This window comes from Nomascus leucogenys, chromosome 11, assembly GCF_006542625.1.
Source record: "Nomascus leucogenys isolate Asia chromosome 11, Asia_NLE_v1, whole genome shotgun sequence".
Lineage (NCBI taxonomy): Eukaryota > Metazoa > Chordata > Mammalia > Primates > Hylobatidae > Nomascus > Nomascus leucogenys.
The window spans coordinates 6,202,589-6,274,677 of NC_044391.1; the positions used below are offsets into that span (position 1 = coordinate 6,202,589).

Below are 72,089 nucleotides of genomic sequence, written 5' to 3' on the forward strand. Positions count from 1 at the left end.
TTTGTCAGATGGATAGATTGCAAAAATTTTCTCCCAATCTGTAGGTTGCCTATTCACTCTGATGATAGTTTCTTTTGCTGTGTGGAAGTTCTTTAGTTTAATATTTGTCAATTTTGGCTTTTGTTACCATTGCTTTTGGTGTTTTTAGTCATGAAGTCCTTGCCCATGCCTATGTCCTGAATGGTATTGCCTTGGGTTTTTTTCTAGGGTTTTTATGGGTTTAGGTCTTACGTTTAGGTCTTCAATCCATCTTGAGTTAATTTTTGTATAAGGTGTAAGGAAGGGGTCCAGTTTCAGTTTTCTGCATATGGTTAGCCAGTTTTCCCAACAACATTTATTAAATAGGGGATCCTTTCTCCATTGCTTGTTTTTGTCAGGTTTCTCAAAGATCAGATAGTTGTCGATGCGTGGCATTATTTCTGAGGCCTCTGTTCTGTTCCAGTGGCCTATATATCTGTTTGGGTACCAGTACCATGCTGTTTTGGTTACTATAGCCTTGTAGTATAGTTTGAAGTCAGGTAGTGTAATGCCTCCAGTTTTGTTCTCTTTGCTTAGAAGTGTCTTTTGGCTATGCGGGCTCTTTTTTGGTTCCATATAAAATTTAAAGTAGTTTTTTTCTAATTCTGTGAAGAAGGTCAGTGGTAGCTTGATAGGGATAGCATTGAATCTATAAATTACTTTGGGCAGTATGGCCATTTTCACAATATTGATTCTTCATCCATGAGCATGGAATGTTTTTCCATTTGTTTGTGTCCTCTCTTACTCCCTTGAGCAGTGGCCTGTAGTTCTCCTTGAAGAGGTCCTTCACATCCCTTGTGAGTTGTATTCCTAGGTATTTTATTCCTTTGTAGCAATTGTAAATGGGAGTGCACTCATGATTTGGCTCTCTATTATTGGTGTATAGGAATGCTTATGATTTTTGCACATTGATTTTGTATCCTGAGACTTTGCTTTTTAAAATGCTACTAGTGGAAAATGTAAAATTACTTATGTAACTCACATTTGCGGCTCACATTTTTTTTTTCCATTAAACAGCACTAATCCAGAATACCCCACTAAACTAGAATATGATGTATGGAAATACTTCCTTTAATATTCATGTGATTTTACAAAAACTCATTTAATGAAGTATGTATTTACATTCTAGAAAACTGGATTTAATGTTCTATAGGAGGTTCATTTTCAAAGAAAAACTGTACAGGCAGGCTGGGTGGCTCATGCCTATAATCCTAGCGCTTTGGGAGGGCAAGGCATGTGGACCACGAGGTCAGGAGGTCGAGACCAGCCTGTCCAATATGGTGAAACCCCGTCTCTACTAAAAATACAAAAATTTAGCCAGATGTGGTGGCAGGCTCCTGTAATCCCAGCTACTTGGGAGGCAGAGGCAGGAGAATTGCTTGAGCCCGGGAGGTGGGGGATGGAGGTTGCAGTGAGCCGAGACCACACCACTGCACTCCAGCATGGGCAACAGAGTGAGACTGTCTCAAAAAAAAAAAAAAAGAAAAGAAAAGAAAAGAAAAACTGTAAGCCAATAGTGGGTTTCTTGTCCTGCTTTTGTTGTTGCTTATGCAAAATAATTTATATGCATTTAATTGTCATGATTATACTCAATTTAGTATTTTAAATGTTGCACTTACATAAAGTTCACATACAATTCAAGTTACAGATGTCATTAAAATTTGCAAAAGTCATCTTACTGAAAAGTTGTGTGTCAACCAATCATATTTTGTTGAATAAAATCTTAAAGGAAAAAGGGAGATAGAACCTGTAAAAAATAATCAATATTGTTCCTGCTAGCCATTTTATTAAATTTGGATTTTTTCACAATCAAATATTCTTCCATGGATGCTCCTCAACTTACAATGGAGTAACAGCCCAATAAACCCATCGTAAGTTGAAAACATAATAAGTGGAAAATGCATTTAATATACCTAACCTACCAAACATAGTAGCTTAGCTTAGCCTATCTTAAACGTGTTCGGAACACTTACCATTAGCTTAGGGTTGGGCAAAGTCATCTAACACAAATACTATTTTATAATAAAGTATTTAATATATCACATAATTTGTCGAATGTAGTACACTGTAGCGTATCAGTTGTTACCCTTGTGATTAAGTAGCTGACTGGGAGCTGTGGCTGACTTCTCAGCATAGTGAGAGAATATCGAACCAAATATTGCTAGCCTGGAAACAGATCAAAATAAAAAATTCAAGTTACAGTTTCTACTGAACTCACACCATCATAAAGTCAAAAAATTGTAAATCTGATCATTAAAAGTTGGGGACCATTTGCAGTAAGAAATCCCTACATTATCATTCTCTTTATTGAGTGGACAACAGTCTACCTGTGATACTGACGTGGTTGAATTTTTTTGAATAGCATCAGTAAAAAGAAAGACCATGAAAGGGAGAATGCTGCATATGAATAATGTATAGCTAATTCTGTTTTCAGTCTAATTTTAAACCGTTTAGAGCTAGCACATTGATTATATTTGCAAGGCACCATGCCAGGTTTATATATATATTTTTAAAACTCTGGCCCAGGATATATTTTAACTTATTTCCCATCTCCTAGTATCATCCTATTATTCATCACATATGGAGACAAAAGTGGCTCCATTTTGGATGCTAATCTCCAGTGTTAATTTCTGATCAGCCACAGTCCCGTGAATACCACCTGATTGCTACTTTATTTACTGTCCCTAGTGTAAGAAACTGTGCTCCTGCTTTTAGAGTAAAGCAACCTTGATGTTATCATAAAAATTATAGGTTGTGACACACATAGCATTCTTTCTTGTTTTGGAGAGTTGCCTTTCATTGTCTTGCTGGAATACGTACACATTTTCCCTATAGTAGATAAGCCTTGGGTCTGGGGAGTAACAGGTGCAGAGATCTACTTGTCTTGTGGCCACCCAAGGCCATTCTTCTGTCTCTAAGTCTCAGAATAAATCCACCAACACCGACAAACTAAATTTGTCTGCCTCCTCTTTGGCTTCTTGGCTCCTTTAGAATTTGGGGGTTGCTTTGCTTATATGACTCTTTCATGGAACATCAGATGATAATTATCCACAGCTTGAGGCCATTTCTTTCAATTTCTAGAACATTTTATTTTGTAGTACAGGGCTTCCTTTAATTCCAGACACATTTATTTCCCAGTCATTGTGGCAAAACTTTAAAATTAATATATTCACAAATTCTCATAATAAAATACCATACTCATTATTTAAAATATACTAAAATGTGTATTTTCCCCAAATCATTTGTTTTTGTCACTCCTGGAGTTTGTTTGTACTTATGCATGGTGGAATATTTCATTCTTAGCCAAAAGAAAAAAGGAGTCACCTTGTGACAACGCTGGTCATGGGACACACATGATCGTCATCTTTGTCCACCTGGTTAATGGTTTCCAACTCAATCATTCATCACCCTTTCATAAATCTAAACCCCACCTTTTGTTATTTTCATGTTAGTTTTTATGTATTTTGCTTATAAATCTTAAGTCAGATTACCTGTTATTTTTTGTTTTTGTTTTTCACTCTAAAGTTAAATCTGCCTTAAATGAAACAGCCGAGACAAATAATGAGGAACAAAAGAAGAAACTGTTACATTTGAATGGATTGTGCTTCTCCTGCCTCACCCTCTCTTACTATATTCCATGAATGTGAACTCAGAAGCAAAAGAGTCAGGGGAATGAGAATGTTGACTTGATATTTACCAACTTTGCTCAAAACATATTTATAAGATGCTCATGTATTTCATTGGCTTTCACCATAAGAAAATATGAAAAGCTGGGAACCACTATGGAGACATGATTAGGAAAGTGAGCCCTCAGCATTAGCTACCTGAGCAAGGTACAATTGGCCCAACCATTTATGTTCCCCTTAAGGCATTTGTCACATTCTGCCTTAAATTATAGTTATAGTTAGGCATTTTTCTATTCTATTTGATAAATTCTCTGAGGGCAGGATACTGCCTAGTACATAACAAATGGTAATATTTGTAGAATAAATGGAATATTTTAACCACTTTTGCACACTCCTCATAACAATAAGCTCACCCAGAAGCCTATTCAACAAACACATTGATTGAGTGCTCTAGCATGCACCTACTCTGTGCGATTGGGAGTTATTTCAAAAATAAGCTCTTTCCAGGTTTCTCCTTCCTAGTAGCAAGCAGAGTGAATTCAACTGGAACTTCAACTTGAGTAAACTGTTCAGATATGAATTCATATCTCTGCTTTGCATGTTTAGTGTTTGAGAGTACAGCTAGAGTCTATCTTTAGTTAATGGCTCTTAAGGAATTTATTTGCAAATAATTGCAATATTTATCACATTTTTAGTGTGTCAGAGCTAGGGACACCAAAATTTTCTTTTACCTTTTAAATCTGCTTTTTACATATTTATTACCCAGTGAACTGAGAAAAGTCTTTCAAAGTGCGAATGTCTATCCTATCTCTTTGTCTGGTTTTTCCTTTCAGTGTTCATTCACAAGTAATAGTAGCTATCATTTACTCAGACTCTGCTATAAACTGGGTACTTTATGCACTTGTGTTTAATTTTTTATAGCCTCACAAATTAAAGACTATAATGCTTGTTTTTCAGATGAGAATTAATTTACATAATCTTCATAACCTTTCAAGGTGTATTAGCCAGAGTTCTCCAGAGAAACAGAGCCAACAGGATGGATATATATCTATATATCTATTTTAAATATATGTCAATTTAAAAAATTTCACCAAATTGAGTTTCAAATATCTGATTGGCTTTTATTAGCAATTCACGAGCTGGGCAGCATGCAGTCTACAAAGTAGAAAGAAACTCTGATGAGCTAAACAGAGTGGGTGAGTTTTATGGCAGAAAAAGGAAAAGAAAAGCAGAAATAAAGAACAAATAGAGGGTTGGTCATTTCAAGGTTACTTTTTTTCTACAGATGTAAGCAAAATCTTGTTGGCCTAATTGGATTTCACTGTTATCTCTCTTCTGATTTCTCACAAGGTCAAATTTTGCAAGTAAATAACGCAAGTTTTGGTTTGGTTATGTGACACTAGTATGAGTGACTCCATTTTGGACCTGCTGTCTGTTTGTTCTTTTTTGTTTGTTTTCTTGTTTTTTTTTTTTTTTTTTTTTTTTTTTTCAGTTTAAGAGAGAGAAAAAAGAGAAAGAGAGAGAAAGGTATTGGCTTATATGATTGTGGAGGCTTGGCAACTCCAAAATCTGCAGAATAGGTAGGTGGGCTGCAGGCCCAGGGAAAAGGTGCAGGTCAATGGCTGTTTGCTGCCAGAATTCCTTCTTGCTTAGGGGAAGTCAGCATTTTTCTACTAAGGTCTTCAGCTGATTGGATGAAAATCATACACTTTATTAAGAGTAATCAGCTTTACTTAAAGTCTACTGATTTCATTGTTAAAATCATCTAAAAAATACCTTCACTGAAACATCTAGACTAATGTTTGTCCAAATATCTGGATACCATGAACTAGCCAAGGTGACACATAAAACTTACCATTATACAAGGTAAACATTATGATCCCATGTTACAGATGAACACAGTAAGGCTCACGAATAGTAAGCAATTTGGACAATATAGTGTATTATGAGGTATTTGGACTTTATCAAAGGGATTTTTCTTTTCCGAAGCCCAGGTGTCTTTCACTATGTATGCTGTCTCTCAAATCAATGGTTTTTCAATTGAGCAGAAATATGTTCTCCCAGGGCCAAACTCATGCTAAAAGAAGCATCTACTGGTCCTAACAGTATTGTATAGGTCTGATTTATCCACTGATACACATTTTGCCAAGGATAATGATCTAATCTAATGAAGTAGGCACCTGTCATGATAAACATCTCTCTACCCAGGAGGCAGTGACATAAGTAAGGGAGTCATTCTGTCCTTCATAGTCTCTGGAAACTTTTTGATCCTTTCCATTTCTGATACCAACCCTTGAACTTACGACCCTACTACTTCTTACCTAGAACATATATTACATAATTTCAGATCTCTAGTCTTCACTTTATATTCCTAAATTCTGCATTTAATCAAGCCACCACCGGGCTCCCCTTCTTCCCTTCTTCCGTGCCTCTCAATTATCCATGGAATAAAGCTGAAGTCTTACTAAGCATTAAAGATTATTTCCAAATGAGCTTCAACTACCTTTCCGGCCGCCGTTTTCATCTTTCACTAAGAACAATACACTCAGATTAAACTTGTCCCCGACAGGGTGCATGGATTCATATGCTGTTTGATTTTTTTTTTTTTTTTTTTGCCACTTATGCCTTCGTGTTCACCTTTTCCTCTTTTTCGCTTTTCAACGAAGTTTTCATGATCAACCCAACCAGCAGCTACTCTCCTTCCTCAGATCACTGAAGAGTGTAGTCGTTAGGTATTACGAGATCTCTATTTATGCACCCTCCTTATCTGTTAGAGAGACGGCTGGCATCAGTGACTGAAAAGGCGCCCCAAAGCCAAATGCAATCGGCCCCCTAATACCGGAGGATGCCCTGTATCCTGCACGTCCACTCTGCCAGTGCAAGTGTTCAATAAATGCTTAATACATTCATTGATGAATGACCCAGAGAGAAAAAATGCAGTTTGTGGGACAAGGACGAAGTGGCCTCTCAGAGATGCGGGAGTGCTGGCTCTCCTCCACCCTCCCCGCCTCCTCCAAGCCAGGGTTCCCCCCACCCCTCACTCCTACTTGAGGAAAGGGCAGACATTGCGCATGCCCCGTATCCAAGGCCGCCTCCGGGAGCACCGCCCATGCCACCCCGCTCCCTCCCGGTGATCGGGCACGCGCGCTCGCTCCCGCCGAGCGTGCCCTGCGTGCGGGTGCCCGCCGAGCCCGCCGGGCGCTGGATCTCCGAGTGCCCCGGCCGGGGCCTGAGGAGCGGGCACAGGGCAAGACGGCGGACCGCTGCGTCGCCCGAGGCGAGGAGGAGCGCGGGCGGTGAGTGAGGGCGCCGCGGGCGAGCGGGTCGGCGCCTCCGCGCGTGCGCAGCGCGGGACCGCCCGGGCAGGGGCGCGCGCCCGGCGGCCGGCCGGAGGGGCCGAGCGCAGCGAGGAGAGGCCGGGCCGGGGGCCGCAGGTCGGCTTCGGACCCATGGGTCCAGGGGTTCCCATATCCGTCCCCCGGGCTCGACAGGCGCTGGCCGCGCGGGCTGGCTTTCCGAGGGGGGTCCCAGTGGGGCGCGTCGGGCCCGCGCGGGGGTCCTGGTGCCCGGGGCGGAGGGGCAGGGCCACCTCAGCCGAGGGACCGCGGGGAGGGGCGCACGAGCCCGCCTGACCGTGCGGACGCCCGCGGGGTGCGCGACCCCGGAGGTGGCGGAGGTCCAGGCAGGGGGCGCGGTCGGGAAGCCTCGGCGCCTAGCAGGTGGTGGGGGCCGCGCCCCTCTCCCGGGGAGGCGCGCGGTGGGAAGCGGAGCAAACTTCCCCTAAGTAACTTTCCTGAGGCGCTGCCGGCGGGGCGCGGTGAGCGGGATCCGGGGGGCACTCCGGGGACCGACGCTCCGGGTTTGCGCGGCCTCAGGAGCCGCGGGAACCCAGCGAGTGGCGGCGGGCGATGGCGGGGGCGGCTTCCTCCTGAGGCTGGACTCGTCCTCCGAGTTCTGAGTGGCATTCGTGGCCCGTTTGCTCTTAAAATAGACGTAGAAGTTTGGTGTTCGGGAAGAAGGATGTTTGCTCTCTTGGGAAGAAAAGGCTTCTACCTCCTGGCCTTTTCAAAGAAAGTATTGTTCGGGCCTGCTGGGGATCCCTATTTATCAAGCAACCCATTGTCCTGTGTGTGCCTGGTGAAAGCGAGCTAATTCTATTATTAGTCCTCAAAAGACCAAGGGAGATCACGGTGCTTTTTCTTTTTTAAATATTCCCCGCCACCTCGCCAAATCCTGTAATACAGTTTCCCCAAACTTGGCTGCACAGAGGAGTCGCTGGGGAGTTTTAAAACTCTTCAAGCCCAGTCGCACACCAGACCAGTTAACACAGTGTATTTTTTAAAGATCCCTAGGTGATCGCGCAGCCGAGTTTGGAAACACTGGTTTAATGTAAGGAAGTCAAGACTTTAGTTTCACATAGTAGTAGCATTCGGTTTGTAATTGGTGAGATGAAACTCAAATTCGTTTTCCTAGACAGGAACTCACAAAGGGGGGTTTGTTTCCCACCAGGGAGGGAGGGAAGCATCTCTAATGGTTCAAACTTTGTGAACTATAATGTGACTGTAGCACTCAAAACAATTGTTCTAGGTGCTGTTTTGAATTTCTGTTGGGGTTACTAAGCCCGCTTTCACTGACTCCCTGCCCAGCCAAGGGCTTTCCCCTTCTTTTAACGCTACCTCAGTCCCCCACTCAACCCTCCGTCAGATCCCCTGTTTTAACTTTAACCTCGGGGACGATCTTCATCCCCCATAGGTTACTGGCTTTAAAGGGTTACTGCGGGTTCCCATAGCAACGAGTCCTCCAGGGGAAGTGGGCGGGTCCTCTTACCCTTGGGTTTCTGAATAGGACTCTTCCTTTTCGGAAGAATTTTTGAATCACCCTTTTTCATTTCTTGGCCTCAGCGCAGGTAAGGGTGAGCTTATGCAGTTCCAAGATTTTCTTTCTAAGATACTTACAGATTATTAATGCCGTTATGTGGGATGATAACTACTAGCAGCCATGTTCTTTCTTGATTTCTCATTCTTTCCCAATCCTTGCACTGATGACTTGTTTAACAAACTTCCAAAATGAAGTGGAAACAATGTTTTCTTTTTCTTTTTTACCATGTTTTCTTGGAGATGCACATGCCTAAGAATTGTATGCACTATTTCTCTAAAGCCCTAAGTTACACCTTACATTTAAAAAGTTAAAAAGTGAAATATAACTCCACATCTGTGCGGAGAAACTTTTGATAACTTGTGGCAAAAATGCCATGATTAGCTTTTAAGTTGTTTTGTTCCTAGAAAGCACTCTGCCAACATTCTTTACAAAATGTTAAACTGCTTGTAATACTATACTTTACCAAAGGAAAGGCACTGTCTACACATTCTTCTACTTCCCTGCCCAAACACCCCTGCCCAAACACATGCATCCAAAGATCAATTTGAAAAAAATGTTCATTTTTTTTTTTAATGCTCAAAACAGGTTTGCTATAGACATCTAATTCCATTTTGCCTTGCAAGGAACTGTTAAAACTCTTCTGAATAAAATAGTACAGAAATAGGTCATTTACATATTTGTTTTTAATTGTGTTTTTTAAAAAATATTTTAAACTGTGCTCCAAAATGCCTTTAGGATTCCAATGATTTTTGAGTTTGTGTTGGGAGTTGAAATGGTTTTCTCTTACTAAAATCTATTTTATGTGCTGTTTAAATTTCTGTTAACTGAGCTATCAAGCAAATCCTGTAAGGTGAATTTTTTCCATTTACTGTGAGAAAGGAATACTGATGGAAACTCCTCTCATGTGATGGACCTTGTAGTTCCAGCAGTGATGCTGGGCTGCTAAAATAATAATCTCTCACCTAATCTTCCCTTCTTTCATCACACATTTAAAAATTACCTTTAAGGCTTTTCAATTTAGTATCTCTTTCAGCGTAGTTGTCCAGTCTCAAATTCCTTGAAGGTGTGCATTAATGTACATTTATCGACATGTCCTTTGTTTATTCAAATTAAGCAAATACAGTTGAGAATTTGTTGTTGCTTTGTTTCTTTTAAAAAATTAAAAAGTATTTCCTGTTGGGAGACATTTTGGGAATCACTGAAAAAAATTAAGAAAGTAAAAATCACCGTCATATCATCTAGAAAGAAACAACTGGTAATTAGATGATGTGCTTCCATTTTACCCTTTTTGTTTGTCTGGATAGACATACTTTTAAACAAAATTGGCTTTTAATTTTATCTGTAGTTTTAAATATTGCACTTTTATTTAATATGAAGTAAATATTAGAGACGTTTCCTTTTTCTGTAAACCCTTTGAAAATAAGATTTTTAATGATGAATACACCCAAGTTTATTGAACTAGTTTTCTGTTGTTTTACATATTATTTTTATTTTTAGTGGCTTGAGAATACAGTATTAAACCCTTTGGTTGCCAATCCTAGCATGGCCACTTCCTAAGTGACCTTAATTACCTCTTTAATCGCGTTTCCTTGGAATAAGGGTCATGGTGCCTGTACCATAGAGTTTTGGTGAGATGGAATGAACTAAGTAGAGGAAGGCCAGCAGGCAGGGTCGACCAAATGATGTAGGCTCAGTAAGTAAGAGTGGACACACAGGTGGAGCTGAGAAAAATGCCCTTGTCTGAAAGTTTAAGTATTTCGGACTTACTCAAGTTGGATTTATGGCAGTAGAAATCCTGGGGCAGAGGTCAACTCTTTTATGACTCTTGCGGCTTGTTGCCAAATTGCTTATGCCATAACATTCCCTTACAGAGTGTATGGTCTACTTGTAGTGTGTCAGCACTCCAGTGTTCATCATCTTTCCTGATTTTTCTATAAAAATATGATCTTTTAATTTATTTTTTTGGTAACTGTTGAAATTGATCATCTGTTTTTTTTCTTTTGTTTTCCTTTTTGGGAGCTCTCTCTTCTGGTACTTTGCCTACTTTTAAGTGGTGATTTAAAAAAGTGAAATACCTGTTTTATCTAAAGAAGATTGCACCTTTATCATATTTTTAGTTTTTTTTTTTTTTTCTTCTCCACAGGCCATTATTTCTTTCACTTTTTGGCGTTTTTCAACCAATAAAATATTTTTATTTCTATATAAACAGGTCTCTACCTTGTCCTTTATGATTTTTTCCTTGTATTTGTTTATGCTTGGAAAGCCCAGAAAGACCCTGCAAATGACCCCAGTGAAAAACTCAGGAGAAGCAGTAAGCAGTCAAAAGTGGATGAGGAGGAAGACTAAGGCGATGAGGAAGACCACTCATTTTACAGTAAGGCTTTTAGACTTTAAAACTGTATGCATGTATTAAATTTGATAATCTTTATCTGAAAGGTGAGATAAATGAAACAACATTTTGGGAATATGTTAGGTCTTTTTACATTTAATTCTATAATTGTACATGGATATGAAGCGCTCCTATACTGCTGCTGCCCCCTCTTCCTTTTCCCTAGTTAGGGAGTTCTACCACCATTTGTTAAATAGTTCCTCCTTTCTTCTTTGCTTTGTGGTCTTTATAGTTTTTTGAGATCTTGACTGACTTTGAGGTCTGCTTCAGTTTTAGGTCGTGCTCGTCTGTGTGTTGATCCTCTAGTCTTAATCAATGCCACATCTTTTTAATCATAGGTTTAGAATACTTAGAAATATCTGGCAGAGCAAGTCACACTATCCTTTTAACATTATAATTCTATGCACTTGTCCTTTCAGATAAAGATTATTGCACAGTTTTAAAAGTCTAGGAGGCTTATTGTAAAATAAATGGTCTTTCATCTGCCTCTTCTTCCCCATCCCTTACTCTCCCTCCCCAGTGGCAGCTACTTTGGATTGTTTGCTGTTTCTCCTGCGTTTTTCACTGGGGCCGTTTGTAGGGTCTTCTTGGGCTGGTCAGAGAGTTGTCTTTCAGTAAAGTTTTGCACTGAGGAAAGAGTGTAGGCTCCAGTGTTCATGGAGGAATCTGGCTGGGGTTTCAGCATTCTCTGTGTAGAGTCACGTTGGAGAAGGTTCACCAGGCAGACTTACCTATTTACTTACTTTTCCAAGAACAAATCTCTAGTCTTGCTGGGTTCTAGGGTTGTCCATCTGTTTCCCACTTTCATGGTTTGCAGTTTCCATTACAGTTCTTTAAGTCCTCGGGTCTCTATGTCTTCTAGAAAGATCTCTTACTGTCACTTAAGTGGGGTTTAGGGAAAGGGTGTAATTGGATATGTGTGTTAAATTTGCCATCTTAATCTGGAAGGCTCGGAAGATGAATCCTTAGAACTAAAAAAATACCGGATCATGTTGCATTTTGTTTCGTTGGCAAGGACTGCCATCTGTAATCAGTGTTTCTTTTAAGGGTCATGAAAGATTATTCGTGACCTTTTATCTCTCAGCAGAGTTGTTTTCTTCATCTGAGTCCTAATGTTTCCTGTTAGAGTTCTTCTTAGGTATTTGTTTTTGTTACTTTGTGATGGGCTCTTCAAATTGGCTGTTAGTCTAAGACGGTGGTTGATTTTGGTGTATTTATTTTGTAGCTGGCACTTAGGCTAAAAGCTTTGCAGTTTATTTTCGTATGTTCCCAAGTTATATGAGTGGCAGATAATGACACTTTTATCTACTTTTAAATAGTTATAACTTTTATTTTGGTTCTGTGGCAGTTTGCACTAGATTTAGCATTCTGTAACGTTATAACATGTTTCTGGAACATTATCGAATAGCAATGGTGATAATATACAAACTTTTGTTGTTCTTTATTTTAATAAGGAAAAGAATAGTAGAATATTGGCTTTTTGGTTTATCATAGTTCTTCATCAGGACAAAGAAAATCTATTCTTTCATTTCCAAGTTGCCTAGAGGTAATTTTACGTTTTTAAGACATGGGAATTGAATATTAGCAAGTGATCATTAGCATCTGCAGTTTATCTACTGGTATTTCTAAAGAGTCTACTGATTTGAGTCCCTAATACTAAATTGGATCAAAGTTTTCCTTATGGATGGTTCTTTAGAAAAACAAATTGAATGCATGGGAAGAATGAAGGATAACATATTCATTGCATGAGCATATTGTCTTGGTTGGGGTGGTATAGGAGATGTCACTAGGGATTTTTCACAAGCAAATATTCCAAGTTATATCTGACACTCAAGTCACATCTTTACCTGTTGGCAGTATTTGATGTAATTTGTTATTCCTCCTTTTTTAATATTCTTCCTTCATTTGATTCTTGAGGACACCACACACTGTTGCCTTCCCTTCTATACCGCTGGCCCTCTGGTTTCTTTTCAGTTGTTTTTAAATTTGTGCTGGTTTTTCTCTTCTCACCAGCCTATGAGTTTAGAATGTGCCAAGGCTCAGTTCTCGCTAGCCTGTTGTCACAAATAGTCACAGGGCTTTAATAAAATACTGTGTAGCTACTTAAGACTCCTAAATGTATATTTCCACCTCAGACATCTCCAACTACTTTTTTGACTTCTTAACGTGAATATGTGAAAGACGCTTCAGCCTAAATATGGCCAGAACAAAATTTCTGATCTTTCTCTGCAAACCTGCTCCATCTGCAGCCTGCCCCAGTTTATTAGGTTGGTGCAAAAGTAATTGTGGTTTTTTGCATTAATGGCAAATTAGTTTTGTACCACCAACCTAGTGGGTGTTAGCTCCGTTTTTTTCATGTTATTTAAGCAAAAAAAAAAAAAAAAAAAACAAGAACATGGAATCTTCCTGACTTTTCTCTTTCTCTCCAACTCTATTTCCAGGCTGTCAGCAAATCCTGCTGTTCTATCTTCAAAATGTATCCAGAATCAGTTTAACTACTTTCCCATCCGTACTACCAGCATCGTTGTCCGAGTCTCCTGCATTTCTTGCCTGGAGTATTGCCGTGGGCTCCTAACAGATCACTGGTCTCCTTTTCGTTCCCTGGCTTCTCTTTAATTTTCCGTCAGCTTAACATCAGAGTGATCTTTTAAAAACATAAGTCAAATTATGCTTAAAACCCTCCAGTGGCTTCCATGTCACTCAGAATAAGGGCCAGTTTTCTTATAATGATTCATAAAACCCTACATGATCTGGGCCGGGCATGGTGGTTCACGCCTGTAATCCCAGCACTTTGGTAGGCTGGGGCGGGCAGATCACTTGAGGTCAGCAGTTGAAGACCGGCCCGGCCAACATGGTGAAACCTCATGTCTGCTAAAAATACAACAATTAGCCAGATGTGATGGCATGCACCTGTAATTCCAGCTACTTGGGAGGCTGAGGCAGGAAAATCTCTTGCACCTGGAAGGCAGAGGTTGCAGTGAGCTGAGATCGTGCCATTGCACTCCAGCCTGGGGGACAGAGTGAGATTCTGTCTAAAAATAAATAAATAAATAAAAATTAAAAAGCCCTGCATGATCTGATTCTTACTAACTGACCTCTTCTCCCACTTGTCTCCCACTCGGCACTTTCCAGTCCAGCCTTCCTTACCTCCTTGCTAATCCTTGAACGTGGCAGGCACATTTCCATTTTAGGTCTTTGCACTGGACTTTTTCCTCTGCCTATGGTATTTTATCCTACCCTCCCAGCTCCCAGATATATTCATGGTCAACTCCCTCACCTCTTTCAGGTCTTCACTAAAATAGCATTTTGCTTGTGCGATTACTCTAGTTATAATTGCAATCTGCATCCTGTATGTCTCTTGCAGTGCTCTGCATTTTATTTTTCCATGGCATCTGTTACCTTCTAAGTTACTGTTTATTTGCCTATTTGTGAATTGCCTCTCTTTCCTACCTCTGCTGGACTATAAATTCCTTGAGGGCGAGTATGTTTATTAATGTGTCCCAAGTGCCTAGCACGTAGAAGATGCTCAGTAAATATTTTTTGAATGAATGAATGTAGTCTGCCTTCTCCAATTTTTTTTCAGTGAATTTCCCATAAAGCAACATATGCATAGTGTTTTAGCATTTGTGGATCTAACGTTGACTTATCCCACCAGCAAGGGAGAAGTTCAAGAACATTTATAATTTATAATGGAGATGATAATACAGAGAGTGGTTATGAGAATTAAATAGGGTGCTCTCTGTAAAGTACTAAACTGTACTAATGGATAGGACCAGGTCACTTAACTGACAAAAAAGCCTGGCCAAGTGCCCTGATTCACATCTGAATGATGTGAATTGTATTCTAGAATCTTCTCTCTTTATATTTCAGTTTTTAATCAACAGTAGGCGTGGCATCACCTGGGAGCTTTTCAGAACATACCTGGGTTCCCTGGTAAATATTGGTGATATACTGTTACTATATTTTGTTCTTTAACCAGTCTGCAAATATTTGCCCCTTAATGTGGGCGATAACCATTTGCTCTCCCTTTTTTAATGCCTTCTTGCTGTTTGGGACATCTTTCATGGCCCCTTCTAGTCTTTTTTCCTATGAGGTTCTTGCTGAAATAACTTCTAAGGTGATTTTGAAATCCTCAGAGCCACTTGGATGCACGTTATTGAATCTTTTACTAAATCCACAAAATCAGAGGATCTCAGTCCTTTACCTTCAGTTTTCCAGACAAGAGAATGTTGTAGTCATCCCTACAGCAATCCTTATAGCAGTCATTTTATTTTATTGATTTAAAATACCTGATTTTTATTTTTTCATATGAATTATATTAAATAATTATGCCCCCTCTAGTCCTCACACAGATCTGAGAAGTGGATGAGCACTGTATTTGATCTCTTGGACACTTCCTGTTATTTTCCATGGCTCCTCGTGTCTCAGACCCTTGAAGTATTTGCATTCTTTCCTCTTCTTTTTTTTCTAATTGTATTTTATTTTAACTTCCGGGATACATGTGCAGGACATGAAGATTTGTTACATAGGTAAATCTGTGCCATGGTGGTTTGCTGCACTTATCAAGCAGTCATTTTAAAGTTTCGCTTATTGTGTTTCTAGGCTCCTTTTGTGTCCTTCAAATCCAAGAGTATCTCAAAAACGTCAGACTCCCTTTCCTTCTCTTTCTTAATAGAGCAAGAAACATTTGTAGATTTTTACTGTTGCAATTTACTGTGCAAGCAAGTGCTGTGATTTGCAAGAAAAAATGATGATTATTTTAGAGATAGTTTATGCAACTGAAGAATACACAATAAATAAAAACCATGATATATGTGTCTTTAGAAATGGATAAGCCCAATAGCTGTTACCTATACACAAAAATGTGAAAATTTTCTTCAACTTTACTGTCAGAATAATTCAAGATATACCTAGCTCCTTGTGTATATTTGATCTCTCCTTAATTTTTCTATGATGCTATATAAGTAAGAGCATTCCCCATATTAGCTGTAAACATTTTAGCGATGATTACCATACACATTAGAAATAAAATTTTGCAAGTTCCATTGCTTTGAATGCATCTATTCTACCTGATAAATTTCCCTTGCCTTTGCAACTCTGATTAGATCTACTTTTTGTTGTCCTGAAGACTCATTCTTTTGAAAATAGTACTGTTACAAATTCATTTTGTATTGAACCTTAAATATTCAGTACTGTTGGCCAAGGCTGAATGGAAAAAATTGACCTACGTATCTATCTGATGATAAATCACATTGCCCTCAGTTTAGGCCATTAATGGATGGACAGCCCAGTTGGAAAACATATCTTGTTTAAAGTTCTACACCTGCTTTGGAGACTCTTATAAGTATTTGTTGCCTTTGTGAGAGTTTTTGTCTTTTAATGCCACCTAATTTCTTCTACTAATCTGTTTTTTTTGAAAGTGGCGGTCTTGCCTACCCATCACCGGCAAACATACTCTGTAGTGAGGGACTAATTTTGGCCCTCTGCTATTATGTTGTACTTCAGGTCTCTGTGGATAGAGAAGGACTTCTAATGTAGACTGCCACCTATTTTCATACCTTTGTTCATGGAGAATGTAGGAAAAAGTCAAATAAAGTACGTCTACTTTTTTTTTTTGTTGGTTTTGTTTTGTTTTGAATCAGAGTGTGGCTCTGTCGCACAGGCTGGAGTGCAGTGGCGCCATCTCGGCTCACTGCAAGCTCTGCCTCCTGGGTTCACGCCTTTCTTCCGCCTCAGCCTCCCGAGTAGCTGGGACTACAGGCGCCCGCCACCACACCCAGCTAATTTTGTTTTTGTACTTTTAGTAGAGACGGGGTTTTACCGTGTTAGCTAGGATGGTCTCGATCTCCTGACCTCGTGATGCGCCTGCCTCAGCCTCCCAAAGTGCTGGGATTACAGGCTTGAGCCACTGCACCTGGCCAAAATCCATCTACAAATTTAATGTGTTGTTGGAGAATGATCTGTATTCCTAGAAAACCTGGAAATTGGTAAAATTCTTAATTGAGGTTATATAAGGTGACTTTTCCCAAAATAAATCTTATTTTCAATAGAAAAAAGTGGTGAGAAGCTACAAAAGTCCCTCCTTCTGCTCTGGATGCAGGTTCAGGCTACAGGGAACTGTTGGTAGCATTCTCTTGCACAGCACCTCCCAACTCCACTACTTAGACACCAGTGTTGGTGAAGGTGCATTCCAGAGTGCTATGTCTCTTCCTGTGGTTTTTTTGTTCACCATCTTTTGTGGCCTTGGGAGACAGGATGAATAAGTGCTTGAAGCTGGAGCTCATCTGTTGGAGAATGGGCTGTTACTGAAAGTGGTCAACAGTGGAGGGAGCATGCACATGTGCAGTCACTTTTGATCCCTATGCAGTTGCAGTCAGTCTCTCATAGTGGGCTTCCTTACCCTTCCCCAAGATGATTTCAGCACCTACTTAATAAATGCTGTATAATTTATTTATTTAAATTAGTAGATTGTCTAGTTAATTTAATACCATTCAATAAGTATTTCTGTGGGATCAGCTCATGTGTACTTGAAATGTTTTGTTACTTTATTAGCTACTTTCTCTTATCAGTGATCTCCCCAAAATGTCAGAATCAGTTCTGAACTCTTAGGTAGCAAATATCTCCTAGCATATACTCAAAGTCATCACCAGGCAGTGATGGATTTGACTAGGTGGGTGTGGGTTAGGGATGTCAATATATAATGGTGTTTGGGTTGGCTTATAGGAAAATGAGATGCTCAAGATAAGGACAACCTATATTTTGATTTTGCAGTGTTTCTATAGTATTATATAGTTACTGAGTGTGAAGTACTTGTGAGGATCAGGATCCTACTAAAATGTACAACCTCTTAAAATTTTTTTAAGAGTGAAGATGGGAAAGTGTTTGGATACTAGCTCTAGTAAAAGACTAGTCGCTTGAAAAACTTGAGCATAAAGAGGCACTGATGCCCACCCCCGCCGACCTCCCACCCCGCACAGTTGAAAATCCATGTGTAACTTTTGACTCACAAAAACTTAACTAATAGCTTACTGTTGACGAGAAGCTTTATTGAGAACATGAACAGTCAATAAACACATATTTTGTATGTCATATATATTATATACTACATTCTTACAATAAACTAGGGAAAATAATATGTTACAAAAATCATAAGGAAGTGAAAATACATTTATAGAACTGTACTGTATTCATCAATATTGTAAGTTTACATCATCTGTTTACAAGATGAATCATCTGTCTGAAATGGTGAGTTACCACAGCTACAGACCTCAATCTATAGTACATATCAAGCAATTCAACTTTTTTCTTGTAGTGTCTTTTCTGTGCTTCTTGGAAGCACTTCCAGCATCACTAGTGGCACTTTGTATGGGTCTCACGGTGTTATTCGTGGTTTACTGTATTGCACTAAACATGATGAGAAATACGCAAGAACCACCAGAGATCACATTTTACTGCCATAAGCAATATATTGGGGAGAGAAAGTGCTCATGCTGAGATGATTAGCATCATGTGGCATTTTAGGCAGATACTGGTAACACTTGAGTTCACCACAGGAATAACAGGAGATGGCTATGAAATTATTACAGTAGAATAGTATGTACTACAGTTAATTTTATGCCTTTATGATTTAATACTGCATTTTTACATTTGTTTACATTTCTCTGGACTGGGAATGGCACTGTATACAGTCAGTATGTGTGTGTGCATAAATTTTGGTAACTCTGATAGATGTGTGTATATTTTATGGTAGTAAATGATAAAATAGACTCATAGCTACATGTTTTATCCATTAATGAAATATAAAACATAAAAAGTTTCAATATATCTAGGCTGTGCAGTTCATCTGTTTTTTTTTTTGAGTTGTTATACAAATCTCCAACTAATTTTCTAATACAGTTATTGAAAAAAATCTAGATATAAGTGGACCAGAGCAGTTCAAACCCGTAGCGTTCAAGGGTTACCCGTATTTTTAAATAAAATGTTATTGCTGGTAGATTAAGTATTTCTTTTGGACTTTTACAAAGTCCTAACCTAAACTTTATTTTCAACAAACTATTTTCTTCTATTTAGTATATAGGAAGATTTTGGTATTGTATGGTATCAAATGCCATACTCTGTAGATACAATATTAAAATGGCACTGTAGGAAGAGTCAGATTCTGCCTGATATGTCTCTCTTTAAATGAAAGGAAAAAGTTAACAAATTATCTTAAACATTGGCAGCCATGCTTGCTTTAGGAGAACACCAAAGATTGCTACCCGCAATTCTCCTAAGGAAATATGATGTAGGAGAAAGCAAATTTTCAGAGAGAGAGAGGTTTGTTTTCTTGCTGGTTTATGTGAAGTTTATAGGGATACTTGTCCACCTCAAATCTCATTTACAATTTTTTTCTTAGTGTCTTCAAAGAGGATGTCAATTAATATGATCTTGCACCCTATATTCTGTGAATTTTCTGAGGTTGGGGTATTGACGAGATGCCAAACAGTGCCATTGAACAGATGGAATATTAGCTCTTTGACTGTTCTTAATTTTTTTTTTTTTTGAGGTGGAGTTTCGCTCTTGTTGCCCAGGCTGTATGCAGTGGCATGATCTCGGCTCGCTGCAACCTCCACCTCCCTGGTTCAAGCGATTCTCCTGCTTCAGCGTCCCAAGTAGCTAGGATTACAGGTGCCTGCCACCACACCCAGCTAATTTTTTGTATTTTTAGTAGAGACAGCGTTTCGTCATACTGACCAGGCTGGTCTTGAACTCCTGACCTCAGGTGATCTGCCTGCCTTGGCCTCCCAAAATGCTGGGATAAACAAGCCCAGAAAACTTGTTTATAGGGGTCATATCTATTAATATTTACTGTAGTTGAAATTAAAGAAAAAAATTAAGTGTTTATTTAAAAATAATTGTTTTCATTGAAGCATATGAAGAAAATCTGGCCTCATACAGATGTATAGCTGGAAAAGAAAATTTTAATAGCATTTTCAGATGATTGTGGATATTTGATACCTCACCAAAGCTTCATAAATAGTAGTTTCTTAAAGGTTAATTGCTGTGTGGAATCTAAAACCGTATCAGTGAATGTTTTGTACTCTTGTTATACTTTAAATCCGTTGGTCGACCATTGTACTTTGGATCTTTTACCAATGCATAATTTTATATTGTAATTGCATTCTTATTAGAAAAGATTGGTTCACTGAGTTATGCAAATCTTTCAAGTGTTGACACATTTCATTATACAGTATCAAAAATCATGTTCATTTAATATCACTGCTCTTATCAGAACAGTCTTTTGAGTATCGGGAAGCTGTCAGGCTCATGGTGGTGTCATCAAGGTTTCCAAATTCTCATTTTTGCTTGAAGCCTTGAATTTTATTATCAGCAATAAATACTGTCAGTTTTCCTTGCAGTGACAGGCTCACTTCATTCATTTTCGAGAAAATGTCTGCCAAATACCTTAGTCTGAATAAGCATACTTTGCTTCTTCTCTCAAGTAACAATGGCATTTCAAGAAAAAAGCTGCTGGTTTGACTTGTAACACAAATAGTTGTACACGTGTTTTTTCTCAAGGAAACCATTCTATTTCAATTTCACCAAAAATGCTTTGTGCATACTTCCCAATTTCATGACATAGAATATTTTAAAAGTGTTTACTCAATAGCTGAAGTTTAATAAAATCAATAAGTTTTACTGGTGCATCTCTCAGAGATTCCCCATGAAACAATACATTGATTATAGCAAAGGGGAATGCACAATAGCTATTTTGCATTTACCCAGGCCGTTTTACCGCTATGCCTAAATCCCCCATCATTGAGGTGTGGGTGAGGAGGACTGGGGAAAAGTAAGGTGACCTTACTGCTCCTTTGGCACTGTTCACTTTTGCTCAGAGTCACTGGAGTGACCTTCAGATGGCTTAGAAACCAGCAGCATTAGTAGTAAGAAAAGTTACAGAGCCAGACTATGGAGCAATTTTATGTTTTGTAGTTCCTGGAGAAACTCTTGCCTTTTCTGTTAGGAGCAAATGATCCCTTCCATGGTGGCCTTTGTTCTGCATCACCACTAGCAGATGTTGCTGGGAGGTTGCAGAGGGATTTGGTCACTTGTTCTACTTAGATACTTTCTTAACCAGTGCAAGTCAGAACTGCTTAAAAGGCTTCATACTTTTAAGTCATATACACATTGAACAACAGGCACACATGGAATGAATTTACCTCACCCTGCCTTCTAAGAAATATACTTTTATAGCCAGTGAATTCGTTATTGAAAAATTCGAGTAGATTTATTTATTTATTTATTTATTTATTTATTTATTTATTTATTTTGACCAACACAAAACTCAAAACTATGACTTTACATTTTCAACACTCTTAATGGTTTTTAAAATCATTGCTGGTGGTAAAGCTTCCATAAACACACTGGCCCAGCAAGATACTTTCCAGTTCTGGCCAAAAATAAGTTATTCCACTACTGATACCATAATTTCCATTTATTATTACTCCATTTTTTTTTTTTTTTTTTTTGAGACGGAGTCTTGTTCTGTAGCCCAGGATGGAGTGCAATGGCGTGATCTGTGCTCACTGCAACATCTTCCTCCCAGGCTCAAGCTATTCTCCTGCCTCAGCCTCCCAAGTAGCTGGGATTACAGGCACGTGCCACCACACCTGGCTAATTTTTGTATTTGTAGTAGAGATGGGGTTTCACCACGTTGGCCAGGCTGGTCTTGAACTCCTGACCTCAGGCGATCCACCTGGCTAGGCCTCCCAAAGTGCTAGGATTACAGGTGTGAGCCACCGCACCCCGCCTGTTACTTCAGTGTTGTAAGGGAATATATAGATGGAAGTTGAGAATTCTTTATTTTTTGTAAAAAAGTCAAACACCTGATTACTTGTCCGATTCTTCTTAGTGAAGTGAGACAGAGACTCACACATGTAAGCAGTATACTTTTCTACTTGTGCTTTTGCTCTGCAGTAATCTGAAATGAGACATCACCCATCTTAGAATTCTGGTTTATTTGCAGGGGAGGCATGCATTTTCCTACTGCCCTATACACACAAGCCCATTTTATTACTTTGTTTGAAGACTGGGTGTGTCTAATGTAGTGGAAATTCATCGATTCAATGTTAAGTACAGATGAAACACATTTCAGGACCACATTAGAAAGTCTTTTTAATTATCCTTTTTTTTTTTGGATTATTCATGTGACTGCTTTCCTCTTTTCACATGAATTGCTGAGAATTTATCATCCTTTCCAGTTCATTAAATCATTAAAATTCTTTACTAGCACTATAAATAAATATGCCAGGCCATGAGATGAGGCCGGTTGATAAAGGCAGCTTTGTCCTGGTAGCAGTTCTTGTTCCTGGTTAACCCGCACTTCTCTGTGAATATCTGTATTACATTAAATTTTAGACTTTTAATGTAGCAAAGCCTTACTCTAAGCATGTAGGGACTTGCTTTAAGTTGAGCTTTGGTGTTTACAGTTGGATTAGCTGTGAGATTAATGTAGTATTATAATACTGCATTTCTGCTTACACATGTTCAGGAGAGCCCCAGGACACATTTAATAGGTATTCAGGTTCTTTGCCACTCTACCTAGTCTAAGCTTGCATCTCAGTCAACTAGAAACACTGTAGACCTTAGTTTCAGACCATTTTGGTCTAGAACTAGTTGCACTCCACGAGTGTGATCTAGAGTTCTAATTGGACTTGGAAGTGTTGGGCTTTAACTTCCTCTTGTGTAACCATTGAAAGCCAGGTTCGTGGGCATGGCACTGTTGCAGATACGGAGGTGCAGTCCTCACAGAAAGCACACTTTAATCAGGCAACATAAGGCAAGATAGAATGTGAGAACGTACTGCAGTTGGGCATGATGAGTCTGGAAGCACCAGGAAACCTTCCTTGCTGAGGTATCCTTTGGACTGCATCTTGAAGGATGGGTGGGTAGGCTTTTTATAAGTAGAGTTGTACAGAAGAAAGGGCAGTGAGGATGGCAGGAAGCAATGGACCCATTTGTAGTGTGGGAATAGTCTGGTTTGCAGGGTGGGTGAATGAAGAGGATGAGTCAAAAGATCTAATTGTGAATTGAGCCAGGTCATGGAGATCCAAAATGCAGTGCAAGCCATGCTTCCTCTCACTGGGAAACGTGAGACGGAATTTCTTCCCTTCTTCCGGGGTGGATGCTTGTTTGCACTCCTCTGGCATGTGAGAGAGACCTTCCTCAATTTAGATGATAGCCCCTTAGGGAAGAGCATTATAAAGATTTGACCACATGCCTTTTTGTCTCATTTTCGATGCTGTATTTTAAATTTTACAAGAGGGTATTACTTCAATCAGTGCTGACATCACCCAGGTCTCCTATACAGAACTCTTAATAGAAATTATGGCATCTCCGCAGATGACAAGTAAAATCCTTATGCAGAGAGACCTGACTCAGATATAAGTTGTGATCACCATTTTCAGAGATTGTCCTTCCTTGGTCTGATTCCAGTCGTTATCACCATGGATCTTGTATGGGTTCATGTCTCTGTTAACTATGGTGGAGTGGTTGCTTCTCTTTGTGGTTTTTCTTTTTTTTTTTAGATAAGGTACTGACAGTTGAGTTGCCACTCTTTGAAGATGTATTTTGACTTTAATGTTTTTAATCTGTTTATTATGGTTAAAGTTCCTATGTATTATAAATGCTATCCTCCCTATTATGTGATGCAGAGATTGGAGAAACTCAAATTTAAGAACATGTTTTCATGAATAGTTCCCACTTTAAGTGAGACTTATTTTAGCATTATTTCATGAGCAATTAGATTATTTTACTCTAAATCTCTGGGCAGTTCAAGTACTGACCTACTTATATAGTAGCTCTTAATTAAAAAAATAATTATTTTTATTTTAGAGAATATTATTAGAGAATTGAATTTTTTTTGAAATACTCTATTTTCTTAGTTCTAATACATGTGATCAAGCTAGGTGTAGAATCTCAATTTTTATTCTGATTATAATAGCATGAGAGGTCGAAGCAACAAAGAAGTACTTTATCAGCGTCGAATTAGTATTTCCTGCAGCAAATGATGGTAGTTTGTGAATGTTACTTGGTGGTGTTATATTTAAGGTTATACCAACATTTAAAGTATACTGTGTCTTTCTATTGTGTACTTCACAACAGTTGATGGGGATTGTGTACTTTTAAGCTAATTAAAAGTAGCATAAAACGGCCAGGTGCGGTGGCTCATGCTTGTAATTCCAGTACTTTGGGAGGCCTAGCTGGGGGGGATCACATGAGGTCAGGGGTTCGAGACCAGCCTGACCAATATGGTGAAACCCCGTCTCTACTAAAAATACAAACTTAGCCGGGCGTGGTGGTGCATGCCTGTAATCTCAGGTATTTGGGAAGTTGAGGCAGGAGAATTGCTTGAACCTGGGAGGTAGAGGTTGCAGTGAGCTGAGATTGTGCCATTGGGCTCCAGCCTGGGCAACAAGAGCGGAAACCCCCTTTCAAAAAAAAAAAAAAAAAAAAAAAAAGTAGCATAAAATGTATCTTTTCATTTGGTTCTAGAAGAGCATTTACTTTGAGTTTTTGCCAGAAACTGGTTTCTGTAATAATGCTCTGTCACAGCCTTCTAATTCTACTTGAATTTTTTGTTAGGGAATATTATTGTTATTTATTTTAGAAATGTATGTGCCTTTTTTCATTTTTATTTGGTAGTATCTACTGGAGAGAAGGTATGTTAGAAATTGAGTGTGAAGCTACTTTGTAACTTCATGGATGTTTATGTTTTCCCACAGCAAGATTTCTCAGATTTCACTCAGCATAGCAGACCTCTTAATGTTAGATCTTGTACTGTTTGCCCAAAATAACTACATTTCATTCTGGTTGCATACATTGTAAAACAAAGGAAAGCATTTCATTAAATAGTAATTAATTGAGACCTTGTGGATATGTGCATAGTGATTGTCAAAATGTGAAATTATAACTGGTCTTTTCTATGTGGTTTTGCAAAAACAAAAAACAAAACAAAACAAACAAACAAACAAAAAACAAAAAGTTTTTTCTGGCCTTGCCTTCCCCAACCTGTCCTGTTCATTTTACAGTGAGCACAATTTAAAATCTAAGATAATTGATATCATTCAGGTGTTTTGGTGTTGATGGTGGGAGGCAGTAAATTGAAGGACAGGAGAGCAGTATTTATTTCTAAGCACTGAGTGACTAAAGGTATAGAACTTAGTTGTGGATGTTGGGGAAATTTGGCTGTGACACTTGGAACCTCACTAATAATCAGGACTGACGTAGAATATCTGGTGGTTTGGGAATTGTCTGGATTCTTTCTTCCCATCCCATGTGTTCTTGGAAAAGGTGTTTTTCCCAAATAGAACAAGATACTCTTTGGTTAACGAGAGAAGCTTTGGACTTTGATGATCTGATTGAGATGTTCTTGGTGACTATCTTTCGAATATCAGGAAAAAAAAAAAAAAAACTATTACTAGCCAAAGTAAAACATATCTTTGGAAACACTTTTCTTTTTCTTTGACCAAAACATATTATTTTCTTCTTCTGTTATTTAAAGCCAACAAATGACCTGAAGAAAGCCACAGCAATGGTTGGGTGAGGTTGTTCCATTCCAGCATTCCCAGTAGGATTGAAGTCCTTTGCTGGAACAGCCCCATTCAGGCCTTTTTGAAACGGACCTCCTGAGCCTTGATTTTACTTTTCTTTGGGTAGACTATTTTCAAGTACCTAGTAGAGAGTCATATATATATTGGGATCATTGTATTATGATAATGTTTCTCTCTCTTAAGCTAACATTTTAATATGGATTCTGTTTGTTTGAAAGTAAGCAGTATCTTCTAGTGAGTCATTTGGCTCCAGATTTAACCTATGTATAAAGTAGTTGTAAGTTAATAAATCTTGAATTGATTGATAAAATATCTTTAGCAAATATTACCGAGAGAGTTACAGGCTTATACTGATCAGTTTTATGTGCATTTTATGTACAGTTTTATGTACAATTGTGTGGCATGAGAAAATATTAGAAATGCATTATATTAATGCTGGAACTCTTACCAGTCCTGGCAATGCAAATTCTCATTTTGAGATTTCCATCTAGATATTCTACCATATCAATGGTTGTCATAGTAGCAGTCTCAATTGAGAATTGTGATTATATACTTTATCAAATAACTACTTGACGAAAGCTCAATTATTCTAATGTAGTTCAGCCAGCATTCTGAGCCATCATCTTGCCTGGTTAAGGAAATAATTAAGCAACCTAAAAAAAAGATTTCTTTCTTTCTGTTGAATTGTACACATTTTACCGTATTTCACTGACTGTAGGGTGCCATCATGTGTAAGACATGCCATTATTTTATGTACCACTAAGAAAGGAAAAAAAAAAGCCTAATAGTTACACTTATGAGATGGCATCAATTAAAAGACACAAACCAGTTTCAGAGATGTTAAAGTGGCGAGGGTGGGGGAGGCACAAGGAATCTACAATCCATAAAATATGGCACTTAGATATATACACATAGAATTTAAGGAATCTACAATCCATAAAATATGGCACTTACATATATACACAGAGTTTTAGTTGGGTATTGGTCATAATCATATTAAAATGTAAAGAAAATTTTATTAAGTAAATCGCTATTTCTGCCAAATATTATACAGATTTTTTAAATCCTAGAAACCTATAATTGGAAAAGATAGGCGATCATGTAGTCAATACACCTGAGGAAATGTACCATAAGATCATCTAGAGCAGAGTTGTCTAACCTTTTGGCTTCCCTGGGCCATGTTGGAAGAATTGTCTTGAGCCACACATAAAATATGCTAACACTAATGATAGCCCATGAGCTAAAAAAATTGCAGAAAAAAAAATCTCATAATGTTTTAAGAAAGGTTACAAATTTGTTTGAGGCTGCATTCAAAGCCATCCTAGGCCTCTTTCAGGGCCGCAGGTTGGACAAACTTGATCTAGAGTATGTAAAACTTGGCAATTGATTGCCTTTTTTATTGAAGTATCTTCAACTTTACAAAAGAAATTATAATATTCCTTTAAATAGCCATCTTCAGAGTATCTACTGGTAAACTTTATATACCCCTTTTCAAGATCACTTAATGTATGGAAGAGAATAATTTGGGATTTAGATGAGTTGTTTAGTATTCCAAACAAGGCGCACACTGAGACACAGTGTGTATTTAAGAGCTATAGTCGTCAAATGTCATGGTAAGTGCCATATGGAATTTTAAAAAGAATCATCGTTCTCTGCCTTCTAAGAATTACCACATTCTACCATTGGGCATTCCCCCCCTACCCCCTGCTCACCCCAAATCTAGAGTACAATTCAAGGTTAACTGGAGCTCTATGTGGTGAAAAGGTGACTTAATGAAACTGATCGTGAACCTTATCCTGTGGACAGCACTGAGGTATGCCTTGGCTAAATACTTGGCCTTAGTTACCACCCTTGGTGCTGGAATTCAAACTGGGTCATTGTCGAGAGAGGCCAAATTGAGTTGCTAGTGAGATATGGCTGGGTGGCTAGATGGACTACTTGCAGGAGGCTGTCTCAGGAGGTGGTTACAGCAGTGCATTAGCCAACAGGTGGCCTTATGGAGGTTTGAAGTCCACAATGGGCACCCAGCCTGAAGTGTGGGTTCAAGTGCAGATTTGGAAATAACACTGTGGGATTTGGACATTGGGTGTGGACCCGATCACAGTGCACAGCACAAATCTTGATTATTATTGAACCTTCCCTGCAAAATCAGATTCACAGCAAAATGGGACCTGCTTGGCCCACAGGTGGGGCTAGAGGAAGCCTGCAGATAGGATGAAATGTCAGTAGCTGTGCAGTCTGAAAGAGTAAAAGGATGAGGAGCTAGATTAATCTTTGAGATTTTGTGTTTTAGATGATTGCATCACAAACGTATCCTGCTTTGGGCATAATTGCTGCTAATGGTGAGAGCTTACTTTTGTAGAGTGTTTTTGACCAAAGTGATTTCACAAAACATATAATCTTACCTTCACAATAAACCTGAGGGAGAAGCTGGGTCTAATTACCCCATTTGGCAGATGTGGAAAATGAGGCTCACAAATACTAACCTTAAGGTCACTTGTTATTGGGTCTTGCTTTTTTTGCTATGCTATCTCCAGCACTTGACTCCATATTTATTTCCAAATTTAGAAAGCATATATAGTCTGTTTTCCAGCAGCTGCTGCTGACTTTGGGGACTGTCAACATTTTGTTGCTTATCTTTTTACCTCCCAAATCAAAAGCATAATTTTTGCTCAGTATCGAAGGGACAAATAAGAAAAACAAAACACTATTCCCATATAGTTTACCAGATTAAACTACTCTACTCTGTTAGGTTATGTTAATCATTTTTGGAAGTGATAGGTATTTCTTCAGTCTACCTTACCTTGCTTAAACCTCTGTTAACCTCACTGCTGTTGCTTTTTAGGGGCCTTGTAGTAAACCATGTACAAGTCCAGACAAGGAGTCCAGAGTTAGAGCAAGTTAAACAAGAGTTGCCAGCAATATTAGTTGTTGACATAGAAGTTGGTGTTAACCGTGAATAGCTGGTTTCTAACTTTATTTTACCTGGAGAGCCTCTTCTGTTTTTGAGCAGCGTCCTCACTGCGGTTCCTTCCTTCCATCTCATTCCACAAGTATCCTTTCAGCATTCTTACCTGTAGTGTGCCCCTACAGGGGTGCAGACTACATATGTTCATGGTTTTCATCTTTGTAAACTTTAAAAGAAAGCTTTTTATTTTAAAGTAGATTAGAAATATAACAATTGAGCATTCTGTAAGTATGTGAGGTAATTACTATGGGTGAATATTAGAGTGAACGAAGCAAACAACATGACAAGCCAGGAGATCTGCCTCATAGTCCAGGTGTTGCCCCACTTCTTTACTGTGGAATTTTCACAAACCCCTTATACTTCTGACACCCAGTTGCCATACCTGTGAAAAAAGAGTTGCATTAAATGATTTCTGGAGTCCCGTTCAGTTTCAAACCTCATTCAGGTTTGCAAAGTGAATATGTCAGATTGTATTAAATAAAGGTAGGATTGCTGACAAACCTTCCGGTGGTGAAAAGGATGATCTAAGTGAGCTTAAATTATGTTGATAATTTTGTTATTATTGGGAATTGAAATAGGTTAACAGTGATTCAGCTTTCTGGCAATTATAAAATCAACTGAAACCCACTATTATTAGCTAACCTTTTAAGTTTGGTTTCTAGTCTTGCTCACCACCGTATGCCCAACACCTAATGCACTGCATAGTCAGTATGTTTTATTTTGGGAATACTTTCATACAAACTTGGTGGACTTCTTGGCCTATTTACCTCATTAAGGCAGACAGCTCTAAAATTCAGGAAGTGTAGAAACAAGTGATAAAATGCCGATTGGAAAGAAATTTTAGGAGTAAAATGTGGCAGTAGACATCAGGCTGCTATCCTTTTTTACCCTTCAACCCAGTGGGTGATGTTTCTGGGTTACAGACTCAACAGATGGAGTTTTAACTATTTAATCAAGGAGGAAAAGAAGCCATAATTTGTATTTAATGCAGTAGACTATAGAAATGAAAGAATAAAGTGATACCAAAATTTTGTATATTCAAGTCAATCTTATAGTTTTATAACATTTTAACCCTAACATTTTATTGTATTCTGGGTTGCAATTACTCATGGCAGATGAAAGCCATGGCTTCTCTTTCTAGAAAAATAAATGCACACATACTGCCAATTTCACATACAGTTTGAGGAGTTTCATGAACTTGTCATCATCTGGTGATCCCTAGTCCGAATTCTTGATAGAAAAGAACCTAGTGTGTTAAACCTTAAATGCCCTTAGAAATAACCTAGACCAGTGTTTCTTAAACTGTGGTCATGAGATCAGTTGAATGGATTATGACCAATATTAAAAAGAAAAGAAAAAACTAGAAAATATCAGAGTGTATATCATAACATGCTAAGAGTAGGTTTTGTTTTTTGAGCCATGTCTTTCCATTTGTATGCCTGTATGTGTGTTTATGTTTAGTACTAAGAATATAAAATGCATTTCTTATTGTGGATTGAGTGTAAAGTTTGAAAAACATTCATTCTGAGTGAATCTCTTCTCTCTTGTAGCTGAGGAAAACTGAGGCCTTTAAAGGCTAAATGATTTGTTCAAATACTCCCCTTTCTCTATTTTAAGTGGCTCAGCCAGGACTGAACTAGATTGATGGCTAATTTTACCATGCGACATTGCTAATTTGTTGAAATGTAATTGTGAAGTAGACCATTTAAAAATACTAAGTGATTGTCTGCTTCATAGTTGACGTTTTTTAATTCCTTATTTTTCCTGCTGAAATCATCACTGTCATTATCTTTTAAAATAATTGGGGCTGGTGCTTCCTTTCCAGAGAATATCTTGGTCCCTCTCAGTTGGCTGTCTGCACACCTCAGTCCTAGAATTTGACATTTGGGGCCTAATCAGAAGAATTTCATAACAAGGTGTGAGGGGTTGTTAAGTTTTTAATGTCCGAACCAAATTAAATTATTTTGAATTATTTTCAATTGACTTAATAGTTGAATGCAACATATGGCACCAGATGTTGGTACTGGATCATTGGGAAGACATCTAGTAGTTGGTAGTTATCTATGTGAGGTTTTTTTCAACCTTGAATACCATATGAAATGCAGATTCTGATCCAGAGTCTGGCTGAGATTCTGGGTTACTAACAGGCTCCCTGTAGATGCTGCTGCTGATCCTTCAACTACATTTTCAGTAGCAAGAACCTGCATTACCTGCCTTATTACCGTGGTAAGAAAAAGTAGCCGTCAGATAATTTTTCTGTGTTGATTTTAAACAGTCTTGCTCATCAGTCCTTACACACATTGGAGTAATAATGCCCCTCTTTGTAGCACTGTTGTAGATGATTCAGATTTAGCACTACTTGATTTAACTAGTATTGTCAGAATTTTCTACAAAACTTATTTTTCTAAATAACTTATATCTTCAATTTTAGAAAACATGTTCTACAATATTGCATAATTCTCTTTCTCAAACTGTTACATGCACTTTACTTTTTTTTCTTTAACTTAGTGGTGTAAGAGCCATGTTTTTTGGAGACTTCTTGGTGATGGGTATTGAACCATATGCAAAATGTGTAAAGATCACAAACCGTTCTAAGTTCTTGTATCTGTGTTTTATGTTTTTTCTATTTTGTCTCCATCCAGCTACCAATTAATAGTATGTCTGCCTAAAAGCAGCTGGTTTCCCTTTCCATTCTAATTGATTACTTCTGACCTGAAAAGCCAGATACTAGATTTGTTAGAAATATTTATGAGATTAATCCCAGTCAGAAAGGCCTACCTGGCATGGGGGCTTTCCTGCAAGGAAGTGGTCAGGAAGTTCAGTAGCACTTGAGTGGGAGAGAAATCCTTTAGTGTTAACCCTATTCCGAATAATTAGGTCAATGGGAGCTTACTTGTTTCTTCATGCCTTTCTCTATGTGCTTTTTAAACTGGTTTCTAGATCCCTCTCTAACATTGTGTGTTAAAGTGCATATGAAGATGACTTGGAGGTGTCTATATGTATGTGCGTGTTCTGCTATTGAGAACATGATCATCATCATAAATAAGCAGTGCTTCAGGATCCATCTAAAATGGAGACAGGTAACTGTGCTACAGGCCCTGGTTCTCTTACAGAGGCTTTGCAAATGGTTTTAAGAATAACAATAACAACAATAAAGAGGATATTTCTTGGTTCAATTTAGTGTTCTAGGGATTTAAAGACTGATTTCTGGTAACTGCCTTTAGCAGATTATTAATGATAAGAATAACAATCATAACTCTTATTTGCTGAGCCCTCACTGTGTCAGGCAGTCATTATTCAGACAAGTGTTACAACAAGGAGAGCTGTGGTCATGAAGGGTGCATTTGCCTGTGGGGTAGCAAATGGCTGCTGCGCTTTGAACAAATGAGAGTGATCCAAATAGATAGGGGTGAGATTAAATATTTTCATTAGTCCCTGTTTACAATAAATAAGCATGTGTAGAACCTATTGCAGGTGTTTTTGTTTTTTTTTTTTACTCACCAATGCTAGAAATGGTTGTAGGATTCACACCTATAAAAATCAAATAGTAGCTTATATTCTTCTAATTCAAAGCGGAGAGAACCTGTTTGCATTTTAACTAGGTGGAATCCGAACATTTATCATTTTGAATAGCCTTGTTATTTGTTCTGTGTTAGAAGTTGTGGATTATATTCTTTAAAATTAAGACAAGACTAAGTGTAGCCTTAACAGTTAAGTTGAATGTTGAGATCCTGAACATGGCCCCATCTGAAATATTTTTAAAGAATTACAGCCTTTGAACATTGATCATCAGATTTGTTTTTATTTAAATCTCGTTTTTACTTCTAGAGTTTATCTTATGCTTCAGTGTACTTAGGTGTATGGGTATAATCTTAATCTAATTAGCCGTATTTTGTGACCTGAGACTCCTGTCAAAGACCATTATAGAAGCTAGAAAACATTGGGAGGTAAACTGAACACATGGCCTCAGTTCTCTTCTTTAGCACTAGATTATGACTTGCACTCAGAGGCTAAGAAAAAGAAAAATAACGTCCTTTGCCTTTAAAGTGTAATAAATGTGTTTTGCTATTAATAACCCTTTTCAGTTTATAGACTGAGGATTTTGTTTTAAGTGTTTGAAACTAAATGCTGCTGGGAAAAAGATTTTAGTAGAAATATAGATCTCTGTCCCTACCCTTTGTTAATTGATCCTGCTTAACTGGGGACATAATGTGTATCTACTGAAGAGAAATCTGTGGGCATAAACTCCTCCCTTCCTGTTGTCAAATGTATTTCATGTGTTATTTATCTTGTTTAAATATACAGTAGACAAGAAAATGCAGCTGCTGTTCCTTTAATATCAGAACTATGCATGTTACAATAGGTGTCACTGTTTTGCTTGGTCCAATCATGATTGGTGACTTCAGCTATTGGCTCGGAGCACTGACTGTCTGACTCCATCTGCAGGGCTGTAATACCTACTCTCCTCCGATCCATTCACCACACAACTTCAGCCGGCTGAACAGACTCACGCAGCTCCAGCCCATCTTGCTAACCTAATTCAGAAAACAAGTGCTACAGCTCTGTGCCTGTCATCTTTACAGTGTAGCATTTTCAGGTGATCTAGGAAACAGTTATTTTTATGAGCAAATAAGAGAAACAGGAATCATGATGGGGATATATTTAACAGACCCAGTACTGGATAAAACTTAAAGCCAGTTTCTATTCAACATAGTGAAAAGGTCACCTTGCCTGGCTGAGAAAAGCAGCAAAATATCAGCTTTGTCGGTTTCAGTTAACCTCTTAGCTCGGGCTAATCTCTTTTCCTTGATGTTCAAACGAATTTGGGATATCTAACTCTAAAGAGAGACACACTGTACTCATGGTAGATGACAAGGAAAAGAACATGAAATGTCTCACCTTCTTCTTGATGCTTCCAGAGACGGTAAAGAACAGGTCCAAGAAAAGCTCGAAGAAAGCAAATACCAGCAGCAGCAGTAGCAACAGCAGCAAGTTGCCGCCAGTTTGTTATGAAATAATTACCTTGAAGACTAAAAAGAAGAAGATGGCTGCTGATATATTCCCCCGTAAAAAGCCAGCCAACTCCAGCAGCACCAGCGTCCAGCAGTACCACCAGCAGAATCTCAGTAACAACAACCTTATCCCGGCCCCAAACTGGCAGGGTCTTTATCCCACCATTAGAGAGAGGTAAGTGCCGCGCTAGTCTATTTACTTTAAAAGTTTTCCTGTGTTGAAGTTTCTGCTTTTGCAAAACCTGTAATGTATTTTAACACAAATCTGTGTTTCCTCTTTTCCCAGAAGCTTTTTATTGGTAATGGAAAATTGCCTTGTATCTTTTCCAAAACAGTACAGCTGTTTTCCTCTTAGATAAAAATGTTTTTGCAAGCTGTAACATTCAAGTGACAGGGTTGTCTATGGGCCATAGAAAATAGGAACCTTTTATTTGTCCTTAGCTTTAGTAAAAGTTTGTATAACTTTTATTTTAAACTTTAGTTACTTCCCATGTGTTTGCAATGATTATGAACAGTTTAGTTAGAACCTTTATTTGTTGTTTTGCCTTGAAGTTACTGAACTGTTGCTTAGCTTGCAAGTCTTTTGTGGGTTTTGTATGTTGGGAAAGGGGCTATTAAAAATGCAGGCTGCTGTGAATTAATGAGTTGCCTCTGTTTATAGAAATGCGGTGATGTTCAATAATGATTTGATGGCAGATGTACATTTTGTGGTTGGGCCACCAGGTGGGACTCAACGGTTGCCAGGACACAAAGTAAGCAACAGCTGCATGACCGGTTTAGTCCTGACGTTTACAAAGAGGGACCCTCTCCATAAGCCTGTAACTTGGTGTGGGCAGCTTGCCGATGTCAGGCAGTGCATGTTTCACTCGATTAGGGAGAGAGCGCACCCTCTCCAGAGGGCTTGGGCCACGCTTAATTTTTTCTTTGTTTCCTTCTATACTGCTTTATATCTCACACATCCCCTCTTAACTCTCCAGACATGGGAAGTTGTTGTGACAGGTCAGAAAAGTCGTATGTTTACCCTTCTCCTAGAAATCAGTTATGTAAGCTTTATTGTATGTATTTAGTAATGAGGGGACATGTGTGTTAATCTCTTAAAGCTTTGAAATAATTAGCAGCATGGTCTTATGCTTCCATGGCAAGCACCCTGTGTACCTTGGCTTTTTCAAAGCAGTGGGTTTTAGGTACGCTATGTTTACTAAACCTGATTGCCTAGGGTTGTTTTTCTGCATTGATTTGCTGGAAATGCCTTCAATTTAGTGTATGAAATAAGATTTCCCTTTCTACACAGTATGTTTTAGCTGTTGGGAGCTCTGTGTTCCATGCGATGTTTTACGGAGAACTTGCAGAGGACAAAGATGAAATCCGTATACCAGATGTCGAACCTGCTGCTTTTCTCGCTATGCTGAAGTAAGCATCATTCGTGTGTTTGGAAAGAGTTTGTTTATGCTGTATTTGTACCCTGCTGGTTTCACAGTTAAATTTAAGTTCTGCATAACAGAAAAGAAGACGGATGAAGAAAGAGGGTGCTGCTTACCTTGTAAATGTTTTCGGAAAAAAACACTTTATCTTTCCGTGGAAAGCATATGGAATTATGCGCATTTATAATCACACCTTGACGTAGAATTTGGGAGCAAGTGGCATGTATAGTGATGATTTTTAACAGCTTAAAATTAAAGACAAATAACTTTCTGGTATTAGTATTATCTAATAGAAGGTGTTCTCTCTGAAAGCATTGTGTGTGAAAAACTCTTTAAACAAATGTTTTTGCTTCACAATTTCAGAAATTAAGTACCTTATTTAAGTACCACCAGTTGGGAGATTTCTGAGTATTCTAAGAGTTATTGTCTCCTAAGAGCAAATGAAAAACTTACGATCTGTTGAAATAATCGGATCTTTGTGTACACATGCATATACATACTCATGTAAAATCAGACACTCTCAAGGGTAAAAAGTATTTGCATTTGATATTAGAGGGGAAATCTTAGAAACGTATGGATAGTCTCGTACAGTTTCATGTGGATTTATACAGAAAAACTTTCACTGGTAATATAGAAATATGAAACTTTAAGATATGTTATATATTTATAAAAAAGATAGTTTTCTGTCTGGGGGGGTCTTCTGCAGGCACCAGTATATGTTAACCACGTTATAGAATCAGCTTCTTTATCATGTATGGTACTAGACAACGTGGTAGTCCACCAAGTGATCAAAATCTAATTATTATTCTAAATAGTATTTCTATGATTTTTCCTAAGCTTTATTCTAGCACAGCAAAGTCTGTCACTTTAAGGTTATCTGTTGCTCTAGGGATTTCAGTTCATTGGAATACGTAAAATGTTTGTTGAAAAAAGTATTCAGTGGGTCAACAAGTTGGACAGTACTCCTACATATAGTTAAAATGTTGCCATACATTGTTTACTGTCTTCTGAAAAATAAGTATTATAGTTAGTTCTAGAACTTAAAAGTATTTAGTTCATTATTCATTCAATTATTATATCATTCCTGATATTTCCTAATTAGGAAACATGAACAAGAACGGCAGAGAATTACCTCTCATCTAAGTCATTCAATTAGTCATTTGACAAGTATCTTTTCCCACAGATGCATTGCCTACAGTATATATTGATACAGCTTTATAAAATTATACGTACAGTCCACAAAATGTGGTAAGATCAGAAATGAGTCAGGTGCCATTTGGTCTAGTGCTGTAGTTATGAAAGTGGTGGCCTGCTTCATGGAGTATGAGTAGCCAGTATTCCTGGGGTTGTCAGAAAAAGAGAACAGCTGCTCCCTTGACAGTTGCAGGGTAAGAGTTCGAAAGTGCTGACCGTGCTCTAGGATCCTCCCCAGGGTCCTGGCTTGCGGTCAGAGCATCACTGAGCCGCAGGTGTATTATCAAGTGGCCTTGCCATCAGTAGGTGACTTAGCCTATCAGAGAAGAGAAAGGTTCCTGTGAGCAAAAAGGCAGGTTTCATTTGTGATCGTGGACATTTTTCTCATTGCCATCCTTGTGTTTTTTTACTTTCTTACAGAAGCTATTGCTAATTTCTTAAGTTACATGTGTTTCACTAAGGTGAAATACAGTAACTAAAAGAAAACTCAGATGAAGTAGCTGTAGACCTCAGGTGGAAGAGAAGCAGATGATGATTACCTTTACATGCCTCTTTGGGAGACTGCCACTGTCTCCCAAAAAGTGTATCCTGTGAAGTGTTTTATCTCCTGAAATAAGGACAGTTCACAGAAGCACAGGAATAATACATATTTAAGCTTTCCTACTTTGTCTTTTAATTAAATATATCTGGAAATAATGTAATCTTGAATTCTGAAGGTGGAAGGAATGTGTGGAGAAGAAAGAGTTTTGAGTTTAAAAAACAAAAACAAATAAAAAGTCTGTTGGATTCTATGTAAAGTTAACTGGAAGATAGCATTGCAGTCCATACTTGATAATCCATTGAACTTGGAACTATTTGGAAAATATTTAATCTCAGGTTTTATTTTGTGTTTAGGAAAACTCCAAAAGCACGAAGATGCAATAATTGCTCTTAAACCATAACGAGACTATTCTTGGTTAAATATAATGTAGTATATGTAATAGAATTTTGCTATTTTTTTATGATGTTGACTATTCAATATGCAGTTCTTTTTCAGTTTCAATAGCTTTTGTTTTGTTGAGATGGCACTGAATGCAGCTTATAAAATAGAGGCTAGAATGGTAGCACAAAGTTAGTATCTTTAATTGTACAAACTTTACTACTGGGTTAAAATATTAATAATTTATTAATGTGTTTCAGATGTTCCTTTACTCTCCAAATATGTTTGTAATAACTGTCACATAAGATGATGTTCTCGGAACAAACTTGAAAGTGGTTGTATCTTTTCTTGCTGGATGTACTCATTTTGTGAAAATTCCACTTACGTGTTACGTGCTTTTTACAGATATATCTATTGTGATGAAATTGACTTGGCTGCTGACACAGTGCTGGCCACACTTTATGCTGCCAAAAAGTACATCGTCCCTCACCTTGCCAGGGCCTGTGTTAATTTCCTGGAGACCAGCCTGAGTGCCAAAAATGCCTGTGTGCTCCTCTCCCAGAGCTGCCTGTTCGAGGAGCCAGACCTGACCCAGCGTTGCTGGGAGGTGATTGATGCCCAGGCTGAGTTAGCTCTCAAGTCTGAGGGATTCTGCGATATCGACTTCCAGACACTAGAAAGTATTCTCCGTAGGGAAACTCTGAATGCCAAAGAAATTGTGGTTTTTGAGGCAGCTCTCAACTGGGCTGAAGTAGAATGCCAACGACAAGATCTAGCGTTGAGCATTGAAAATAAACGCAAGGTCCTAGGAAAGGCACTTTACTTGATCCGCATACCCACAATGGCCCTTGATGATTTTGCAAATGGTGCTGCACAGTCCGGAGTATTAACTCTCAATGAGACCAACGACATCTTCCTCTGGTATACTGCAGCCAAAAAGCCTGAGCTGCAGTTTGTGAGTAAAGCCCGCAAGGGCCTTGTCCCCCAGCGCTGTCACCGTTTCCAGTCGTGTGCCTATCGAAGCAACCAGTGGCGCTATCGCGGTCGCTGTGACAGCATCCAGTTTGCAGTTGATAAAAGAGTGTTCATTGCTGGCTTTGGGCTGTATGGCTCCAGCTGTGGTTCTGCAGAATACAGTGCCAAGATTGAACTTAAGCGGCAGGGCGTTGTCCTGGGGCAGAACTTGAGCAAGTACTTCTCAGATGGGTCCAGCAATACCTTTCCGGTATGGTTTGAATACCCAGTGCAGATCGAGCCAGACACCTTCTACACAGCCAGTGTGATACTGGATGGCAATGAACTCAGCTACTTTGGACAAGAAGGCATGACAGAAGTTCAGTGTGGCAAAGTGACTGTCCAGTTTCAGTGCTCCTCAGATAGCACCAATGGCACTGGGGTACAGGGAGGGCAGATCCCTGAACTTATATTCTATGCTTGAAAACTCACTTCCTGAAGCAGCGTGAGCTCCAAAGTGCACATCTGGTTCCAGCTTGCTTGATGCTTAGCTCATCTGCAAATATGTGATCAGTGCCGGTAATTTGTAATGAATGAAGCGGTAGACAGGTTCTAATTTCTTTTAGCCTTTTAATTATGTACAGGCAAAAATGCAGCATTCCGCTTTTAACTATATGCTTAAAAGAGCTAACGTTCTTATTAAGGCTTTGTGGTTTTTAGAGTTGCTTCTATGAACCTGGGGAGATTATGTGCTTTCCCAAGCGTTCTACCACCCTCTCAGTTTTGTCCCTCTGAAGATAATTTTGGATCACCTTGAATTTCCTTTTGGATGTTGTTTGATGAACAGAAATAAAGTGATAACAAGAGTTATTTTTAAACAGAACTCCTCTTACCCCCCAAAACAGATAAACCTCAGTGTACAATTTTGAAAGAAGTTTTGCCTTGTAATGAGTAATAATTTAGAAAGTAGACAGTGGTCATGTTTGGCTCTTGTTTTATTCCTTTTACATTTGTTGCTTCTGGGATTTAAAAAAATTCTAAATTCATAAGATTGTTAGGTATTAAACACTTCAGAGTATCAATGTAAAATTGGAAAATAAGGAATTGGGGGCATTTGTTTAGGCCATGACTTCCACAAGCGGATTTATTTTCTTTTAGTTTAGAAGACAAAAAATTTCAATACAGATACTTCTTTTAGAAGTAAATTTTTAAATTTTATTGTCAGTAGAAAAAAGTTAAATTCCTACTAATTTAAAGTAAGATAGTTTAAAAAGGAAGCCTAAAAAAGACTCATACTACAAATAATTTAATTGATGGCATGTAAGAATATGCAGTTTGAAAAAGCCAAACTCTTCTCTCCACTTAGCTTTTGATCCCCACTGTTTGCTTATTTGTACAAGTCATACTGTGTAGAATTTCTATTTTCTTTTTCCCCATTAAAAGAGGACCAAACAATTCTTTATACAAATGGAGTAGCAACTAGTTTTGTAGCACTACATTTAATGTAATGAGATATCTTTGTTCATTTTTTAAAATTTGAAATATACTTTACCTGATCCACTTTGATTATATACTATATTCTTTGTTAATTTTAATTTTGTCCTGTTCCTAGACTGCTAGAATCTGGCCCCTGGCCATCTTAAAGTGCCAACATATGCCTGCAGGGTTTATAAAAAATGGTCTGGAGTGACACATTTTATTATACCTAATATTCACTGCATCAGCATCACATCTAGCTGTCTTACTTGTCCACAGATAATGTAAACAAAGGAGGGAAAAGCTTATTAAAAAATTATCCTTCGCTGCTGGCTTGTGCTGGTTTAGTGCCTGTGTCCCTGGCAGTGTCCAGTATGTTCACTTCCAGTTGAAGTATCCATATGTTTCTGGGCAGCTTTTCTGCTCAGTGTGATCCTGAGATGGCTTCCCCTCCGCCACCCAGAGTGTGGTCCTTGACCGCCTCCTGCTCCTGCTCTGCAAGCCTGAAACTGGCTTGTCTGGAGCCAGGAGTTAGTCCTGGGGTGTGTGTGTGCCTGCGCACCCATGCGCATGCAAGTGTGTTTGCCAGCTCAGGAACTATCTCCTCTCTACCTGGCTAGTAAGAGGTGGGACAGTAATGGTCCTCCTGCTGGCCCCAGCAAGGCCCATGAGTGACTGCCCTTACTTATTCACTGTGCCTCTGGGCCACTTCTTCCCCTGTAGATGTGGGCTTGTTGCCTTCTGCTGGCTTCCCTGAGGGAGGAGAACACTGGATTATTGGAAATGTTTTAATCACTCTTGCCATTACCTACATCTATTAGCATAGATGATGAAAAGCTGTTACTGGTGATTATAGATGAGTATTTCCAGGACAACTTTCTAAAATTATAATTATTTCTTACTAGGGAGATTACAGGTAGTTTGGCAGAGCATTGGTGTACAAAGGTACATTTTCAATTAAAAAGCATACTTCTACGAAAGATTTGGTTTTTAAATTATGGTTAAACATTTCAGTAACTCATAGCTACCGTGCAAGTTGGTGGACCTTCTAAGAAGGCACTTGTTTGTAAGCCAGAGGAGAAGAAACTTGAATTGCATCCTATCAGATTGTTGAGGTGGGTGTGATAGTCTTCAAGTGCAGTGCGTTCACTCACTAACACTCACTGTCAGTGCCCGTGTTTGCTAGCTGCCTCCATGTGACTAGTGAGCTGCTGGTGAAAGTCATGTGAAATCCTGTACACTGTGTATAGAATAATGTAATTTTATGTTAATTGTTATTACTTTAAAATCTACCATCTGATTGGCTGGTGCCGAGAGCTGTGGGTAAAATTTGAAAATTGTATTTAGAATAGGAAATTTTACATTTTAAACCCTATTCTCCTTTATGCATTTTCGATGAAATGGAATGAAGGCTAATGTGCTTGCTTTATCTTCTTTTGTAATCTTGGATTTTGTAGCTTTTAAAACTAGAAACCATTGTTCTAACAAAGCAGGCAACTCTATTCTATAAACACAACTTCATTAAGCAGAATACACTGTAGATGCTTTTCCCCAATGTATCTGGCTGGCAGTCTTTGTCGTTGTTCATCCTGGGGATAAAGGGGAACTAGGCTAGCAGTTCTAATGTGACATTCTTTAAGCATATCTTAAAATAGTATTTAAGTAAATGGTCTAATTTCTACATAATTATTGCACTGAACTGTCTTTTTTGTTTATTAAGGTGTTTAAATAAGCTCAGCTAATTCAAGACACTGTAGCCACTTGTGCATCAGTGTGCTTGAATTTAGTAGCTTACAGCATTATTTATGAAGGAAAAATATATAAATATGAAGTACCTCATGTTGAATGTTATTGTACTGTATTTTTAATGTAACAGTGCAGATCTTGTTAGACACATGAATGTGTATAATCATGTTAAATGCAAATAAAATAAAACTAGTTCATAGATTTGTTTTCCTTAGTGTTTTTGTCACACCCTTGAAATAGTCAGAAATTCATTCTGGCAGTTTTGATGCCCACTACATTTTGCAGAGATGGTTTCGCAGAGGCATTTGTTAGCTAAGTGTTCAGATATCTTTGATCCCTAAAGAAGTAAAAATTTGAGGGAAAAGGATAACAGAACAGTGAATGTGTTAATCACTTGCATTGTTCAAAGCCTGACTGTTAATGAGAGGGAATGAATGGATGCATTTATATTTCTGTTATGGAATTTGTGGTTGGCCGGTACTCTGAAGCTATAGTTGCCCAAATGTCTGGATCTTCCTGTACTAAGGGGGGTGTTGATACCGAATGACATCTGGCTTCTGATATGACCAGTGCTGCTTTTTCCTTTGTTACAGTAGCTTAAGTCTAGGAATTTAAAAAATGGCTCGTAAGAATTTTGTATATAGTTTTTATGTGCTCAACTAGTTTTCCATTATATTTCTTTATATCAAGTATTTATATACACACACATCCACATACCCATACATAATTATGCACATACACTTTTTTTTTCTGCAGTTTCTGATGCTTTTCTCCTGCAGTTTAGTGTGAAACCCTGTATATTTGCCTAACCACTTCATGTACTCGGGGTTCAGTTTCCATAGCATACCTGCCCAGAGGAGTTTTGGAATTACTCCAAAGAACAAAGGCACTGGAACTCCCTACTCTCATCAGTTTAATCACAGTTACAACCCGAGTTGTGAGATCTTTAATCCTGGAATGCCTTAGCCATTATCTCTTCTTTGTTGCCACTTAATCCATATATGTTTATTTTCATTATTCCAAGACAATTGGGAACGATCCTTCTTCATTGTTGGGACTTGGGATCTACATGTCAAGGAAAGTACGCTGTCTTCCCAGTTGACTCTGTAACTTGCCTGTGAAAGCCATGGGCTTACACTTGGAAGAAAACAAGAAGGAGAAAAGCATTTCTGAAGACCTAAATGGTATAAAATGTGGAGGCCAAAACAAGCAAGTTGCCCTGAAAACCTGTGGTTAAGTGTTTATTAGAGCAGGGTTTTGAGTGCCTTTGAGGTGCTTCAGTGAAGATAAACACACTTTGTGGATTCCTCGTTAGTACATTTCAACGTTTTTATGGAGCCATTTGCATTTATTGACCAACTATTCCCGTTGCTCTACGCTTCACTTATCCTCTTCTTTTCAGAATATGTGTTCTAAAAAACTAATACCAGGGAAAATTTCCAAAAATAGTTTCTTCGTTTATTTCCATAACCAACATAAACACTGGTGAAAAGTTTCTCAACTAAGAAATTGCCAGGTAGGTGAGAATGAAATACCTGTGAAGAAGAAGTGAAGACTGGCTGACCCTGCTGCACTTCAAGCAGTGTAAGGCACTAGCAGCTACAGATTGGTCTCCGGAGAATGTTTGAGTACACTTTCCGAACTTGGGCATCTCCCCCTGTTGCCTCTGAGACTTTTTTGAGATGTGAAGGGCAGTAGGGAAGGTGTAATTCCTATTTTTGCCGACCCTAACTATCCTCATGATCATTGTTTACATGCCCATCTACTTCAGTGTCCAGTGGACAGCAGTTTTACTAGCAGATGCTGCTGTTTTATGCTCTGCCATCTAAAAAGTCCCTAACCTCAAGACAGGTAGTGAGACAAAACAACCCACTCTTTGTCAAACCTGTACTTTAAATACATCTGTATGTAGGACATAATAAAAGTTATCTATTAGACTACTAACCCTTAAACAATACTGTTAAGATCTCTCTAAGCTGTTGGTAGTAATCAGAGTGGGCATGTGTTCAAAGTTATATGAGGATGATGTCCTTCTTCACTTCATGTGACAACAGTACGGAAAGTTACTTCAAATTAAGACATTTTTGTTTTTATGACTGGTGGGCAGTTTTATATTTAGTAAACTCTGTTTGATTTCAATGGTTTTAGAGTAAAATTACACCTGAAAGAAATTAAAGATAAGTCATACTAGTGGCCTCTATGTTAGCTTTGACATGGAGTGCTGCAGCAAATCAGTGAGCAGCCTGAAGTATGAAGACTTTTGTGAGAAACTAGGAAAGTCTATAAAATATTTTGATACGTGGCAGCCTTTACTGTGGCTATACAATATGAAGTTTCTTCCCTAAACTGTGTTCAAAAAGTCAAAAGAAAGATAGTGACTAGGGAAGCACAAATAATCTTTAAAAGCTTGAAGCAGAGGGTACATTCTGTTATACTGTAGAATATGTAAAAATGTGCTTTTGAGAGATATTCTAGCTGTCTTAGGGAATTTTCATTTTTGTGCTTGTCTTAAACAGTACTAAACTTTAAATTATTTCAGCACCCCTTATAATTGTGTTGATACAGTGCATTGAACATTAATTGATTCAAAATTAAAGGCTGTCGTAGATCTTCAGTCTTCAAGAAAAAGTCCAAGAACATTTGGAGGCATTAATGGACTGAAGAATATATTGTTTTTTTTGCATAATTGAGTTCCCTAGAAGAGACAGAAGGTTTAATGAATCATTCAAGGGATCAACCCACCGTTCATTCATTCACTAATCATTTATTGATCTTTTGCTTCGTCCCAGGTAGTCACAGAGATACCGGAGAGTCAGAGACCAGTAAGAGGTGACGTGGCTTGCCTTGGGGTAGAACAGTAAGTTTCCCAGAGGAAATGATGCTTAAGTTGGATTGTAAAGGATGCACTAGAATGATCTTTGTGAAGACTGGTGATGCAAATTGTCATGAGGGGAAAGAGGGGGATGAAGGGAATTCTGGAAGAGGAAATATCAGTGGGGACAGAATGGCAGACAGCTTAATACAGTTCAGTAAAGGGAACCCGTGGAAGAATGAGGCCACCTACTGTGTGCCAGGTTTGGAGTAGGATGATCAGCTGGGCAGAGGCATGAAGTAAACACTTCGTGTATAAGGCTAAACTATCTGGCTTTTATCCACAAAATAAATCAATGACATAGAGATTTGAGTTACAGAAAACAATAGTTTTGTGGTTTAGAAACAGCCTTGGGAATGGTATACTGGGTGAGACTGGAGGAAAGAGGCGCAGTTCGGGTGGAGAGATCCATGCCAATGCCAGTGAAGGCCAGAGGGGCCAGGGATGGAAAGAAGGATGGAGGTCTTAGAAGTGTGGAGGGGAGATCCCCAGGGTGCAGTGTGCTTCTCAATATCCAATCAGAAAGGGGCTTGCTGAAGTGGGATGCAACCTTTTGTCTTACATTTATCCTATGGAGAGGGAAGGCAAACAGTTTTTTCTCTACCACCCTCTGTAGATAGTTGGTATATAGATATCCACCCTTGATTGTATCTTTACAATCTTTTAGGAAGAAGGTAAAACAAGAATCGACAGGATAGAGGTTAATAGCTCAAACCCTAGAGCCAGACCACGGCCTGGTTTTGACCATGGCTCTAACCGCAGGTGACATTGGGGCAGTTACTTCACCTCTCTGAGCCTCAGTTCCCTCAAGAATGATGGCAGTAACAATAGTGCCTTCCTCAAAATGGTCATTATGACTATGAAATACATTATTTCTAAAGCACTTACAGTAGTACCTGGCAAAGAGGAAGTGCCACGTAAGTGTTCATTAAGTGAAAAAATGTTAAAAGCCACAGATTAAACCCATGCGTTTGCCTCATTTGCATTTATGAGAACCAGTTTACTTATAGTTTATACATACTTTTAACAATTTGGATCAATGCAGACAATTAAAAAGTGATTTTGTTGCTTTTTTAAATTGCTGTGGTCAATAGGGAGAATATAAAGCTACAGAGAGCTGGGTTATTGAGGAATTCTCATACTCTAACCATACTTCTTATAAATATTTCAATTTTGTCATGTTAATGAGAGATAGAAATGATTTATTCTGATTAGATGGATTCTAGCACATCAGACAGCTTCTCTGCTAGAGAACTGTGTAGGATTTCTCAGAAAATTACTTTGTAAAAGCTGAACGTGTGTGTGCATAACAAGTTTTTGAGACATTTTCCAAGAGGAGTCTATTTTGCAGGAAAAAAATATTAGTATCACCTTTACTAGTTGTGCTAGAGTCAAACTAAGGTCTTTTTGTGGCTTACAGCCTTATGCAATTTTAGATATAGCCCCTTCTACAAATATTTTGAGATTGAAATCAGTTTTAGCATTGACATTATTTGTTACGTGTTGAGGGCAGGTTTGACCTTTATTATAAGTAATGTGAATGTTACAGGGAATATTTGAATGGCTAACTGTTTTTATTCAAGTAAACACAGGTGTGCCCGAAGCACTCACAACTTTATTTGGGTGTCCCCATGGTTGTTTGTACTTCATCTCTGTCTTCCCCACGAATGTCCCCATCTACAGTCTCAGTTCATGAGCCAGCACTTGGACCTCATTTCCCTAGGGCTCTATCATCCCAGAAACTAATTCTCTGTCCCCTTTTCAGGACCGGATTCTCCTCTATTTTGCAAAGTAAACCTGTGATAGCATCCTCCAACCTGTCCCCAGAGATTCTCATTTAGGAGGTCTTGGGCGCAGCCAGTCCCATTTGTTTATATGAAGCTGGAGAGGGGTAGTCAGAATTCTGCTAATGCGCGTGAAAGGTTGAGAACCCTGATGTAGACAAATCCTGGAACCTTCCTTCACCGCCACACGGACTTCCAGCTTAGCACTGTGATTCTTGCTGGGGACCCTGGCACCACACACTCTGAGAAATCAGTCTGGTGCTTATACCCTGAACCCATGATCCTGCAGCCAACTCCAACAAAACCACCATCTGCATCTGGGAAAAACAGACTGGATCATGCTGGAGGCCAGAAGGGCAGTTAGGACGGTGAGAGCCATGCCAATGAAGACCACAGGGGTCAGGGGATGGGGAGAAAGATGAAGATCCTAGAAGAGTGAAGATAAGATACCCAGGGTGCAGTGGGGCTGATTATCAAAGGCCCAGTCTCTGACTCTTAACTTTTTGATCCTGATCGCTGCTAGCTGACCTGGCTCCTGCCTGTTCATGTCCCTATACCCTCATCCTTCCATCTGCTTCTCAGAGGCCCAGAGATCCAGTCTGATCAGCAGTGTGCTGATTCTAACTCATGCACTTGACATGCCACCTACTTAATGGTCTGATCACCATGAACTGGTCTTAGTGCCTGCCTATGCTTGGGACTGTCTCTGTAACCATTGCACTTCCTCCAGATAGGTCCTGGCCTGCAGTGTGTCCTCTCCCGCCTCCAAACCCAAGCTGACTTATCTGCCCACTAGGCTTCACGGGGCCCCTGTCCAGCCCGTTCTGTAGCCCCAATCTCTGTCTTTTTCCTTCTTGCCTCTGACCTACCACCCAGAATGTCAAAATTAAAATACATTTGTGTCAGCCTTCTGTTGCCCACATAATACAAAACAAACACAACACCTCAGTCGCATATTGCAATGCAGTTGTGCTTCCACAGGTGGTCTAGGCAGCTTTGCAGGTCTTGACTGGGCTTACTCACATGCGTGAGGGTTGACTGCCTTCTGCTAGGGCAGGTTTCTTCGATTGTCTCATCCTCCAGCGAACTAGCCCAAGCACATCTTCATGGCTATGGTGGAGGCACAAAAATACCACATGCAACAGGAAGAAACACATATGGCCTCTTGAGGCTTTGGCTCAAAACTCGTAAACTGTCACTTCTGCTGCATTCTATTGGCCAAAGCAAGTCACAAGGCCTCCCAGGTGCATGGGGTAGAGAATTAGACTTCTTTACTGAAAAGGGCTGCAAGTCACACAGACAGGGCTGTGGGTACAGAGAGGGATGGCATATTTGGCCACATATACAGTCAAGCAGCCAGAACTTCAACCTAGGCTTGGAGAAGCCTACAGATAGACACTCTGCTCCTTTTCAACCTGGACCCTACATTTAATGCCACTTGAAGTTACCCACAGAAAATCTACTTGCACAGAAAGCGTTAGTGAACTGAAGATTTTACTGAAGGTTTTATAGAGGAGAGGGGGAGAACTCTCCCTCATACTCAGCATAAACTGTCCAAATATCCATGTGGCAGTTCTCCTCCCATGTAACTAGTTGATTCTGCTGATAAGAGTTGCTTCTCAGGCCCCAACCCTCCAGCCAGCCACAGCTGTAGCTTTTCACCGGACTGTGTCTCACACCCAAGCTCTGACTCCTCAAGCTGGAACTTGCGTTTGGAATTAGTAAACACCTCATTAGATATAATTTTTATCTTGTCACTTATGACCTTACTTCCATTCTCATATACTGCCCTGCTCGCATCACTGCACAATTTAACTCAGGAAACCTGGCCCTAGTAAAGCAAAAAAAGGGTGTGGAGGTGAAGAGGAAGGATTTTTCTCCTCTGTGTTTTATTACTGTTCACAGCAACACCCCAAAGGAAACCTTAGATGGTCCATGTGCTTCTTCCAGGTACAGGAAGATGGGGTGAGACCGTGTGCTGAAAGAAAACAGCCCAGCCAACCCTTGGAGTCAGAGAGAACTGCAGAAGGAGGATTGGCTGGAAGAGGGAGGAAGGATGGGGTTCAGGTTAGCAAGAAGCCTCACACAGCTTTTTACTTAGAGCTTCTCTCCCATTTCTTCTCTTCAGGGTTCCTTGGCATGGGCCCAACTCACAGTGTTCAACCTGGGAATGCTCAGCACATGGGGAAAGTCTAGATAGGGCTAGTTCACAAGCCGCTGGTCTGGGCACATCATCCTTACTCCTAAGCAGTGTTTGACAAGGAGTTCCTTAATCTTCTCTGCATTTTGTGACCATATCACCAAGGGCTCCTCAACAGAATAGGTTTCTTATGTGACTTTCCTACACTACACCAAGTGTGTCTTGGTTCCCTTTGACAATTTCCACATGCATTTGCGTGTCAGCTCCTTGCTCTGTGGTCTTGGGGGAGGTACAACAATGCCATTGATCTTGTTTGTCTTTCTTCCCTTTCTGAAGCGGGAAGCCCTGGCTGCTTTCTCACTGTCCTTCTTCCACAGAACAGGAAGTTTTAACTTCTAGAGTGTCTTAGATCCTGCATTCCTTACTGTCCTAGACAGTTCAGCCTATGATAACAAAATAACTAACTAGGTGGTTGATACATAACGAAATTGATTTCTTGCCATTCTGGGGCTTGGAATTCCAAGATCAAAATGCCAGCAGATTCAATGTCTGGTGAGAGTCCACTCTCTAGTTCGCAGGTGGCATCTTCCTGATGTATCCTCACAGAGTGAAAGGGGCAAAGAGTCTCGCAGGCTTTTTTCTAAGGGCACTAATCCATTTATGAGGGCTTCACCCTCCTGACCTAACTACCTCCTGCTACCTGAAGACTCCACCTCATAATACCATCACATTGGAGGTTAGGATTTCAACATATGAGTTTTGAAAGCACAGAGACATTCAGACTATAGCACTTACTGAGGAATCATATTTACTTATTAAACAGCCAAGAAGTCAACTACAGAGTTGCTAAATCACTCCATTTCTACCCCAAATTTGAGATTTTATTTTGCCACATAGGTTTACCAGAAATCAAGAGAGGGCAGCCCAAGAAATTTAACTTGTTTGGGTTTTGAACACTTATTTTATCTGTCTTAAATGAAGATATGTTTAACACTTATCTTAAATAAAGATATATTAAAATAGAGCAATTGTGATATAGTTCAAATATTTTCAAGTTCACCAGTGAGTGGTTTTACCGCCTATGAAAATGCCATGACTGTAGGTACAGTTGTGTTGGTGGTAGCATTCAATGTGAATGGGAGTCACATGCCATGGTGGCTTCTCAGAGGTTGGCTCCATCACTCAGCCCAATCAGAAAACTAGGGCTGCAGTTGACAGATCTCTTCCCAGCTGCAGAATGTTAAAGCTTCTCACCCCCTTTTTGTTAACCTCTCCTGCTACATTTAAGAGGAACCCAACTTCCCATAAAGACAAACACCCCAAGAAAGCATAACCAAGCAGAGGTAGTTACATCTATTTCTGATATGGTCCAATGTATACACATAATATGTGTGCAAGAAAGCTCTACTTGGTATTTTTTGGATGTTTGCGGTGGGTCTTCTTGTCATTCTTTAATGTCTCATTTACGGAGACAGAGTGCAGGTAGTAAGTGGACTGAACTCTTATCCTGTAGTTGCAAAGAAACACCCACCATGTCAGTTGAATAGTTATTAGATCAGTAAAACCAAATCTTCCATATATGCAAGTCACATCTGACTCAAGAAAACTCCAGAAAGGAGCATGGATGTGGCCTAACTAGAAATAGGATAGCACAAGTGTCTTAGTTTATTTTGTGTTGGTATAACAGAGTATGGTAGGCTGGGTGATTTATAAAGAAAATAGGTTATTTAGCTCATGATTCTGGAAAGTCCAAGAGCATCGCACTGGCATCTGCTCAGTTTCTGAAGAGAACCATATGCTGCATCAAGACATGGCAGAGAAGCAGAAAGACTAGCAGGTGTGTGCAAAGAGGGACCACACATGAGGAAGAAACTTGCTTTACGACAACCTGCTCTTGCAGTAACTAATCCATTCCCAAGAGAGCAGGAACTCACTCATTCTCACAAGACAGCATTAATCTATTGGTGAAGGATCTGTCCCCGTGACCACAAAATTACCCATTATGCCTCACCTTCTAATGCTGCTGCTCTGGCAATTAAACTTCAACATGAGTGTTGGTGGGAACAAACCATATCCAAGCAGTAGCTGCAGGCAAAATAAATCATGAGAGGAATGGGGGTGGAAAAGGGAGTGAGCACAGAGAGAGTAGAGAGGAGAGGGAGGGAGAGAGAGAGAGAGAGAGAGCGAGCCAGACCATTTCCTCTGAGATGCAAAACTGTTGGAAGAGGGATGAAGGAAAGGAGTCAGCTTCTTTTGGATGAAGTGGGGGGATGTCGCACAGTGACAAGCTGCCAGGGGTAGGGAGGTGTCTCTGTTAGACCTTGGTGGCCTACCGCCCAACCTCTGTAAGGAGCCTTTGTGGATTTGCCAAGCCTTGGCTGGAGTCCCGTGAGTGATCTTTGTAGATCTTTTCCTTGGGGGGTTTTCAGCTGCTGGGCCTCCAAGTAGGGCCTGGAGTGCAGGCCAGATTCACCAGCCATTCAGGATAAAGAGAAGAAGTGAGAAACCAGGCCCCTCCTGACTCCTCTCCACGGAGCATTGCCCTCAGGTCTTGCAGCAGCTGAAAGGATGTGTGGGCTTTGTTCCTCACCAGAAAGTGCCCGGTCTTGCTCACAGCAGCCTGAGAAATACCCGGAGTCCAGAAGACGGTGTCAAAGTTTTCTTTCCTATCCGCTTTGCTCTTCTGTCAGGCTGGGTAAAGCCAGCCTCACATGGGGAGCTAGAGGTCCTCTTGGATACACTCACCCCTCCTTTCTACCCTTCCTGCCTCAGGGGCCCCACCAGTGCTGCTCACTGACCTCCCTTTATAGCCTTTGGACTTGGGCAGCCTGTCCCACTTCCTGCCCCATCTTCATCCCCACATTGATCAGCAAAGATTGAAGGTGAAAGAACATTTATCTTGCAGAATGGCACTCATATCTCAAGGTAAAAGACCACTTCACAACAGGTGGGAGAGTAAGGAGGGACCAGGTTGGTGGGTGAGCCTGTGGGGGCCATCTTGTCACAACGATGGAGACGGGTGGGAAGAAACAGCTTAATGTCACCAGACACATGACAAGTGGCTTCTTACAGCCTAAATAAATAAAATGAGCCAGGTGTCGGGCTTTGCCATGTGACTGTCATTTGCACAGGAGCCATGCAGTTTACCCAAACCCCTGCTAAGTCACCCTGGTTAGAAAAACAAATTATCGTGTGTGGTCAGAATGCAGTCTTTCATAGGTCATTTTCAGAACGAGTCTCTTGTCAATAGCATGTCTGATTGGGAGCAGCTCTCTGAGTCATTTAGCTTTTCTTGTCAGGGGAAGCTTTTTAACTGCTTCCTGCTGTCCTGTCATTTTGTGCTAACCCCAAATGGCTTTGTTAAATTGATGTCACCTTTCCAATTTCTTCCTAGAAGCATTTTCCTTTCTGGTTAACAATGGAAGCATTTATGCAATAATCAGGGGAGAAGAGTAGCCAAACATCAATGCTGTGAAAACCCATACATGGAATTAATGCATTTATTTATCTGTAGATGTTCATTGGGGAGCAGGTCCCCATCATTCTGGTTGACACAAAGAGGGAAGATGAAACTCATTCAGATAGCTAAAGAAAAGAAAAAAAGAAATGAAAGTAACCCCAAACCAAGAAAAAACCCCATTGCCTTCAGTCAAAAAGAGGATATCTACTTCAGACTCTTGTGGAATGATCACCAAACGAAAAACTGAAGGAAATGTTGGTGATTGTTGAAATGGGTGAGGGGTACATTGTTTCATTTTACAATCTATGTTTCTTTATCTTTGAAAATTTTCATAAGAAAAAATATTTTAAATTGTGGTAGGGATTGAATCAAAGAATTCATACATGGCATGCAGTTCCTGAGCAGAGACAGTGTTTCCCCTAAATTTAATTTGCAATGCTAACAGGACCCACTCCGATAACTTATAGCTGAAAAGACGTTTGAAAGTAAACCTGGCTTGTTACAGATGCTTCTGCGAACAAAGGGATCTCTGTGATCAACCAAGCTGTAGCATCTTATAACATAGACTAATGTTTCTACAAACACTGGACTCCTGAATTTTAAAACTTAAATAATACATCCCATTAAATGCAGAGATTGAGATTTATGCATAGCTGCTTACTTGAGGACTCCTACTTCATAAAATCCCTAATTAAATAGAAAAGCATTCTTGATCTTTGTTAATCATATCTGGGAGAGGTCTGGAAGTTTAGATCATGATTTTATTAGAGCATTCTCACAGTTCCCTTGGTGGCAACATAATCCAATTTTTGCAAATTTTAATTGCCAGTGCAGCATGGGTTTCCACGGATTGGAACTGAGGCTCAGATATCCTGGCTTCTGGAGGTAGCAACACTGTCCCACCTCAGACCCTTCACCTAACTATGCCCAACGCTAACAGTTAAAGAACCAAGAACAATTGAACAAATGTCTCCCTACATATGCCAAAATATTAAAAGTTATAAATTAAGCTAACAAACTGCTAAATAAAATATATTCTAGCATCCTAATCAAGCTGGAAAACTGCTAAATAAAATATGTTCTAGTATTCTGCCTTGACAAATATGACTTTGTAGCAACCTGGGAAGCCAGGTTCAAGTTTTGAATCCTCAGCCCCTCCAAGTTCTGCACCAAGGAATACGGTGATTGATGAGAGGTGGTTCCTGAGTCCTGGGCCCCTGCTCATAGTGTACTCCCATTCTCTTACCACCTCTGACTTTATCTCAAAGCACAGGGGGGCTCCCTACTTATGTATGGTCTCCCCAGATCATACATTCAACTCACTCCCTCCCAATCCAACACCAAAAAACTGACCTTAGGAACCAGGGGTGCACACAATGGCTGCATGGCCTGTCTTTTTGAGGAAGGGAGCTCAAGACCACGAGGACAGAGAATGCCAGGTTCTGTTTAACTGCATAATGGAGAGGTTGAAGCATAAGTTCTAGGTAGGCATGTCCCCTTGACTAATTTGCGAGGGACTCAGATGATCCATGGAAAATAACTTTATTGCTTCCTCTTTTATCACACTCCCTAGATGTTGGAGTGTCTCTGAGGGCTTGGTATTGAGCCCTGTAATCTTTCCTCTAGTACTTTCTCCCTAAGTGATCTCATCTGGTTCCATGGTTTTATATCCATCATTCATTCATTCATTCATTCATTCAACAAATATACATCTTTCTAGGTACTAGGGTGTGACAGTTAATCTGACTGGGCTCGGGGATGTCCAGATAGCTGGTAAAGCATTGTCTCTGGGTGTGCTTGTGAGGGTGTTTCCAGAAGAGATTAGCATTTGAATCAGTAGATTGAGTGAAGATCTGCTCTCACCAATATGGATGGGCATCATCCAATCTATTGAGGGCCTGAATAGAACACAAAGGCAGAGGAATGATGAATTCTCCTTCACTCTTCTCGATCTGGTACCTCTGACTTCTCTTGCCCTCAGACATTGGAGTTCCTGGTTATCGGGCCTTTGGACTCTGGGCCTAAAACCAGTGGCTCTCCTGGTTCTCAGGCATTCAGATTCAGAATTATACCACCAGTGTTCTGGCTTTCCAGCTTGCAAACAGCTGGCACGGAACTTCTCACCTCCACAATCATGTGAGCCAATGCACTTAAGAAATCTCTTTGTAATTATTTTTATTTTTTAAGAGATGAAGTCTCACTCTGTCTCCCAAGCTGGAGTGTGGTGGCATCATCATAGCTCACTGTAGCCTCAAACTCCTGGACTCAAGTCATCCTCCCCACTCAGTTTCCCAAGTAGCTGGCATGTACCACGACACCCAGCTATTTTTTATTTATTTATTTTTTTTGTAGAGGCACTGTCTTGCTACGTTGCCCAAGCTGATCTTGAACTCCTGAACTCATGGGATCCTCCTGCCTCAGCTTCCCAAAGTGCTGAGATTACTAGCAGGTGTGAGCTACTCTACCGTACTATAAATCTCCATTTATATATTTCTCTGTGTATCCTCTTGGTTCTATTTCTCTAGAGAACTGTGACTAATACATAGAATACAGAAGTCCCTGTGTCATAGAGCTTAATTTCTAGTGAGGAAGATAATGAGTAAGATGCGGTAGCTTTAAGCATGATCCTAAATTCTTTGCTACTCCATCCTGTACAAGGTAGAGTCAACGTCTACTCCCTTGAACTTAGGTGGCTCACAGTTTCCAGTGGAAGTGATGCTGTGTGACTTTTAAGGCTAGGTCATCAAAGGCCATGACCTTGGTCACTGGGAACACTTGCTCTTGGAGGGCTACATAGTCCTATAAGAGATGGGCTACCTTAGTACTTCACATTGGCATCTTGGTCAACATCTCCAGCTGAGTCAGGCCTTCAGCTCAGGGAAGAGGCACAGGAGAGGGGAAGCCATCTTGGAAGTGGATCCTCCAGGTTCAGCTGTTCCAGCCTCAGCCATTCAAGTTACTCCCAGCTGAAGCCCTAGACATCAGGGAACATGGAGGGTCTGTACTCACTGTACCCTGTCCAATATGAATCCCTGAAATCTGAGAGCAGAATAAAATGATTACTGTTCATGCCACTAAGTTTCGGGGCAGGATATATAATGACTTCTAAATGTATGTCTTCCACCAGGACCTGAGTTCTAGGCGTGTATGTTTAGCTGCCTTCTCACAACTCCGTTTGGATCTCTAAGTGGACAACTAAAAATGTTCATTTCTAAAATGAAAGTCTTGATTAATACAACTCCTCCCAAACAAAAACCAAAGCAAATAAAAACATCTTGTTCATCTTCCCAATCTTAGTAAAAAATATAACTCCTAGCCTAACTGCTTAAGATAGAATCATCCTGGATTCTTTTTCCATCACTTCCCATATCTTGTCCACTGGCAAATCCTGCTGTTTTGACGTTGAAAACATATCTTTAATCTGTCCATTTCTCCATAGCTCCACTGCCCTCATGTGAGCCCTCACTGCAGTTGTCTCTTACCTGAAACAGCCTCCTAACACATTTCCTGGTACTCAAACCTCGTCCACTCTAGCAGCCAGGAAGATCTTTCAAAAGCAGGAATCAGGATTTCCAGGTCAGTGTGGTGCATTGAGTGAAAGCTTCATCACTTTCCACTCCTCTTCCTGGTTCTCTAAACAAATAGTAACAAAGGTTACATATTAAAAGTGAAAAATTGAAAAGACAAAGTTGGGATTAAGTATAGAATAATTGAAAAGACAAAGTTGGGATTAAATATAGAATAAACACGTCCAGGAAAAAGGAATGGAATCACACACACACAGTGCGGAAGCTGGAAGCTCCAGCTTTGCTATCTTCGGGTCTCAATGCAAACAGCAGGTCCTGGAAAGGTCCATGCTCCATGAGATATTTCTCTGGAGAAGCCACCTGCTTGAAGCCATAGGCTGAGAGTGGGTTCTCAAACTCATAAAAGGAGAAAGGAAAAATCACCCATCCAACTACAGCTGCCTCTTACTATAGCTCCTGGCAATTGCAGATATGCAGAGTTGAACAGCACAGACATAGCCTTGAGACAAAGAGCTGAGCCAAGCCACCCCCAGCTCTGCACCACCCTCTGAGATGTAGTTCTGGATTGTTCTGCAGAAACGCAGACAGCAGGAGGTATGCACAAAAGGAAGGAGGTGTGTGTTGGAGGAGAATCTCCCATTTAAAATAAGTCTTTAAACAAAACGTCCCATAAACATGAAATAATTGAACACTAAAAAGGACAATAAAATAAAAAAGCAGCATGTAAATGTGCCCTTAGAAGAGCTGTATGTGAGTTAGTTATTGCTATGTAACAAATCACCCCCAAACTAAGTTGTCTTTAAATAGTTACTTTTATGAAAGATTATAATGAAGATGTTCAGTATTATTAATATCTGTTTATCAAATAGATACATTTACTTGCACCAGAAAGAGAATAAGAATTTATGAACACAAAGTTCAGACATATAAAGACACATCTGATAGACTTGAAAGATGGGGCAGTGGAAGGTAGATTGCAGAAAATGTCATGGGGTCAAGAGGGGGAAAAATCATGATAAATAAGGAAGGTTATTGGTCATAATCAGTAGCTGGGTTGGAAGAGGACAGCAGAAGTCTTAGATTTAGTCTCAGAGCTCCAACTGGTGGAGTTCTTCTGTACCATAGTAAAGAGAGAGAGGTAGACTAAAATAAGGAAATACGTTTCACTCAGGAACCAAGCAGCTTTCTCTACACACAAGAATGTATACAGGCACACATGCACACATGCATGTGAAGAGAAAGCTCCTTTCAGCCTGAGAGGTGGGCACCAGAGCTCAAGGAGGGGCCTGTGGTTCTGAAAGCATGACCCAGTGTAAGCCTCTTTAATACAAGGGTACCTAGGACATCTGGGGATGGGAGTTCAGATGGCGGTGGCAGCAACATCAGTGACATCAGAGAGAATAAGTGACCAGGATAGGTTTGTGCAGATACAGTTGTATGAGCCAATAAGGGAAGAGAGGCAACTGAATGTGAGACAAGATAAGACCAACCCCTGCCAACTCTGGTGCCTGCTAGAGAGATACAGGACAGGCGTGAGCTGAATCCTGTCATTTGGCTGTGGTAGCCAATGAGTCCATGGACTTTGGAACAAACTGTTGAAGTAGCATCCTTTGGGAGCTGCATGCTGGTAAGGCCTAAGAGATATTCAGGTAATGCGAGAGTGTTATCTAGAAGGAAACATACAGCTCTTGGAGCACTATCCTTGAAAGTCTAAATTTACAAAATCATCAAGCAGCCCCTACGATGGCCTCCAGTAATCTCCATGTTCTGGTATTCAATCCACTGTGTGATTTCCTGTGATTTCCTGCACACTGAATGGGCTGACCTATGAAACCAATACAATATTGCACAAATAGTGGTGTGTGACTTTACTGACTAGGTCATAAAAGACATTATAGCTTCTGAGTTGCTTTGTTGGATAACTTGCTCTATGGGAAGCCAGTGGTCATGTTGTGAAGCCACTCAATGCACAAGCCATCCTATAGAGAGATCCAAGTGGTATGGAATGGAGGCCTCTCCTAACAGCCAGCAAGGACCTGAGGTCTTCTAATGTCAGTCCTGAGAGCAAGCCCTCCTGGAAGTAGATGCTCAGCCCCAGGCAGCAGACTGCAGCTTCAGCCAACATCTTGACTTCGACTTACTGAGAGACCCCAAAGCAGAACCACCCTGCTAAAATCCACCCAGATTTCTGAATGTTTGTTGTTTTCTAAGCCCTTACATTTTAGGGCAATTTATTATGCAGCAAGAAATAACTATTACAGATTTCAATACCAGAAATGAGGTCAGAAAAAAGGCCATTGAAAGATTTTAAGGATTTGCCTTCTCACGGATTCTATGGATGCAGTATTCTTGGGAGTTGAAACCCTACTAGGGCGGGATGATTTCATTCTGCTTCGTGTGGCTAAAACAAGCTAGTCTGACCTTGCAAACATCATTGTGACAGGAACCCAGGAAAGAAGGAGAAAACAAACAAGCACTTTTCAAGCCTCTGCTTTTGTCAAATTTGCTTCTGCCTCATTGGCCAAAGGGAATCGCTTGGTCAAGCACAGAGTTGCCTGGTAGCGTGATACTTAAGTGCATGGATATAGGCAGATGTGGTCAACTGGGACCATGAATACTATGAATGTACCAACAGTCTACTAAGATCTCCTTAAATAAATGTCAAGTTATAGGATAATGTTAAGATACCAAAACCTTTATTCACATGTTCCTGTTTTTCACAGCTGTTTAATATAATCCAGTTTTCCTTAGTTTTATGGATGAGTCCTTAAATTTACACATAATATTTGATGTTAAATCTTGTCCAATCTATCTGGTCAGTTTTGATGGGAAAATTCCTTGGAGTTGCCTTCTTTTATCAGTTACGAGAGGGTTCCCCTAAGCTTGGATATGCTGTCTAGTAATAAAATCTGACTACTTACAAATACTATTTTTAAAATGCTATTAAATTGTTTTAGGACTGCAGATCACTTCTCCCAGCACGCACATTCTGTAGTGCTTTTTCTTCCAAGATCAGAAGGGAGATTCAAAAAAGGAAATGCAATGCATGAGATGTTTGCTGCCAGAAGCATCTCTTCCCCATTGGAAGGTAATGCTGTTTCCTTTCTCTTAATGGTAGTTATTTGCCCTTTGAAGTCCAACTTCCATTACTATTTTGTATTGGATGATTATTCTTCTCCTTGTTTTTTTTTTTTTTGACGGAGTCTCACTGTGTTGCCAGGCTGAAGTGCAGTGGAATGATCTTGGCTCACAGCAACCTCTGACTCCCTGGTTCAAGCAATTCTCCTGCCTCAGCCTCCTGAGTAACTGGGATTACAGGCACGCGCCATCCCGCCCAGCTAATTTTTGTATTTTTAGTAGAGACGGGGTTTCACCATGTTGGCCAAGATGGTCTCGATCTCCTGACCTCATGATCCGCCCGCCTCGGCCTCCCAAAGTGCTGGGATTACAGACGTGAGCCACCACTCCTGGCCTGGATGATTCTTTTACACTGTTTATACCTGTTAGGTTAGCAGGCTTCTAATGCACATACTTTCTTTTTCTTTTTCTTTTTTTTCTAGGGTGTTTTCAATCCTGTCCCCGTTGCTTTAAAGAAAATTGGAACATAAATGTTAAAAAACATATTGAAACAACACTCGATGGTGTTTCCAAGCAGAGTTACCAAGTGGTTTCATTACATTGATATGTATTGCAAGAGGAATCCCTTGTTACAGGAAGCATCCAGAAAAACAAAAAAATATGTGTGAGTTATGGGCCTTGAATGCCTACGCTGGATCCTCATGGGAAAACATGCCCTACTTAGTACAGGCGGCTCTCTTTTTTGAAGGCTTTCTGAGCTTAGAAGGCGTGGGATTTGGTCTCAATATTTTTTATATGGAGTGTGAGAAACCGTTAGTACTTAAAACATTGATGTCGGTAGATTTGACCTTGTGGTTTCAAGAATTTTCAAGCAACCTGAAATTTCAGGGTAGTCGGTAGTTTGTACTTTTGTTGAGACAGGATATTTAATCTGAATGTGCTGTGATGCTGGCTTTTGGGTAGGAGTCACTTAATCCAGTGTGGCTACTCTGTCATTCTCATATTATTCCATCATCCTTCACCTAGGAACTCTTATGAAGTGATAGTAGTGGACAGGCCATTTGTCCACAGTGATTGCACCATCCCCAGTTTTCTCCCATCCTCTTAATAATTCTTGATATTCATTCAAGTTTCTCCTTGCACTTCCCCATTACAGCTCAAGTGGGCATTGATTGGACTAGGTCCAAGCATTTGGTTTAGAAGTGAGCCAGTGACTTAAAATAATGCAATCAAGGCAGCCTTAAAATACCTATGTTATCGGTTAGATATTGCTGTGTAACAAACCACTCCCAAACTCAGTTAAACATAAGCATTTGTTACAACTCATGACTCTGTAAGTCAGCTGTGTGGTTCTTCTGATCTCAGTTGGGCTTACCTGGATATCTGTGGTCAGCTGCGGATCAGAAAGTAGCTCTGTTCTCCCAGGCTGGGCCCTCGCGTGTTTTGAGGTTGGCTGTCTACAGGTTGTCCTGGGTTAGGCCCAGTTGAGGTGGCTTATCTCTGCTCCATGTAGTCTCTCATTCCACATCAGGGTGGCTTAGGCTTGTGCTTATGGTGAAGGAAAAACTCTAAGACAGAGTGAAAATATGCAATTCTCTTGAGGCCTAAGCTCCGAACTAGTATGTTGTCATTTCGAACATATTCTAATGGTCGAAGCAAGTCGTGAGGGCATCCCAGATTCAAGAGGTGGAAAAATAGACCCTGCTTCGTGGTGAGAGGAACCACAAGCTCATATGGCAAAGGACATGGTTTCAGGGAGGGGCGGAATGTTGGAGCCATTTTTGCAATTAGTTTATCAGAGTCAGAGTGAAATGCATAGATCAGGACTAACTCTGTCTCATTTTTGGATATGAACAAGGAAGTGGATGGAATTCCTCAGAACTGCTGACTGCCTTCTTGATACCAAGAGGGAAGACAGCCTGAAAACAAGGTAAATGTACAGGGAAGGACAGAACAAAATAATCACAGAAGAAAAGTGACACAACCCTCATGACATCTGGATCAAGCCCTGGACTTTGCAGATGCTTAATCTAGTAAATTCTGGTATTACTTATGCCTGTGTGTTTGGAGTTTTCTCCTTGGAACATAGAGACATCTAAATAATACTGCAACTCAAAAGACTACAAATTGGTTATGGTGTATATTGCTCAGGTGATGGGTGCACAAAAATCTCACAAGTCACCATTAAAGAACTTACTTATGTAACCAGACATCACCCGTTCCCAAAAAACCTATGGAAATAAAACAAAAAAAAAAAAAAAAGAAGAAAAACACATACCATGAAATTTTAAACAATAGAAAACAGAAATAAATAATACTGCAATTCAACAAAACAATAGCTTTGCTTCTCCCTTAAAATGGCTCCTCCCCCAAGAAATTTGGCTGCTGGAATGTCAATGAAAGTGAAGAGAATGAAAGATATGTAGGAGGCAGTTCTTTTTAAGAAAGTCAAAGTTTCACATAAATTACAGAGTGAAATACCTTATTCAACAGAAGTTCATATCTGTGACTTTAGTCCTATACTTATGGAATATTCAAGAGTCTGAAAGCGTCACTTACAATTTTCAGTTATAATTTACTGTCTGTTATGGGAAAAATTACATGTTTCAGTAGACAGTTCCTCAAACTTTTCTTTTTTTAACTTATGTCTTCTAAAATGCTATCTCAGTTTGTTTTCTCTCTATTCCCACCAGTTAAGGTTTTTGCTGACCTCTGTGTTCTAAGACTTTTATTACAAATACTACTGGTATGTTGAATACACTTTCTTAAACTGTGCAGTTCACAGTTCTTCAAGATTCCAAGAAAACTCTCTGGGGGTCATGGAGCTTACACCCTCCCCATCCAGTTTGATAATTATAGCTTCAGTAGTATTTGAAAATGCATAGATTCACAAAGGACTTTGGGATACATGTTTTCTAAGCATTGAGGTTCAACACTGTTCACGATTCATTTATACACACACACACACACACACATATATTTTGTTTGTTTGTTTTTGAGACAGAGTTTTGCTGTCGTTCCCCAGGCTGGAGTGCAGTGGTGCGATCTCAGCTCACTGCAACCTCCACCCCCTGGGTTCAAGCAATTCTTCTGCTTCAGCCTCCCGAGCAGCTGGGATTACAGGCACCTGCCACTACGCCCAGGTAATTTTTTTGTATTTTTAGTAGAGACGGGGTTTCGCCATGTTGGGCAGGCTGCTCTCAAACTCCTGACCTCAGGTGATCCACCCGCCTTGGCCTCCCAAAGTGCTGGGATTACAGGCATGAGCCACCCTGCCTGGCCCACGATTCATTCATTTAAATAATAAATGGATTTCTAAAACTTTAGAGTACAATTGGAGCATCAACAGCAGCAATAAAACCAAATGGTACAACGCTGAAGGTAAAGGGTGACAGTTTTTTTTTGCCGTGTTAGGAACCAAACCAGGATGGAAATACTGAAAGAGGATAAGAGATCATACACAATTTCAGGTCCGTCCTACTTCTCAGGAAGGCAAATTGACTGTTCCAGATTTTGCATCAGGTTTGCCATTAGGTCTAGTCTAGAGAAAGTTGTCGATGTTTCAAAGACAAAGGGCTGATACCAACAGGTGTCTGAGAATTTCCACATTAGCTCTATAATTTACATGTTTCTACCTAAGCAGGGCAACCATGCGTAGCTGTGTGGTTTGTGCACCACGTGAAGCCTGGAAGCACTGTTTCTGTAGACTGTCATGTGAATGGCTCCTCCTGGCCTCATGCAGGCACAATATACATACTTATTTGTGGTAGCCATATAATCGAATCCCTATGTCATTTATTAACGGGATTGACATAAGTCCTATCCAATATCAGAAGCTGTGTATCTACTTTCTGTGGCTGCTCAGGTCTTTCAGCCTCAGCTTTTCAGAAGTAGGAGAAAGAGTGAACCTAGAGTATCATTACTCCTTGGATGCCCCAGACCTAAAGACCCAGTCCCTGTGGTCTTTTTCATGAAAGCTCTCCTGGAGGGGGACGACATTAGAGGGTTGGAAGGTGGGGGGCGGGGCAGTACCCATCTCAGATCAACCAGTCAGCTTTCTCTCGTGAACTATCATCAGCCAAAAACATGCCTTCTTCTCCCTCCTGAGAACAGTGTTTCTTCCTGCATCCCAGTAGAGGCTGTTTGCTTAAATATACATCAAGCCCTTTCTACTGTGGATGAATCTGCTCCATTAATATCTGTCATTGTTAATGGAGTTGCTTTGCCCTACTCCTTTCTCACTCTGTCCACTCTTGAGGAAATTTACATTGCCCTCTTAGATAATAATAACAATGGTAAATGCTATAATTTATTGAGCATTTACTCAGTGCCCTGTGTTGTCCATTGTCCAATTTCTTTCTGACAGGGAGGGAGTGCTTTCCCTCCTCCCCCTTTTTAAAAATGAGGAAAGGGAACTTGAAGGCATTAAGTCAGTTAGGTTGGAACTGGCACAGGATTCAGGCTATGCCCTCTCCAAAGCCTTTGCTGTCAGTCACGTACCTGGGGATTTCACGACTCTGTGTTGGATTCAGGCACAGAGGAGAGCCAGGACTGGATGAAGCAGTGTAGGCACTGAGGTAAGCTCATAACATCTTACCTTCAACATGGTATTCCGTAAACATTGTGTCAGTATTGAAGCCTGTTGTAAGGAGAAATGGCAGAGGGGAAGGCGACTGGTGAAGGTGCTCAGTCTCTCCTTGGTTGTCTTCAGTTATTCACTCTAGCCCCAGCCAGCCTCCCATTCAACACAGCCACAGCCCTACAGCTAACAGGTCCTCCCAGCTTAAAACGCAGGTTAGTGACAGAGGCAGCTTGATTGAATTAAATACTTATATTGATTCTGCGCTTGGCTATGCAATCTGCTTTGGCCAATTGGACAGTAAGCAAATGGGATGCAAAGAGGGACTGTAAAAAGCACTTGTAGGCCGGGCGCGGTGGCTCACGCTTGTAATCCCAGCACTTTGGGAGGCCGAGGCAGGCAGATCACGAGGTCAGGAGATCGAGACCACGGTGAAACCCCGTCTCTACTAAAAAATACAAAAAATTAGCCAGGCGTGGTGGTGGGCGCCTGTAGTCCCAGCTACTCGGAGAGGCTGAGGCAGGAGAATGGCGTGAACCTGGGAGGCGGAGCTTGCAGTGAGCCGAGATCGCGCCACTGCACCCCAGCCTGGGCGACAGAGCGAGACTCCGACTCAAAAAAAAAAAAAAAAAAAAAAGCACTTGTACATTTTTACTTCCTCTCTATAATCTTTGCTACTATTGTGAGAACAAGCCCAGGCTACCCTGCTGAAGGCCTCCAAGAAACACGTGGAGCAGAGACAAGTCATCCAGCTAAGGCCATCCTAAGTGACCAGTTAGCCCACAGCTGGACACATGAGCAAGCTCAGCCGAGCTCAGCCAAGCTAAGCCCAGACCAGCAAAACTGTCCATCCAATCTGTAAACTCATGAAAAATAATAAGCAGCTATTAAGCCATAACGTTGTCAAGTTTGTTAACATAGCATTATGTAACTGACATAGTGACCATGGCTTGTTACTGGACTGCAGCCATCGAAGTACTCTTCCCCAAGTGGCCCTTAGATGCATGGTGAGGCCAGCACAGATGCTTTATGAGAACAAGCTGCAGTAGCCTGCACCAAAGAATCTCCAGATTTTCCCAAGGACACCACGCAGCCCATGCCTTTACTGAGACTCCTCCTTGCAAAGGCCAGAAGAGCATTTGCTCGTCTGGACCCCTTCGATTGGTTGATGCTCACTGGCCACCTGCCATATAATTAAGCTTGTGCCTTGGAGAAACCCAAAGGTCAGCATCTTCGCTGAAGCACTCACTTTTGCTCACAGCCTTGCCTCCACAAATACACCTTCACCTGTAGACAAAGCCTCCACAAGGGTGAAAGCCTGTGAAGCTGGCACTTTAGACTTCAAGCTCCCTGCCTGCATCATAGTAGCTAAGGGCCCAACTGCAAAGTGATACAGCCAAGTCCCATGACCAACACAGACATCTGCAACTTGCTCTGTTCACAAGAATGTGCCGTGGCCCATGTTGCAGACACATCCCAAGCTTTTCTGTTTGTTATTATGATCCATCAGTGACACTTCCTTTATGTTCCTTGAGGTTCCTGGACTAGTTCTCTGGTTGCTACAGTTTTTCAGGATGGAGCCAGTAAAGAATATCTCTCATTTCCTCTCAAGTTCTGAAACAACTGAGAAGTAAGATTAAACATTGCAGACAGAGATGGATTTTCTAAAATAAAGCTGATATTGGAGGACATGGCTTATATCTGTGGGAAAGTGGGTTTCTGGATACTGAGCCTCAGACTGAGATTGAATCTCAGACACGGTCAGATGGACTGAGTTAGACCTCCTTACTATAAGGGGTTGAGCAAATGCTTGCTTCATTTTTTTTTTGAGACGGAGTCTCACTCTGTCACCCAGGCTGGAGTGCAGTGGCGCCATCTCGGCTCACTGCAAGCTCCGCCTCCCGGGTTCATGCCATTCTCCTGCCTCAGCCATTCCGAGTAGCTGGGACTACAGGCGCCCGCCACCACGCCCGGCTGATTTTTTTGTATTTTTTTAGTAGAGACGGGGTTTCACCGTGTTCTCGATCTCCTGACCTTGTGATCCGCCCGCCTCGGCCTCCCAAAGTGCTGGGATTACAAGCGTGAGCCACCGTGCCCGGCCTAAATGCTTGCTTCTTATAAGCAGCTCGATTCCAAGAAAGACAGAGAAGAAGGGGCTGGGCTAGGCAATGCCAGTTCTTGCTCCAAAAATGTTCCACTTACCTTGGCGAGAAAGGCCCAGAGGGTCACGCTGATGGTCTCCCCTCTCCTTGAGAGAGACATCACAGGGGAAGGATGCTTCCTTCTCCATTGAGGAATTCTGGTAAATAAAGTTGTGGCATTGATTTTTAAAACAATTTTATTTCTAGAAATGTCTTTGGTGCATCTTTTAGATTGGGGCATTGAGAAGCTGCCAGGCTGGCCTTTCTCCTAATGTATCTTTGAGGAGATCTGACCTTTGCACAAGTCTGACAGAACCCTAGTTATTTTGTTTCCTCTTCTGGATATAAAGGTACACAAGAATTGTCACTTCAGAGGAGATGTAGTTGAAACTTTTTTTACAAGGACAGTGAGCCTTTGCTCTCCTATCATGAATATTCTAGAATTATGGAATAGCCCATCCAGTCTTACAGCCTGAGTAACCATGAGCTTGATAACCCCAGATTGTCCCTCTGTGGTTGGTTGGCTGGCATTGTCTCCAAACTGGGGGCCGTGTGCAAACGAGCCTTAAGCTCACTAAAGGCATGGCTTCCCACCCCAGATGGCTTTATCTGAGGACCTTTGGATATGATATTCTCTGTTTGAAAATTATTTCCTCTATATTGTTATATGGATGGCTTTCTTGTCGCTTACATCTTAGGTCAAAATTGACCTTTTGCGAGTAACCTTCCCTAATTTCCTGGTCACATAAGCCTGTGTGGTAGTTTTAAACCATGATAGAGTCCAAGCCCTTACATCTTGAATCTGGGCTAACCTTGAAGACTGTTGACACCAATGAAACGCAGCAGAAATGACACCGCGTAACTCCCATAACTTATGATGTCCAGCTGTTAATGGCATAGAGGCCCTGCATTGATTGCCGGGACTCTTGCTTTTGGAACTCTTAACCAGCATGTATGAAAACAGGCTACCCTGAGGCCACCATGCTTGGAGGAAGCCCAAACTACGTAGAAAGGTCACATGGAGATGTTCCAGTCAGCAGTCTCCATGTATGTCCATGTGCATCACCACCAGATGAGTATGAGGGGCCTTCTGATGGATTATTCCAGCCCCCAGGGGTCAAGCACCCCAGCCTTAGAATCTTCCCAGCTGAGACTCTGGATATTGTGATGGAGACAATCTATTCTCAATGTGCCTTGTCCAAATTTTGACCTGACACAATCTGTGAGCATAATAAACTGGTTACTCGATGCCATTTACTTCTGGGGTGATTTGTTGTGATTCAATAGTGATCAGATCTCCTCGTTTATTTCTAATATTAAATAGTACTACTTATCACTGTCAAAATACTGCATTATTTATTTGTTGATTTATTTATTTATAGCCTATCCTTCCTACTTAAATGTGGGTTAGCTCTGCTCTTGCATGAGCTTGTCTGCCTTAGACCTAGAACACTCTTGGCATATAGTAGACAGTCAATAAGTATTTGTTGAATGAATAAATAGACAAATGCATTTTCCCTTGTAGAACAGAAATAAGAGTTTTTGAGAGAGTATTTCAGTCCTTTTATTCTTTATCTCTAGGCTCTTGGCAACAAAATTGAGGCTATTTGTATGAAATATAAAGTAGACTGTTCCTTTATAATATTCAGGCAAACTATCCTGTCAAACATTCAGTTATTCATTCAATACGTATGTGCTCAGCACCAAACCCACACCACAAGACAGGCATTGTAGTTCTCACTAGGGACATTGCAATAGGTAGAACTTAGACTGTCTTCAAGGAGTCCATTGTCTAGGAAGATCATGGGCAAATTAAAAGATAGAGAAGCATCTTTGGCAGCCTCAAAGTCAAACTCCTTACACAGCATGAGCAATGACTCCTACCTGCATATCACAGTTTTCCCCAGGGCCCTGCTCAGTGCCTGGCACTTAACGGGTGCTCAGACAAATATTTGTTGACTCTCCAATGAATAAAACAGAAAATTTTTTTTCTGAGCCGGTCAAAAAGCAAAGCTGTATATAAAAGAGAAGGTTGGGTAACTATGCAAAACGGAACCTTAAGTATCTAAGTAACATTTGGTTCTTAGTCGGCATATTCTTCAATCATAGAGTCATTATGGAAACCAGTGTAAAATATCAAGGACCTCAGCACAAACATGCTGCTGCCTTTTTAAATCAAGCCCATTAAAATGATATGAAAAAAAAAAATGGCATCTGCCTCAGGTTTCTGCTTGGAGATGAATTCATGTGATCTCAGCATTTTATCCTGGAGCTTCCCCTGCAAAGATGCACTGGGGAAGCAATTTGTATCTCTTTTAACTAAAACAGGGAGCCTGGAAGTCCATGGGTTGTCCACCTCTGCCAAACTCTAATCCAATCATGGTGAAAGGTCTCAGATCTGAAGATTTTGTGTACTGTTAACTGCGTGCGATTTTTTTTTCCCTTGGTATTTACATCTAAGGCTATGCCAAGCTTCTGATTTTACAGCCAAGATAGGATTCTGAGAATATTTCTGAGTAGATTGTGCCCAAAATTTAATTAAGATACAGAGAAAATTTGAGCATATCATCAGAAAGAGAGGAGGTGTTGAATTATTATTTGTTGAGTGAATGAATGAGGATAATTAACAAAACTGATTTATACTTTCTATGGTTTTATACATTTTCAATGCAGTCTCATCCAGCTCCCCATATTCTGGGAGGAAGGGAGGACAGGCTTTACCAAGATGCTTCTGTAGAGAGAGAAAGTGAATTTTAGGAAAGCAACACATGGAGGAGTCACGTATGTGCAGCAAGAATGTAGCAGTTTCTGATTGATTGAGTCCTTATGCTTGGTGCTTTTTGCCACATCACACTTTGGTGGCTAATATGGACCTTTCTTTTTTTTTTATTATTATACTTTAGGTTTTAGGGTACATGTGCACAATGTGCAGGTTTGTTACATATGTATCCATGTGCCGTGTTGGTTTGCTGCACCCATTAACTCGTCATTTAGCATTAGGTGTATCTCCTAATGCTGTCCCTCCCCCTTCCCCCCAACCCACAACAGTCCCTGGAGTGTGATGTTCCCCTTCCTGTGTCCATGAGTTCTCATTGTTCAATTCCCACCTATGAGTGAGAACATGCGGTGTTTGGTTTTTTGTCCTTGTGATAGTTTACTGAGAATGATGGTTTCCGATTTCATCCATGTCCCTACAAAGGACATGAACTCATCATTTTTTATGGCTGCATAGTATTCCATGGTGTATATGTGCCACATTTTCTTAATCCAGTCTATCGTTGTTGGACATTTGGGTTGGTTCCAAGTCTTTGCTATTGTGAATAGTGCCACAATAAACATACATGTGCATGTGTCTTTATAGCAGCATGATTTATAGTCCTTTGGGTATATACCCAGTAATGGGATGGCTGGGTCAAATGGTATTTCTAGTTCTAGATCCCTGAGGAATCTCCAGACTGACTTCCACAATGGTTGAACTAGTTTACAGTCCCACCAACAGTGTAAAAGTGTTCCTATTTCTCCACATCCCCTCCAGCACCTGTTGTTTCCTGACTTTTTAATGATGGCCATTCTAACTGGTGTGAGATGGTATCTCATTGTGGTTTTGATTTGCGTTTCTCTGATGGCCAGTGATGATGAGCATTTCTTCATGTGTTTTTTGGCTGCATAAATGTCTTCTTTTGAGAAGTGTCTGTTCATGTCCTTCGCCCACTTTTTGATGGGGTTGTTTGTTTTTTTCTTGTAAATTTGTTTGAGTTCATTGTAGATTCTGGATATTAGCCCTTTGTCAGATGAGTAGGTTGCAAAAATTTTCTCCCATTCTGTAGGTTGCCTGTTCACTCTGATGGTAGTTTCTTTTGCTGTGCAGAAGCTCTTTAGTTTAATTAGATCCCATTTGTCAATTTTGGCTTTTGTTGCCATTGCTTTTGGTGTTTTAGACATGAAGTCCTTGCCCACGCCTATGTCCTGAATGGTATTGCCTAGGCTTTCTTCTAGGGTTTTTATGGTTTTAGGTCTAACATGTAAGTCTTTAATCCATCTTGAATTAATTTTTGTATAAGGTGTAAGGAAGGGATCCAGTTTCAGCTTTCTACATATGGCTAGCCAGTTTTCCCAGCACCATTTATTAAATAGGGAATCCTTTCCCCATTTCTTGTTTTTGTCAGGTTTGTCAAAGATCAGATGGTTGTAGATATGCGGCATTATTTCTGAGGGCTCTGTTCTGATCCATTGATCTATGTCTCTGTTGCGGTACCAGTACCATGCTGTTTTGGTTACTGTAGCCTTGTAGTATAGTTTGAAGTCAGGTAGCGTGATGCCTCCAGCTTTGTTCTTTTGGCTTAGGATTGACTTGGTGATGTGGGCTCTTTTTTGGTTCCTAATATGGACCTTTCTGACCCCAAAAGCTTCATCGTCAGAGAAGTCAAGGATGGGGCTCAACCAGAACACAGACAGAAGTCGATGAGGCTATGGGCAGTGTTGCCTGGGGTAAGTGTGACTGTGATATCAAAACAGCTAGTGGTGTCTAAACATCCATAGCTTTTAAGCATTACTCTCTTATGCCATTTAATCCCCAATAACTTGTCCAACAGTTTTTATGCATGTGTCTTACCCCCCTTCTAGGAAGCAGTATTATGTACTGGGAAAACACAGGTATTTAAGTAAAACAATTTCTAGTTTCTCAGACTTTGTGAGCCTTAAATTCTTTATTAATAAGTTAGGGATGATCATGCCTATATTATAAAATTCATGTGATGATCAAATGTTTTACCTTATGTAAAGTAACTTACGCATAGCCTGCCACATAATAAGGCAAACAAACACTAGTAGCCTGCCCTTATTTTTAAACCAGTGTCTGAGATCCTTGAAGGCAGAAAGCTGGCACAGTGCCTTGCATGTGAGAGGATTTCATGAATATTTATTGAATGAGTGAATGCATGAATAACCATAGAATGCAATAGCGTATTAATCAGGGTAACTCTAGCAACAGAAACGAATATATTTCAGTGGCTTGTCAAAATAGAATGTTATTGCTTACTCACCTAAGAGTCCAATTTGGGTGTTCCCATCAGCAGAAGGCTGTTCACTGCATGTGGATTCATGACCCAAGATTCTGTCCAGCCTCCATAGCTTGGGCCTTGCAGTCTTTGTAGATCAGCCTCAATTGCTTCTTAACCCAAGACCTGAAAAAGAAGGGACACTCATCACTTCCACTCATGGTCTGTGGGAGATACCTGGTCATTTGGTCATACCTGGATGCAAGGACAGCTGGGAAGTGAGATCCCTCATTAGGAAGCTGCGTTTCTACTTCACACTCTGGTAGAGTGACCCAATTGTTACTGCCAAAATAGTTAAAAGAGAAAGAGCTAGAAACTTGAGATGAGTGAACACAAGCCAATAATCTAAGTAGAAGATACTTCCATAACATGCCTTGACAAGAGACATTCTTTAATACTTGACCCACTCAGATACCTGGAGGAAACAAGCAACTAAGATAATGGATCAAATGTAGGACAATGGGAATGAAAGGAAACTACGGCTGATTGGTGAGTGCCTAACTCTCCCTTTTATCTTAGGCTTTGGAGTAGAGAGTTGAATTCATAACACCCTTCAGTTTGTATCATGTCATGGTCATAGGTCCAAACTGAACAAGAGCCTCATTTTGCCTCATTTTATTTTAACTTTTTTTTTTTTTTTTTTTTTTTTTTGAGATGGAGTCTTGCTCTGTCTCCCAGGCTGGAGTGCAGTGGCACGATCTCGGCTCACTGCTACCTCCTTCTCCAGGGTCAAGCAGTTCCCCTGCCTCAGCCTCTCGAGTAGCTGGGATTACAGGTTCCCGCCAACACGCCTGGTTAATTTTTATATTTTTAGTAGAGATGGGGTTTCACCATCTTGGCCAGGCTGGTCTTGAACTTCTGACCTCATGGTCCACCTGCCTTGGCCTCCCAAAGTGCTGGGATTACAGGCATGAGCCACCGTGCCAGGCCTTTATTTTAACTTTTAATTAAAGTATAATACACCTACAGGAAAGGGTAAAATGTCAAGTGTACAGTTCAATGAAGTTTTTACAAACTAAACCCACTCAGTGCAACCAGCACCCAGATAACAGCATCCCACAAGGTCTTCTTATGCTCCCTTCCAGTCAAATCTAGTATTACAAACTATCCTGGAAGTCTGAAATGGAAAGTAACTTTTTTTCTAATTTTGAATGTATTCTGGTAGCCACCTATGAGACATTTGCAGGCTAGAAATGTCTCTTTTACAGAGATGAGACATTTCCTATGTAGAAATGTCTATAGAAATGTAGACGGTTCACATATTTCTTATACAAAAATAGGACTCTTGTTCAGTCTGGGCCTATGGCAATGAAATGACAAGGGCAGATTGCGAAGAGTATAGCTACAAATCAGTAAAGAATAGAACCATTTTGCAATTAGCACATCATGGAGTGAGTACCTCAAGCTACCTGAAAAACAGTCAGTTAGTAACATCAGGCAGGAAAAGGAAACCACACAACACTCATCTAATAACATTTCCATCCCCGAGTATTTATCAGCCACGTGGGCCTACTATGGCTACGCTGGGTTGGAAAGAAAGCAAAAGAACGAGAAGAGCCTGTGGTCTCTTCCTTGAACAACTTGCAGCTAAGCACAGCTTCAAAACCAAGACAGATGAAGCTAGGAGAGAATTAATACATTTGCAGTGATGCCTCTGATCATAACTTCTAGGTAGAGAGAACTGGGGGAGCCTTAGGGAAAAAGGGAAAAGAATAGGGCTTTTATAAGTAAGGAGAAATACCGTAATCAGTGAGCTGGAGGGAGGAATGGAAAGCAGGGAGCCATCAGGACCTCCAAGTTCTGTCAGCCGTAGACATAGTTAGGCAGTGGGTGGAGTATGGCCTGGTGTCTGGAAGCATTTGAAGGAAAGATGTGTCGCTTTATAAAGGAAGAGGTGAGACCGTGTTTGCAAATAGCTCCAAAGCTCCAACAGATGCCCACGTCCTTATCCCTGGAACATATGAATGTTACCTTAAATGGCAAAAGGAGCTTTACAGATATGAATAAATTAAGGATCTTGAGATGGGGCAGATTACTCCTAAGATGGGGAGATTATTTGGATGGACGCAGTGTAATCACAAGCATCTTTATAAGAGGGAGGTAGGAGTTAGAGTAGCAGCTATGATAATGGAAGCAGAGGTCAGAGTGATGTGGCCAGGAGCCAAGGAATGTGGGCAGCCTCAGCCTGGTCCTGAGCTGGAGAAGACAAGGAATGGGTTCTTTACCAAAGCCTTTGGCTTCAGGTTCATTTCAGACTAT

The 72,089-nt window shown here is 40.2% G+C and overlaps 1 protein-coding gene across 2 annotated transcripts; it reads left to right on the forward strand.

The window, feature by feature from the left end:
* Positions 1-6,714: 6,714 nt before the first annotated feature.
* On the forward strand, positions 6,715-41,393 carry BTBD3 (BTB domain containing 3). 2 transcript variants are annotated; one of them, XM_003252844.3, is made up of 5 exons: positions 6,715-6,940; positions 33,390-33,657; positions 34,144-34,234; positions 34,774-34,892; positions 37,422-41,393. In XM_003252844.3, exons 1-5 carry the CDS (start codon positions 6,754-6,756, stop codon positions 38,452-38,454), a joined length of 1,698 nt encoding a protein of 565 aa, XP_003252892.1. In that variant the 5' UTR covers positions 6,715-6,753; the 3' UTR covers positions 38,455-41,393. The 2 variants fall into 2 exon arrangements, with proteins under 2 accessions (XP_003252892.1, XP_004089591.1); XM_004089543.3 differs by lacking the exon at positions 6,715-6,940 and adding an exon at positions 29,952-33,067.
* Positions 41,394-72,089: the final 30,696 nt, after the last annotated feature.

Coding starts and splice junctions, on each gene's coding strand:
- BTBD3 (XM_003252844.3), top strand. CDS start 6,754: ATGCCACCCCGCTCCCTCCCGGTGATCGGGCACGCGCGCTCGCTCCCG. Junction 6,941..33,389: donor GGCGAGGAGGAGCGCGGGCG/GTGAGTGAGGGC, acceptor TGATGCTTCCAG/AGACGGTAAAGAACAGGTCC. Junction 33,658..34,143: donor TATCCCACCATTAGAGAGAG/GTAAGTGCCGCG, acceptor CTCTGTTTATAG/AAATGCGGTGATGTTCAATA.